The sequence below is a fragment of the Podarcis raffonei genome, chromosome 4 (genome assembly GCF_027172205.1).
Source record: "Podarcis raffonei isolate rPodRaf1 chromosome 4, rPodRaf1.pri, whole genome shotgun sequence".
Classification (NCBI taxonomy): domain Eukaryota; kingdom Metazoa; phylum Chordata; class Lepidosauria; order Squamata; family Lacertidae; genus Podarcis; species Podarcis raffonei.
The window spans coordinates 27,586,804-27,658,892 of NC_070605.1; the positions used below are offsets into that span (position 1 = coordinate 27,586,804).

General features: G+C 44.8%; 2 protein-coding genes across 3 annotated transcripts in view; one reads left to right on the plus strand and one right to left on the minus strand.

Moving 5' to 3' along the window:
• PDX1 (pancreatic and duodenal homeobox 1) overlaps window positions 1-14,657 on the plus strand; it is a 17,374-nt gene extending 2,717 nt beyond the window's left edge. Inside the window, exon 2 of the mRNA XM_053385947.1 lies at window positions 14,260-14,657. Coding sequence (XP_053241922.1) covers window positions 14,260-14,657 — 398 coding nt within the window. The remainder of the gene's footprint in view (window positions 1-14,259) is intronic.
• Window positions 14,658-35,297: 20,640 nt separating this feature from the next.
• CDX2 (caudal type homeobox 2) lies at window positions 35,298-58,655 on the minus strand. 2 transcript variants are annotated; one of them, XM_053385948.1, is made up of 3 exons: window positions 57,681-58,622; window positions 43,579-43,724; window positions 35,298-36,062 (listed from the first exon to the last, which is right to left on the minus strand). In XM_053385948.1, exons 1-3 carry the CDS (start codon window positions 58,183-58,185, stop codon window positions 35,859-35,861), a joined length of 855 nt encoding a protein of 284 aa, XP_053241923.1. In that variant the 5' UTR covers window positions 58,186-58,622; the 3' UTR covers window positions 35,298-35,858. The 2 variants fall into 2 exon arrangements, with proteins under 2 accessions (XP_053241923.1, XP_053241924.1); XM_053385949.1 differs by lacking the exon at window positions 43,579-43,724 and having other exon boundaries at window positions 57,681-58,655.
• Window positions 58,656-72,089: the final 13,434 nt, after the last annotated feature.

Sequence of the window (72,089 nt, forward strand, 5' to 3'; positions counted from 1 at the left end):
GAAATTATTTTCCATTTAAATAATTTTGATTCCAAATGCCTTGGTTTCACTGACTTCGGGCAGGTCGGAGATATTGCATTTTTATGCAGGAGGCGCGTTTCCTGGTCCGGCGTTTGCTCCAGTTATAACAGGATCTAAACCAGAGCGTGCCAGCTAATTTCCTCCACTTAGCCTAGTTACCTTCACGGGGAGCAAAGAGAATTGGGAGCGATAAATTGCCAGAAACCATTTCCATAAAGATTTGCAAGCGGAACCCTGGAAAGGCAATCCACCGAACCGTTCAGCTGTTGCCTCTTGACTTAAGCCAAGTGGAAACTGATTCTGCACTCCAGTAGTAATCGAGCCCCACTGACTTCCGTGGAACTTTTGCATTAATGCACTGAGGATTAGACTCTTGTTGGTGGAGAAATTGTTTCCTTCACAGTGTAATCCTCTGCACGTTTTGTTGTCCATGGAGTTTTCTTGGCAGGGATACTGGAGTTCCTCCTCCAGGTGGATCACGTTTGGTCAAAACTCTCCACTATGACCTGTTCATCTTGGGTGCCCTGCTCGGCGTAGTTCATAGCTTCTCTGAGTTCTTCAAGCCCCTTAGTCGGAGGTATTAGTCTGGTGCCTATTCCCAGGAAAGTGCAAATAGAAATTGCAGTTTAAACCGATTTATTCTCAGTGTCGCCGACAGGACCAAACCGGATTTAGACGGTTTGTTGTGGACGGGGCCTTATACCGAAACCGATGAGAGGGGCTGGCCGCAACTTATGCGTATCGATATGGAACTAAATCCTATTGATTTTTACAGGGATTGGTATCATTAGCACATTTACTAGGGGTTAAGCTCCGTTGAACACAATGGGCCTTGCTTCCTAGCTGTCAGGCGTAACCTTGCGCTGTTAATTTTGGCGATCAGTCTTAACTGGCTTCAGGATCGGGCTCCAGAGCCCCAGCAGGATCGCGCTGCCCAAGGATTCCTGAAGCGCAACTTGCTCTGCTTGAAGCGCGTAGTGCCCGCCTGCCCCGTTGCACCCTAACAAATGACGCTTTCTGGGCACCAGTTATACGCACGCGTTTTGGAACAGATTCAGCATAGTTTAAAGCTCCAATCCTCTATTCAGTGACTTCCACTGAACTCAGTAGGGCTTATTTCCAATGTCCATGATCGATCTTCATACGGATGTATGATGTATCTTCATATGTACTTCCAATGGCGATTAGAAGAGATTAAGGAGTCACACTCTGAATCTATCATCATCAACCTTTTTATTCGACCGTCAGTCAGAAAAAAGTACATTTGTCAATACACAGTTAAACATCCAGGAAGATTTTAGAACTTAGCCAACACTAAAATGGGCTAAACAGATAGCCCCATACACACTCTGAATCTAAACTTATTGACTTGAGAATAAGGCCCAGGTGTTTCCACGGAACTCTTAACAATAAAATATGGTACAAAAGAAATGTCCCCGCTGTAAAGCATGTCAGTATTTTAGTACAGTATGATACAAAAAAACCAGTGCGTCTGTATTTAAAGTGTACACATTGGTAGGAATCCAGAAAGAGAGATCTGACAGCGGGAAGGCGCCTTCCTCAGACAGCCTATGGCTGGTTCCTACCTGGATCGATCCCGGTGACCACCCTTCATCTTACCTCAGAGATGCCCTGGCTGCTTTTGATGTGGAGGGATCTGTACAGTCCCATCCGCAGCTTTGAATTGTGTCTAGTTGGGTTATCTTGAGCCGTACGCACACTGAATAAATACTAAATAATATAAATAATAAATAATATATATTCTGGCACCTCGCTCTTAAACGAGTTTATTTGGGAAAGAGCCCACGGCTTCTAGTGGAAATGACAGGCGTTCTTAGCCTTTTCTCATTAGAAGAGATCCCTGCGCCATTGCCATTAACTACCTACAACCATTAAGGCATAAGCCCTAAGAACCCCCTTACTTTGAAATAAATATCATTTAAATCTATGAGGTCCCCCGCTCCCATTTATATTGCGTTAGGATCTATGTAAACCCCTACAAAGCTGCAGCCCCGTACAATTAAATGGGAATGCCTGCTGACCGGCATGGAGCTTGCTTCTGAGTTAACGCATCCATAAACTCGTACATTAAATTCGATTGTAACAACTCCCTGATTTCCAAAACAAAAGTGTTGTTTTGAGCCACTATACAAGTTTCCTCTACCTCCATTGTCTGAGGCAATGTGTCTCTGATTGACAGCTGCTGGGAATCGCTCCTGGGGCCTTTGCTCGCGGGCTTCCCATAGACACCTGGTTGGCCACCGCGGGAACAGAATGAGCCTCTCGCCTGACCCATCAGAGCTCTGCGGACGTTGTTACAGAATTATTGTGTGTCCTTGCTGTTGCCAACCGCCAGGCCTTGTCTACTTCTCAATTCCAGATTTTCAGAGATGCCTTAGGCGGCAGCCCTATACACACTTTCCTAGGAGTAAGCCCCCTTCAGCTCAGCTTATTTCTGAGTAAACCTGCATAGGGTTGTACTATAAGAGTCTTATGGCACAAATAGATGTATTGTAGCGTTCTGTTCTGAGGCTCATTTTGTCAGATGCACGCGTGCGCGCGTGTATAATTTTCTCTCAGTCTCCCCACTTCTCCAAAGTTTCATACATCTAATGAAATGAACCCTCGTCAGCGAAAGCTTATGCCTCAATAATTCTGTTGTTCCTGAAGGGAACCACAAGCCTCTCTTATTACATCTCATTTTATTTCTACTATTTTTAATTCCACTCTTCGTATTGATTTCACACGGGTTGACAAATTGGAACGATGTCAATATTTACGGATCTATCCGTTTTGTTAGCTTCGAGCCTTCCTCTCTTTCGTTACCCACCCCCCACTTTCGCTGTTTTCCAGCGACATGATCTGGTCAGTGGCCACAAGAGAAAGTCTATTTGTTACCCCTCTTAAGAACTTTATAGGGATCCCCCTGCCCCCATGTCTGCTATCTGGTGGAACAAAGCCCTTAATGCAATATTTGCAGAAAGGCGTGACCTGGAGCGCGCAAGGCGCAGGGCCGATAACATTGTGCAGCCAGACACAGCTTGTTCCCCCAACTGCCCTTCCTTGATCACCACGGCAAAGAAAACTACAACTTCTTGATCCTCCTCCCTCTCTCCCCTTCCCTCTGGAGAAATGAATAGCAGGTTGGGAAAAGATGGTAATTTGGCATGAGCCTAATAAAATAATCCGGAGTCTGAGCCAAGTACGTTCTCCGGAGCTGAAGCCCAAGCCTAACCACCTAGGCTTGAGTCAACGGGTCAAGACTCTTATAATGCAATCCTATTCATGTTTACACAGAAGTAAGCGTCATTGAGTTCGATGGGACAGATCTCCAGGTAAATGCGTACAGATTTGTTGCGTAAAGCTGTAATCCAACAGATTCTTCCTCGGGACCAAGTCTCCTCGATTTCAGTAGGATTTACCACCTCTGTAAAATTGATTGAAGACTTTTCAAAGGAGGTTCTGAATTAAGGCTGCAAGCCCATGTTCACTTCGAAGCAAGCGCTCTCTCCATCTAAACAGCGCTGGGAACAAAAAGCTGTTTTATCCCCCAAACAGTAACACTAACTCGGAGACAATCGGGTGGGCCCGAAGTCCTTAACTTTTCCGTTTTAGACACTCCTCATGAAAAGAAAACACGAGATCTTCCCGAGTGCTCCGCACCCGGTATGCGCGTAATTCTGCAGTTTCTTTAGACGGTATATACTTAATTACACAACTTTATCCTCAAGAGATTCCTAATGGGAAAGAACGATTTGTGATCTACACTTCCCCACCGGCTAAAAGTCTGGGATGTGTGTGAGGGGATCTAACAGAGTTGTCGCTATATTAGGCTGAATCAGAGGGCTGTTTTCTGGCACCAATTGCCCTCGAAATCTATGGAACTCCTACCCGTTTCAAACATTTGCACGCTGAGTTTTCGCTCTAAATGCCACTGAAAGCAGCGTAGAAAACCAGGGTGCAGACTTAACCATGTCTACTTAGAAGTAAGTCCCATCGAATTCCCAGGTAAGTGGGGCTAGGATTGCAGCCTAAACAGCCTTCAGCTGGGATCAGTCCAGAGCTCGTTCCAACCCCTGCGCATTGCTAAGGCGGTGTGCACAGTCCTGTTTACTCCGCATGAAGCGCGTTCCCAACCGCTGGTTCGGGAAGCGGTGTGTACGAACAGTGTTAGCCACAAACCATATCTCTCCTGTTGTTCCTTGGGAAATACTGCGTTTTGTTGCATTTTCCTCCAAACTAGCTTCCATCCAAATTGAGAAAAGGAACGGACTAGTTGTGTTTTAAGCATGTAATGTGTAGTCAGCGTAAGATAATGCGTAAAGACACAAACACAGTATTTTTGCTCAGTGAGACGTGCTAGACGCTAGATCTGCCCTATGCATTTAACGTGGATATAATTTTGTGTGTTTGGGGGGGGGGGAAACGTGTGTGTATCTATATCTGCCTCTTTCATAATACTATTTTAAAACAATTATATCTCCCCTTTCCCCCCAAGGGCAGGACCCAAAGACGCACATCAGGTGCACATACTGACTTGTCCAAGCACAAGAAGATTCTGGATAATTCCCCTTTATACTGCATATCATATCAAAAAGTGCTTTCCCGTTTTTCCTCATTTTCAATACATTTGTCACGCAGCATGGGGGATTGCTTTTTGGAGGAGAAACGTGAGCTTCCGATCTCCCTTGCGCATGAGAATCTTGCCACATGGTTCTTTGAATCCAACTCAAGGTCTTGAGTGCGGCTAAAAACTAAGATGAAGCAATATAATCCATATGTCTCACAGTAAAGCTGACACACCAACCAGCCTACAAAGTAGATGTTATTTCAAAGTAGAAGGTGTTTCAAGGTATATTTCGTATACAATAGAAATCATTCTTTTTGTTTTCAGTAGTCCTGTTAAAGCTGAAATGAATGTGCCTATGAAAATTCTATCCTGGAATTGTTAACACTGAATACACTCTGGGTGTTGACCAAATATAAAATATTTTATATTTGCTCCTTTCTGGAATGCAGTAACCATTTCTCATTTGACAACATTTGATGATTTGGCTGCAGTTGAGGTTCACATTTGATGGCTGACAAAGGACACCTATACAAAAAAATAAGGAATTGCCAATAAGCACGAATTCAAAGGCCCAAACACCACATTTCAAACATAAATTTGAATTCTAAAGTTATCTTTTTTCCATTCAAAACCTGAGTGGCAAAACTGGACTCATTGGAAGCAGTTGTTGAATATTCATTTCAGATCCAGCCCAGCTACTTTTTACTGGATTGAAAATTTGCTTCAAATTTCACTGGATCTGGAGATACTTTATAAATGAAAGCAAAATGCAAGTTGTATAGTGCAATCCTTTTTTAAAAAAAACACAAGTCAGAGTTCTGCGCATTTATTAACGACAGAAGTCAACCCATAAAGTGGTGTGAGCAATTCATTAATGCCCTCATCCAAGAACCAAAATACTGATTTTTCAGGTATACACATTCAATTATTCAGACAACATGGTTAAGACAGGAAATATCTAGGGCTTCCTTCAGACTTAAGGGTGCAATCCTGATAAGGAAGTCCCACTGAGTTTGATAGGGCTTGCTCACAAACAAGTCTGCTTAGCAGACTACAGCCTTTTAAAATCAACTGAGAAAACATCCCAAATTAAAATAATAATGCCTTTTTGCTTTTTTAAAAAAGTAAATTATTTTATTTACAAAAACCACAGATGACAAGCATTTTCCTAGACAAAATATCCCTGATTATACCTCTTCCAAGATGGTCCCTACTGAGATGTATAAGGTGATATGCAACATTAGTCATACTCAGAACAGACTCATTGCAATCAATGAATGATATGATTGGGTATCATCCATATTGCACATCTAAAAACGCAGTATGCCTCCCCCTTCAAAATCTATAAATTCCTCATCCTATGCATCTCTACTCAAAAACAAGCCCAACTGAGTTAAATAAGACTTGTTCTCGGGAAGAGGGGGTTATTGGGTTGTTGTTGTTTTGATGATGTATTTTGTGGTTTTATATTGTGATTTTATCTTGTGAACCACCCTGAGACCTACAAGTATAGAGTGGTATACAAATAATAATAATAATAATAATAATAATAATAATAATAATAATAATATCTCAGTGATCCTTCTGAGCAGACATAAACAGAACTGAATGGGTAATTGAGGCAAACATTCTATCCATTGACTGAAATTTATTTCATGCTTCCTAATAAATATTATATAATGATATGTTGACTGCAAATAAATAGGTAAATAAGTGAATGGCATAACAGATTCATTTATGGCTGTTTAGTCACTCACTTGTTTACATATAGTATAATTTAGTGTTTGACAATATCCTTTGAAGATCCTGTGCTTCTTGCCTGCAGGACTGTTCAGGTGCTTTCCAACCATCGTACCAGAGTTCCTAAAATCATAACCCCATTTTGGTTTGCTTTCTTTTTCTTTATCTTTTTCTGGACCATGAGTCTGATCCTTGCTTAACTGAAAACATCTTCAAGAAAATAGTGGGACTGATTTCTACCTAAAGTATTTAAAATCAAGGGACTAAACTGTTCATAAATCTAAAAGTACCAGAGATTAGTGGATTTAGCGCTGTGGTGTGATTTTCTTTTTAAAGCCCTAGTATATTGCTGGTGGCTCTGTGGGTTAAAACACAGAGCCTAGGACTTGCCGATCAGAAGGTCGGCGGTTCGAATCTTCGTGACGGGGTGAGCTCCCGATGCTCAGTCCCTGCTCCTGCCAACCTAGCAGTTCGAAAGCACGAAGTGCAAGTAGATAAATAGGTACCGCTCCGGCGGGAAGGTAAACGGCGTTTCCGTGCGCTGCTCTGGTTCGCCAGAAGCGGCTTAGTCATGCTGGCTACATGACCCGGAAGCTGTGTGCCGGCTCCCCTGGCCAATAAAGCGAGATGAGCGCCGCAACCCCAGAGTCGGCCATGACTGGACCTAATGGTCAGGGGTTCCTTTACCTTTATATTGCATATAGTGTGATGGCAACTCAGGTGCCAATTCTGTATTGCAGGTCCCGCATTGAGCTGGGAGTTCGACTAGAGCTACTTAAAGGACAACTCCTAAAGAATCTTGGTTTAAGGTTGCTGGGAATTATAGCTGTGAGAGGCATACACTTGAGTTCCCAGGATTATTATTTTTTGGGTAGGGGAGCTATGCGCTTTGAATGAGCTTTAGATGTATGACGTGCAGGTGACTAGCCTTCACTAACCTGGTGCATCTCCAGACATTTTTGGAGAATATCAGAAACTGCTGGGAGTTGTAATCCAAGACATCTGCAGTCCACTAGGCTTGGTAAAGGCTGAACTAGATGACCCCTGATATCCCAACTCCATGATTCTGTGATTTCTTGAGCTGATGTGCATATACAAGAAAGGTAACAAACATGTGAATAAGCCAGTGTTTCCCAACCTTGGAGCTTCAGCTGTTTTTGGACTACAACTCCCATCATCCCTAGCTAGCAAGACCGGTGGTCAGGGATGCTGGGGATTGTAGTCTGAAAACATCTGGAGAACCAGGGTTGGGAAACACTGCAATAAGTCATAAGACAAAGCTTTCAACAACAACATGTTGAGCACTCCCAAAAGGTATCAAAGTGGGGGAGACATAGTGATTGACAGAAGGGAACTGCGGGCTAAGGAAGAAGTATTCGGGGGTGGGTGGAAGACGTGATTAATCAGCTGCAGCTTTTCCAGCATTTATCTTCACAGCATGAAAAGTTTTACCTTTATCTGTTCAAAGTGGCAGCTTTATGTGTGTGTCTATGTGAGGAATAGAACTGTTAAAAGAATACATGCGAAGCTAAGAAGTTGTGCTCAAGCGCACTGCTATCATCTGTGGTTTTGGAACATTTCAGACCAAGGACCTGCTTCCAGCTTTGCTCATTATTGATATGTAGGGGAACCCATGGAGATGCACAGTTCCCATCCAAAGCAACCTGAATGATGCAATTCATTCATCAACTAAAGCAGGGTATCCCAAACTTCTGTCTCCAGCTGTTTTGGACTACAATTCCCATCATCTCTGACCACTGGTCCTGCTAGCTAGGGATGATGGAAATTGCAGTCCAAAAACAGCTGGACAACCAAATTTGGGAAACCCTGAACTAAAGCAATGGAAGGAAAAGCCAGAGGTATGGAGCATTTTCTGGTGCAAACTGAAACAGGTTGGCCTAGAAGAATGCCAAGGTGGTTAGACTATCAGCCTCCTAATTAACGCTCGATATGTTTGAACAATAGTAAACCAGGAGCTAGCAAGGGTTCCCCATAAGAAACGCCTAAAATTAAGATTGGCTGCTGATGGATCCTCCTGATGTCAACTACATTATGCGGCAATCTTAAACACATTTACTTCGCAACAAGTCCCCACTGAACACAGTGGGACTTACTTCGGAGGAAATGTGCATTGAATTGCAGGATTAGCGGCCCCAATTGGAGCTGAAATGAAAAAGCTCACAAAAACCTGAGTCTTTTTGAAATTCTGTTTTCAGCTTTCAGGGATATTTGGAGCTTGATTTAAGTCGATTCAAAGCTAAGAGGGAGAATTTACCGTAAGTATTTTCCAACAAAATACTTTTGCAATTTGTATCATTATGGGCAGTTGGATCAGCAAAAGTTAGTATCGACGTTCCATTGAAACTGATAGACTTTTGGCTGAATTGACGCTTGCCTGAAGGCAGTGACGCTTGCCTAAAGAAAGGGGCCAAACTGCATATTAAAATAATATACGAGTTTTCGCGTCTGATGAGTGGAAGGACCTTACAAACAGGATATCAATTTCCAGTACACGTCGAAGGGAATTACCGTCCTCCTCACTTCGGTTCCACATTGGGTATGGGGTTGCCCTGAGAGGATGTGAACAAGCTCATACATGCTTGCCCGCTCTTTCAAGATCAAGTCAAACTGGATTTCTTGCAAATTAGATTGGCTATCAGTCCAATCCTGGACACCCTACTCTGGCAGAAAGTCCAATCGATCTTGGGCGGGGAGGGATAGCTTTGCCATGTTGTTTTATCTGTTCTTGGACCTTACAACAATTCAACTACAGATAAGCAAATAGGATGCTAATATATTTAATTTGGATTTAAGGAAAAACACACACCACTGGTTTTAACAGAATTTGATATGATACAAATGAGTTTAGGAAAGAGCACTGTGATCTTGAGTTCTATGGAGCTTACTTCTGAGTAGCCAGGTTTACGATTGCATGGTAAGCTTGTTTTCTCCAGAAACAACATCCGAGTCCGCCTTCGGTTCTTGCGGATCTTAGAAGGTAAGCGGAATATTCCTACCTATTGTCTCGGAGGTCAAATTTAGAAGCCTAATGTTACCATAAGCACCGTCCTAGGGCAGGATCTGGCCGAACTGAAGCACTTTAGAAATCTCGTGCATTGTGGGAGGAGATGAGAAGTCGGTTTCTACGAAAGTTAAGCAGGAAATAAATGCCTATTAAATGGATCTTACTCCCACGTAAGCGTAATATTGTGCAGCCTTACGCATGGGCTTAATTACCCTGTTGAGACGCGCAGCCCGATCCTGGTGGCTCTTATACGCAGATCCTTTGCATGTTTACTCGGAAGTAAATCCCAGCAAGTTCGGTGCGGGGCATGCTCTTTAACGCTCCTGTTGGAGTGCAGCCTTATAAGTGCACAACTTTGGCTGAACAGCCTCTATTGAAAGCGATTCCCACAATACGTATAACATTAGGAGACTTAGGTGACGTGGGGGCTTAATCCCAAGTAAGTATGTGCACAAAATCTAAGAATCGTGGGGCCCTATCCTAAGCCAATCGATTGGTATTAAATTATTTTAAAAGTTAAAAAGATTGGGTTTATTATATATCAAGATTCAATAGATCAACAGTCAATCAAATCCAATTTGGTTTGCGAGCGTGTACCTCGGCGCACTGTTCAGCTGTTTAAAAAATCCGAGAGTACGGAGATCAAAACGTTTCTTGCGAACTATCACCACCGTAAGATCGATGAGACTTTTTGCCAGGGTAAAGTGGATTAGGTTGGCAACCGATTTATATGCAAGAAATCAAGTTTAATGATAGTAGAATCCCATGGAATCCCACTCTCCATCCCAGTCAAGAAAAAAAATTCCAAACAAGTTTTGAGGTGATGGTCTATTTCCACGGCTATATAAACAATTAATCTCTTTAAATTAATAAACTGCACACCCGAACTGTGAAGCTAAAGAATAAGGACGAAATCAATGTTACTTAGGCTGTAATCCTCATCCAGTTCCAATGTTGGGAAGTGGCTTAAAGTTTATTGATTTGTTTAGGTAACGTAAAAGCTCTGCTAATATTATTAGTTGATATGGGAGAGGAAATTGCGGGTTATTCGTAGCTTTTTTTCTGTGTTGCGAAGTAATTTTCCAATATACCTGAAAGATGGCAACGGGAATGTGTGTGGAATTATCCTATGACAAACAATGAAAAACTGGGCATTCTTAAACTTCATTGATTTCAAGGAACACAAGCTTACCTTTTTATGTCCCACGAATTTCATTGATAGGAACTTGGGGGCGGGGGGCGCATAATACTCCAGATTTTCTAAACGTAGCAGTAAAAATAGTATTTACTAGCTATTAGAGTTGAAATGTCAAAATCAGAATCCGTTTGTTTTCGCTTATGGTTTTTGCTGTTCGGTATTTATATTGGCTTTATTGTATAGTTATCTGGAAAACTTGTCCTCCTCTGAGAGGTTTGATAAATATAATTAATTAACTGGATGGCTGAATAAATTGACGGTTGGTGATTTCAGTGTGGGTTGCATTAGAAACTGGAAATACCTTCCTTAGGAAGAACCCGCTCCCCAAATCTTGAAAGGACCTAGAAATCTAGCTGCAGCAAAAATTACTCCAGACGTCTGTCAAGTAGGGAAATATTGCATTCGATATTCTGGGTAATGAGAACAGCTAATTCTTGAAGGTCCTCACCTACATCTCACGGGCGCCCCACGAATTTCTTAACAAGACAAAAACACATCTTAGGGAACCGATCTGTTCACGACTTTGGTATTGATTTGGTTTTATTTACTGTGATGATTTTCGGCTGTAATTTTAAAAAGGAGGCGAAGAGCTGACGTTCAGAAAAGTTTAGCACCCACCCGCCCACACGAGACAAATTTTCAAGTATATTGAAAGTTACTTTTTAGTAGTACAGCACAGAAGGACGCAAATGCGCGGGCTGCTTAACTCTTAGTTTTAAAAATGGACCGTTCCAAGTTTGCGTCTCAGTGCGCAATCCTATGCGCATTTCACCAGGAGTAAGACCTACTACACTGTTCAGTAGGGATTATCCCAGACATCAGTATTACAGCCCTTGAGTACTTAATTCAATTTTTGCAGCCCCATCAAGTATTTTTCAACTCCTGGGCTTTCTTTGCTCGCAAACGACCCCATCTCCAATTTGCTCTACGCGTGTTAGAGACGATTCAGCCAACCTGAATCTTAGTGTAGCTGATGGGTTGTATTGTGCTGTGGGCAGAATGCAGCCAGCCCAAACTGTAGGCAGAGCCGAAGCCAGTGACAGGCAGAGGCAACACTTTCTAGGTTTATCCCCGTTTTAATTCCGGTTGAGTTTTACAAGAGGGATACTGAGACTAAGAAAAAGGAAGCGGACAGGTAGTGCCCCCCGAACCTCTCCAAAGACTGGTTGCAGGTAAGAAGGCAGACAGGTGGGGGCTGGGTTGGGGTTGATGGGGTGATGCCCCACTTGCCCTAATGGACCAGCTGCTGACATTTCCTTTCCACAAAGAATCCTGGGAATTGTAGTTCACCCCTTACGGAGCTACAATTATCAGCGCCCTTAGCAAACTATAGTTCGAAGGGGGTTTTGTGTGTGTGATTTAAATGTGCTTTGAATGTACGGTGTATACATTGTTGTGGGCCCTTGTGCAAAACGTTTTGGTTCTTTTGGGAGACGGGCTTCCAATTTAACTTGGATTTCACAGCGGTATCCAATTGCATGCCTTCTGATTGGAAATGAAACATTATGATGCGAAGATGAAACTTAATTCCGTCACTTCAGAGTGTATATAAATGACAGGTGGATCTTTATGCGTAATATGGCTTGACATGACAAAGTTGCATTAGAATATTCCAATCCAATCCAAAGAACTTTATTGTACTAGCCATTGGCCATGACAAATCTGAATCAAAAATAAATACAAGCAAAAGGAGAGTCCTGCCACAAATAATGGTCTCTGTTTGGATCTCTGCGTCTCCCTTACAGTTCACTGCTATATTTTCTGCAGTCTTCTTTCTGATCTTTTTGGAACCCAAAGCAAAATGGACAATTTTATGAGTCACTGAAGCGTTTACATCGTTAAGAAGTCATAGGACCGTCTCTGCCGTGGAGAGTATTAGAATATTGCGAGAATTTAATTTTTTCACTTTAATAACTTCCAGCTTTTTCAAAGAATGTTAAGTTTTTCTACTCAAAGGCTGGAGAGAGAAAGGAGAGGACGAATTACACACACACACACACACACACACACACACACACTGTTGCATATGACAAAATTTTCGTGTATGATAACTTAATAGCATTTGTGGTTTGGTGAGTCCGGGAGACACCACGCTTTCTGAACACCCTAGATGGCCACCTCAGGAAGAAGCTGCCTTCTACTGAGCTAATTCATTGGTCCAGCTAGCTGAGTATTGTCCACACTGACTGGCAGCAGCTCTCCAGGGTTCCGGACAGGAGTCTCTCTCTCAGCCCTAACATGCAGATACTAGGAACTGAACGTCGGACCTTACGCCTTAGCTACGGCCCTTCCCCAAAGACCAACTGGTATATTCCCACTTCTTTCCGGTATAGTTCAAGTTGCTAATCCCTTTCTGGTCTTCCATATTCAAAATTCTTGCTGGCTCCTTCCTGGTTTTATTCAGTTTCGGGTCGGCGTGCTTCAAACGCTGTCGGTCACGTTTGTGCTTGGTGCAGGCGAATTTTAAGGACCGAATGAGTGCTTTAACATAAAACAGAGAGAGAACCCTATCTACGGTTTTACTGAAACAGAAAACGAAACAAACGATATTTTAAATGGCTTTTCTATCGGTTTATTTATTCGGACATTTTAGGTAACATGCCACAGCAAAGCATGACAATTAAAACATTCCCAAAAGAGGTTAGAATATTGTTACAGAATTAAAATCCGCAATAAAACGCTTTAAAACGACCGAAGTACTGCATGCGCGAAAAACCATTTCCCTCAAAGGTTGGGTGATGTTGGCGGTGGAATCAAGGTCTTACCTGTCAACAAAACTCTTATTTAAGAGTCCGGGCAGATTGCATTTGAAGGGGAAGGCAGGTCCATAGCCTGGGGGTCTGGATCAAGGACGACCTCGGGTTCCCAGTAAGGAAGGCAGTTTCAGAAGAGCATCCGCATCAATGTGTGGGCAGGTGCATATGAGAAAAGGAGCCTTCTCTTCATTAGATTTATTTCACGCTTCCTTGTTTCTTTCATGCATCTAGACTGAAGTTTTAACGATAGGCTTTATTTAGAGCAGGGTTTCCCAAACTTTTGTCTCCAGCTATTTTGGGACTACAACTCCCATCATCCCTAGCTTACAGGACCAGTGGTCAAGGATGATGGGAAATGTAGTCCAAAAACAGCTAGAGGCGCAAGTTTGGGAAACCCTGATTTAGAGCAAAAACCGTAGCTCAGAGGTAGGAGTGTTGGCTTTGGATGAAGAAGGTCCGAGGTTAGAATCAGGCTCCTGTCTGGAACCCTGCAAATCCTGAGTTTTGAGTCATAGAGTTGTTGTGTTGGAAGGGGCCTTGCGATCATGCAGGGATCTCTTTGCCCAACGTGAGGCTCGAACACAGACCCTGAGATTAAGAAGTCTCATGCTCTACCAACTAAGCTATCTAGTCTGACCCCGTGCGGTACAGGAATCTCAACCAAATCAACACAGATCAGGTTGCTAGACATTTCCTTGCTATCCTAGGAACAGCTGATTTTGGTTTCTTTGGATTTATAAAACAAAGAAAAGCGCCTTCCCGAAGATAGAGGGCCACGAGGATTTTAGCTCTATCACCTTTTTAACTCTGTTCTGTGCTTGGTAGAAGAAAAGTTAGAACCATGTGGTGACCTCCTCAAGGTTCTAGTCCTCACGAGCCACCCACGGCAACGCCCTCCTTGCGGTGCCTCCCTCTGGGTCGATTCTCATTGATCTGTTCCTCTTCCTAGGGGGCTCTTTCGTGGTGGAGCAGGAGGAGAATAAGCGCACGAGGACCGCCTACACGCGGGCGCAGCTGCTGGAGCTGGAGAAGGAGTTCCTCTTCAACAAGTACATCTCGCGGCCTCGCCGGGTGGAGCTGGCCGTCCTGCTGAACTTGACGGAGAGGCACATCAAGATCTGGTTCCAGAACCGGCGGATGAAGTGGAAGAAGGAGGAGGACAAGAAGCGAGGCGCCGGCGGAGGAGGGAGCAGCCAGGAGCCCGAGCAAGACTGCGCCGTGTCGTCGGGGGAACTGGCCGGGAAAGAGCAGGGCGAAGAGGAGCGCTCGGCGCCCAGCTTGCTCCCGGTGGAACTGCTCCCCTCCAGCCCCGACGCCTCGCCCAGGCGGCAGCAGGACGCACGGTGAAGGAGCCTGCGGGAAAGCAGATGTGGCAACCTGTCTTGGACGTCTGTCACCGCTGTCCCACAAGATAAGCCCTCAGAGGTCTCTGGTCCTATCTCGTCCGAAGGAACAACCTGGTGCCCTCAAGGTGTCACTGTGGACTACAACTCCCATCAACTCTAGCCACCCTGATGCCTTCCAGATGTTCTGGACTGTGAGCCCTAAGTCAACTTGATGCCCTCTAGATGTGGACTGCAACTCCCATCACCACTAGCCGGTATCACCAACATTCCCAGCAAAGGGATGATGGGAGTTGTAGTCCACAACATCTCCAGGGGACCTGCTGTAGACTGCAGCATCCCTTGGCAGGGGGCAGGCACAAAAAGAAGGGAACTCTCAGGTGTGGGGACCCGGGACCCTCCAGGTGTTGCTACAACTCCCCAAATCCCTGACCATTTGGTCATACTGGCCAGAGCTCTTGGGATCCGGAGTCAAAGGTTCCCTGCCCCATGACCTAAGGAAAGATGGGAGGGAGGAAAACATGAGTATTTTCCCCTTCAAGTCTTTAGTGTCTTGTTTCTTTTTATTTTTTAAAAAAGCAATCTCAATTAAGAAACCTTTTTTTTAAACGTGCTTGTTTAAAATGTTTTTGAAAATTGGATATTTAAGTGATTATTCTATATTAATAAATATTCAGACATTGGGGGGGAATTATGTAGGTGTAAGTATAAGGGCATCCTTTAGACTCCTTGCATTAGAATGGACTTGGGAATATCATTCCCTGGTAAACAAGGAAGACACGAAACATGTTTGGTGACTGGAGTGTGGGGCTCACTGGAGGAAAGACGGTTGGAAATGTAGTGAATGGGCAGTATACACAGCGAGAGATTTTTTTTTCTCCAGTCCTGCAGCCTGCAATAACTGTTACAGGATTGCAGCGTTAACAGTGTCTGTACATAGAAAGGTGCTTTCAAGTGATTTAGAATGTTGGCCCATCTGTATTATTCAAGCAAGCCTTTCTTGGAGATGCCCAGGGACTGAACCTGAAATCTTCTGCATGCAACACAGATGCATGAATGCTTAGTTGAGGCCCTTCCTGTGGGAATGTTCAGGGATGCAGGAGAGGATATATTGCTTGATTATAGCCTTTCCAACTTGTGTAAACAAGTTCACAATTTAGCAGAGTAACATTCTCCTTTTTAAACTTGCAGCAGATGCGTTTGCTCAGGCTCGCTAAAGCCTCTGTAATAACTGTTCTGGTATTTTCCCCTTATTCCCTCATAAAAGATAAGACACAGTCTTCTATAAAAGTATAAAAAGAGTTTACTCACATTCTGTTCACAATCGGATCCCAAAAGGCAGACTTAGCTTAGAAAAGTAACATACACCTGGAAACTATCTTATAAGGAGACTGTCCCTCTGTCCTTTCTTGGCTAGAAGCCAAGAGGGCATTTTTGGCTAAGCAAATGTTGCTTCTTTGATGCATGTAGTAAAAAAAAGAGAGAGATGGAGGCCCTGCTCTGTGCTTTTGTCGTTACCTGCACAGGTGAGGCCACGCCCACCTCTAGTCACATGCAGAGGAAGTCTGTCCCAGCCCAGAAGGAAACAGGAAGTTTACCTGCTGGCTGGACAAACATCCCTCCCCATGTACAAACATGTTCACTCTAGGAATGTTGTACTTGACTGCTCTTGTGTTTGACATCCCACACTTCTTTCTTCATTCAGCAGTAAAATCAGATGCCATAAACAATACTGGATCCTAAACATGCCTACCTGAAAGGAAATCTCATTGGGTTTACTTTCCTGCGAGTATGTTCAGGCTACAATCCCACGCCCTCTAACCTGGGAGTAAGCTCCACTCAGTACAATAGGAGACACTTCTGAGTAGTGCTGAAAGGTTTCCAAACATATGCATATTTACTAAGGAAAGGAGGTCCCAGTCTGCAATGGGGCTCAGTCCAAAGTCAGTGTGCTTTGTAGCCATAAAAGCATACATAGGTCTATCTTGTCCCAAACCCTGTGTTCCACAGCAGCTAATAGAAACGTCAGGCAAGCCCACAAACAGGTCATGCATTCATGTATCTAGCTCACTATTGTATTCTAATAGCAGAGATTATGCCCACAGTCAGATAGGTTACAGAGAATAAGGTAGGTTGGATGTCTCATTTTATTAGAAAAGAAAAGATCAGAATTTTGGGTTTGTTTTCAAGATGTGAATTTATACAGGACAAGACACTTAGAGCATAGTTCAGCCAAAGTTAAAGCATTTTTTCTTGCCTCATTTAATTACAGTAATGGGAGAATTAACATATACTTATGGCTGCAATCCTTTTACTCACTTACCTAGGACTAAGTCCCATTGAAGGCAGTGTGGCTTTCTTCTTAGTAGACAGGCATGGGGCTGCACTGATCTCTCAACTCAAGAGGACTAGGGTATCAACTCCATACATATCTACTACGGGGTAAGCCCTCCTGAGGTCCCAGGGGTTTACGTTTGAGTAGGCAGGTATAAGATTATACTGCAGGTATAAGATTTTTCATTCCAGCTTATCCCCCAAATGTATAAAGTGAAAGCCAACTCAGATCCAAGCCTGGCTTTTACTTCCTTTCATGTGAAACTTGTGCAGAGCAATTTCTACTGATAAGAAGGCAATTTGTATACATTCCCAGAATGGACAGCTGAGACTCTTGAAAACAGGTTACATAGCAATGTGCCTTGTGCGATATCAGATCATTTCTCCGTCCAGCTCAATACTGCCTTACAATGAGTGACAGCACCTCTCCAGGGTTTCAGACAAGGGATTGGCTTGGCACTACCTGGTGATGCCAGGGATTGATCCTAGGACAAGGTCCTGTTTTGTGCGCAGAGAACTGACTCAGAGAGTGAAAAATTCAGAGAGATCTTTGATCCAACCGGGTGAGAAACACATCAGAAAGAGTTTCCTTGTTACATGGTTGTGAAGTGGCCTTTATCAAGGGCTGGGTGACTGGGCAGTGGTGTAGCTACAGATCAATCATAGCACTGAAATTCAGAAAGCAAAAGACGGTGGAGGGTGGAGGCAACTACAGTGGTACCTCGGGTTACAGACGCTTCAGGTTACACACTCCGCTAACCCAGAAATAGTACCTCAGGTTAAGAACTTTGCTTCAGGATGAGAACAGAAATCGTGCTCCGGCGGTGCGGCAGCAGCGGGAGGCCCCATTAGCTAAAGTGGTGCTTCAGGTTAAGAACCGTTTCAGGTTAAGAACGGACCTCCGGAACGAATTAAGTACTTAACCCGAGGTACCACTGTACAAACAGGCCTGGCATCAGCATCTGGGGTGCTCTGGCCATGCCATGACCCACCAGGGAATATGCTCATATCTACAGCAGCCATTCTTTCATTCATATATATATATATATATATATATATATATATATATATATATCAGGGGGTAGCTAATGTTAGCATATGGAGTTTATATGCAACAACAGCTTAGTTATGAATCCTTGTTTGGAGCATGCTTTAACCCTGAAAGCAATCTTTGAGTATGAAAATAAGAAAGCTAAGTTTATTATAGGAAACACATGACTGATAGAAAAGAGCTTCTAGCTAATTAAGCTGAAGATGTAAAGAACCATGCTTGCTCTTTTATCTCTGTGGTGGGTGGGGGTAGAGACAGAAAGGAGATGTCTCCTCACTTGTGGTAGGATGATGAAGAGCAGGAAATGAGGTAAAGACCACAAGTATCAGTCTAACATCTGAAGAAAGGTCAGCACAGGTTAGGTCAGAAAGATGGTCTAGGAAGTTTGGAGGTTCCCTTCTCTCTCTACTATGCAAAACCCCATCAGCCTTAATACAAGCTGAGTTACATCCCAACACTTTCACATGGTTATAGATGCTCGTTTTGTTATTTTTAATTTACATATATTTTGTCCTTTTCTAAAAGTAAATTGATTTAGCATCAGGGCAGCAGAAGCAAAGCCCATTTTATTTTTGGAGTTCTGGAGGTGCTCTGATTTAATGAGTTTAAAATGTACAACCACACATTCCCAGGGTATTTCTTTTTAAAGAGGATTGGGAAACTTTTTAGTTTCTTTTTCTTTTGTTTATCAGGAATGCAGGAGCAGTTGTAAAGTATGGAATGATTGGGTAATCCTTCCACATTCTTCTCTTATCTGGCCAACACTTAGGTGTTAGTCCCACGGGAATCCTTGTTCTCAACACAAAGAGAGTTCATTATGGGATGTGGTTTTTGCAGTGCTGACCAAAACTGGTGACAAATCGCCCTTGTTGCCATAAAGAAGCAGCAACCCAGGTTGTGCATTTTTGGGGATCTCACCTCCTTCCTGCCATTATAGTCCATAAAGTAGATAAGTCTGCTGCCATCCTATACATGCAAACAGTGCAATCCTATACAGTGGTACCGCAGGTTACAGACGCTTCAGGTTACAGACTCCACTAACCCAGAAATAGTACCTCGGGTTAAGAACTTTGCTTCAGGATGAGAACAGAAATCGTGCTCTGGCGGTGCGGTGGCAGCAGGAGGCCCCATTAGCTAAAGTGGTACCTCAGGTTAAGAACAGTTTCAGGTTAAGAACAGACCTCCAGAACGAATTAAATTCTTAACCCAAGGTACCACTGTATACACGTCTACCCAAAAGTAAGCCACAGTGTATTCCGTAGGGCTTTCTCTTAGATAAGTGTGCCTGAAGTTGCAGCCTCACAGGAGAATAAGCCCCACTGAACACAGAACAGTCTTATTTTCTTGAAAACTAACAGAGGATTGCACAGCAAGCCTATCTCCTTATTTAATTTGGTCTTATGGACTCAGTAATGTAAGAGGAATGGTGCAGGTTTCCTAGCTGATGCCTCCAAACTTCAGCCCCTATTTGTTGGCAGGGGAAGACAATAAATAATAATAATAATAATAATAATAATAATAATAATAATAATAATAATAATGCAGTGGGAGAGCACCTGCCTTGCGTGCAGAAGGTCCCGACTAATACTAATAATACTAATACTAATTTTCATGTCACATTGTCAAGTTTCAGAAGAGGAACTGAAGCTGGTAAGCAATAGATTGAATTATAGAATCACAGAATCATGGAATTGTGGAGTTAGAAGGGACCCTAAGGGTCATCTAGCCCAACCCCCTGCAATGCAGGAATCTCAGCTAAAGCATTCATGACAAACGGCCATTCACAGAAATTCACAGATTGCAATACCTCCATGCTCAGAACTCCTCAGGAGCAAAATGAAATCTGACAGGAGTTCGCTGGGGGAAAGTATATAACTTGCAGATTAAAACACTACAGATTATTAATATCTTGGATAGTTTATTTCCATTTTCTGGAGTTGGAATTGGGTTAAAATTGGAAAGAAATACAGTGGAAATGGGAAAATGCACCTCAAAATCTGAATGTTTGGTTATGCCACTGTCAGGATCGGTACAGACATGCAAGCATGTTCATTGCTGGCAGACAACAACAGCAATCAAATCCCAAGCCCTGAACAGAATTCACCCATTCCTTAGAATGTCAGCATAGCTGGCTGATATGTTCCTGATTGGGCTTCCTTTTCATAGATGCATGGAAAAGGTGACAGGTTTGTGTTTATTACATTTATATACCAACTTTTCTTCTAAGGAGCAAAAGGTGGGGTACATGGCTCTTCTCCTCATGTCATCCGCACAACAACCCTGTGAGGTAGATTAGGCCAAGAGATGGTAACTGGCCCAAGCTCATCCAGTGAGCTTCATGGCTGAGTGGGGATTTCGAACCCTGGTCTCCCAGGTCCAACGGATCCATGGGAGAGGTGGCCAACACAGCATGCCAGGTATGAAATGTTGTCAAAACTATGTTTCACGTCTGCTACCAACATCCACTCATGAAAGCTGCATTCATGTTGGCCGCCCATTCATATGTTCCGAACAGACAACTTGATCTTTCCACTGATCCTGTTTAGCTGTACAAGTGCCTAATAATAATAATAATAATAATAATAATAATAATAATAATAATTTATTATTTGTACCCCACCCATCTGGCTGGGTCTCCCCAGCCACTCTGGGCAGCTTCCAACAAAGATTAAAAATACATTAAAATGTCACACATAAAAAACTTCCCTGAACAGAGCTGCCTTCAGATGTCTTCTAAATGTCAGGTAGTTGTTTATCTCTTTGACATCTGGTGGGAGGGTGTTCCACAGGGCGGGTGCCACTACCGAGAAGGCCCTCTGCCTGGTTCTCTGTAGCTTTGATTCTCACAGTGAAGGAACCGCCAGAAGGCCCTCAGTGCTGGACCTCAGTGTCCGGGCTGAACGATGGGGATGGAGACGCTCCTTCAGGTACACTGGGCCGAGGCCGTTTAGGGCTTTAAAGGTCAACACCAACACTTTGAATTGTGCTTGGAAACGTAGTGGGATTATGTCTCAAACATGTTTGTTGCTGCACCCCACCCAACTAAACTAGTACTTGGGCTGAGGCCTTCAGGCTGTGAGTTCCGGAAACTTTGGAATTCACAGGCAAGGGAGGTGGAAGGAAAACAAGAAGCACCAATTTTCCCACTCACCTGGAAGGAGTTTTCTGGTCCGGCTCCCAAGTAAGAGCCAACACTGCCATCTAGTGACCTTTTCACACCGCAGCCAGAATTTGAATCCTCACTTGCCCTTGCCAACAACCTCTCATGAAAACAAGGGTTATGGAATTCAAACACTATTTTACTGTCGGTTGACTTCCCTTTTGCCTCGTCTTCTTTGTGTCCCCACCCGCATCCCGGAATCTCACTGATGTATCGAGTACAAAGCAAGAGTTCAGTCATAATTAAGTGATCCAAGACTTGCTTAAAAACATGAGGAGGTCATTGCTGGTTGGGTCATGTCAGTATTCACCATGGTAAAGGTAAAAGTAAAGGACCCCTGGTTAAGTCCAGTCAAAGGTGATTATAGGGTGCGGCGCTCATCTCGCTTCAGGCCAAGGGAGCCGGCGTTTGTCCACACACAGTTTTCCGGGTCATGTGGCCAGAGCACACGGAAATGCTGTTTACCTTCCTGCCACAGTGGTAACTATTTATCTACTGTCACTGGTGTGCTTTCGAGCTGCTAGGTTGGCAGGAGCTGGGACAGGGCAACAGAAGCTCACCCCATTGTGCAGATTCGAACCACCAACCTTCCGATCAGCAAGCCCAAAAGGCTCAGTGGTTTAGACCACAGCGCCACCTGCTCCCTAAAGATGTCACAGCAGTAACATCCTTTGAAGACTCCCATAAGCCAGCATTCCCCAAGGAAGGGGATCCTCAGGGCTGGGAGTCAAATGTGGGTCTCCCTATCTGATCCCTGGAGCTGTCCCAAGGTCAAGCACCCTAGCCAGGCCACATCCCTCACAGGTGTGGTTTGCCACCTCCTCAGGTGCTTTTGCTTAGCTAGAATGTGTTAGCTGTGATCATGCTGCTTCTTTGCCTAGACTGAAGATGGAAAGTTGGACGTATGTGCGTGTATTCACGTATAGAAATCTCTGATTTATGTGTGCCTTCTGCACACAACAGGCATGATGGCATTCTGAAGTGACAAGGGCAGACTGCTCTGAGTAACCCAGCTGCTCCTACTACTTATCTGCTTATTTTCATTTCTGAAGCCACTTCCCATTTTTTAAAAAAAATCACAGAGCAATTTAAAAAGAAAACCATCAACTAGAAAAACATATATAGAAATGCTTTGAATTCTAATGCAGACACAGGCAGCGGTTTAAAACAAACAAACAAAGCCTCCTCCTAAAAGGCTTGTGGAGAAAAGAAAGTCTTCAACAGACTTTGAAAAGATAGAGATGACGCCTGTCTGATATGGTCAGGAGGGAGTTCCAGAGAGTAGGTGCCACCACATTAAAGGCCTCATTCCTACAGCATAGGCAGCAGACCTCCTGATGAGATGGTATCTGCACATGGCCCTCTCCTGCAGTGTGTTTTGTGAGGCAATCCCAAGGAAGTTCTCCCTGAATTATAATTTTTAAAAACTATTGAAGGAATCCATTTAAGGTAGACTGACAGTCCGCCAACCTTTTAGGCAGATGCTTGCACCCATGTTAACCCCAGAACTATTGATGGTTGGCTCGTCTTTCGACTCCCCCTGAAAGGCGAGACAGAACATGAGTAAACTTGGGCCCCCACATCATAGAGATGACACTTTGTCCTTGTTTCCCCTGAGAGAGAAACAGAATGCCTATCAATACCTGCAAAGATGGATGGCTCTTCCAATGATGGGTCCGCAGCTGTTGTTATTTTTAAACAATGCATGCGGCTGCTGAGGACACATCACATGCCACTCTGAAAAGTGTGCCTGCAAAGTCCAGAACACTAGAAATTAAGACATGTCCCTGATTTTGATAAAGGGATTCAAATAAATGCCCCATTTTCAGACTGCTTTTCTATATAGCAGAATTATATGTGCCAAATTCCAGCTTCCTAGCTGATGGAGAAGTATTGTAACTATTTTGGGAAGTAGCCTAGAAGCATCTTTTGCAAGCATATTGTTTACTATGACACTATTGGAACAACCTATGGAAAATGACCCTAGTTCCTTGCCCTCCTCCATAGCCACAAGTATTTTCACTTCTGGAAATACATTTACGGTAATGAGAATTCTGCTGAATCCATTAAAAAAAGCCTGAGTCCATGTTTAGTTAGGTTTGCACACCAGAAGAAAGAAATAAAATTGCTCTAACAATATGTGTGTCCAGGTATTTTCTAATGCGTCATTCCAAGCTACAAAGCCCTATGTAATCAATGAGAGTCTTTAGGAGAGTTAAGGAGCAATGTCCAATTTCAAGGTAAGTAAACTGGAGAGTTTCCATTGACTTAAAAAAAAACCAAAAAAACCCCAACCATTTAGATTAGGTCTTGTGAGAGTTTTCAGTAACCACTCTCTTAAGAACTCAGAGGTTAATGGAAAGCTGACAGTGTACATTTCAGGGCTGACTGAGGGTTTCTTCAGATCCTGCTATATATATAAAAATTGCTCTTCATTTTCTATCTTTAAAATGGGGAAGGGAAATCAATTACTCATCTTGCAGGGCTGATGTAGGAATAATAAAAAGTGGAGATGATAAAGTATTTTAGGGTTTAAGAGTGCCATGTGAATGATCAACAAATAGTAATGCTGGTACTGTAATAACAAAGTGTTGCAGCTTTTCAGGTACACTGAGACAAAGAACATAAATATTTTGCTAAATTTTGTAGAGTAAATCAGTGGCAGAGATCAACGTTCCACTCATCGTCAGTTCCTGGCATTTCACACTTTCATGACACTAGACGGCGCTGGTTCTAAGTCTCAAATTACAATTCAAAGCGTAATTACTTCAGAGTAAATATTGCAATCAATGGGACTTGCTTTTGAACAAACATGGCAACAACTGGGAAGCAGGCAACACCAATTTGTGCAGGTTTGTGTCCAGCATTTTATTCACAAATAGATTCACAGGTGGGAGTTGAAATGATCTGGCAGCCTTCTCCACCATTCAGCAGGTTGCAACTCTTCTTCAGAAGCAAAAGCAGCAGCTGTTGTTGTTGTTTAGTCGTTTAGTCATGTCCGACTCTTCGTGACCCCATGGACCAGAGCACGCCAGGCACTTCTGTCTTCCACTGTCTCCCGCAGTTTGGTCAGACTCATGTTTGTAGCTTCGAGAACACTGTCCAACCGTCTCATCCTCTGTCGTCCCCTTCTCCTTGTGCCCTCCATCTTTCCCAACATCAGGGTCTTTTCCAGGGAGTCTTCTCTTCTCATGAGGTGGCCAAAGTACTGGAGACTCAGCTTCAGGATCTGTCCTTCCAGTGAGCACTCAGGGCTGATTTCCTTAAGAATGGATAGGTTTGATCTTCTTGCAGTCCATGGGGCTCTCAAGAGTCTCCTCCAGCACCATAATTCAAAAGCATCAATTCTTTGGCGATCAGCCTTCTTTATGGTCCAGCTCTCACTTCCATACATCACAACTGGGAAAACCATAGCTTTAACAAAACAGCAGTACTGGCACACAAAAACCTCCATCTTCCCTTTGCAAGAGGCATTTACTCAAACATAGATCTGCTACGTGGCAGAACACAGTGAAACTCATGGGTGGGGCCTCAGCTTTGCATGCAGAAGGTCTCAGGCTCAACTCCTGGTATCTCCAGGTATGGCTGGGAATGTCTCAAATGCTGGGCAGCCACTATCTGTCAGACTAGACAGTACTGAGCTAGATGGACTAATGCCCTGGCTTCCTATGTTCCTGCCCCATGCAGGAAACAGCAAGTTGGGGTGCCTCCCTTCAAGTAGATGTACTCTTACAAGCCACTGCCCTGATTCAAGCAACAAGACTACAGTTGCCATGTTCATCGTCCTCATACCTGTCCATACATTGCAAGGAGCACTTTCTTGGAGAACTGGCTGTCCCACAGCAAAACACTGTACCTCCGAGACAGGGCCAACTTCACACCATGATGCAGCAATGCAAGAACACAGGGCTCCAGCATTTGTTTTGCAGCAGGAGCCATTATCAGTGGTAGACGGCTGGTGGGAGGTGGTTATGTGCCTGGCACAAGGTCACCCAGTGAGCATCATGGCTGATCAGGGATGTCAACCCAAGACTTTAACCAAAGCTTAGCATGCTTTGCAAGCTCACTATGCTATGACTGTCACCTGATCCTAATAAAATAAGTGTTATGCTGTATACCTCCATGCTTTGGAATATGGGGTTTGGGTGGGTGTGTATGTGTGAGCTGCTGTTTGGAGTTAACATACAACTCGGAAGCTTAGCTGAATCATTGTTAGAGGAGCACACTTTACCCTGGATATCATAACACTGAGACTCTGAGTTTAGAAAATAAGAAAGCTAAGTTTATTAAAGGAAGCACATACTTGATAAGAAAGATCCTAGTTCTGTCTGAGTAAGTTGGCGATACAAGGAACCAGAGAAACACATCAAGATGTCTCCTTTCCCAAGATAAGGATGAAGAACAGGGTAGAAGGAAATGAAGTCAGCAACCCTCAAAGCAGTGCTTTTTTCTGAAGGGGAATCAAGGGTAAAGGTAAAGGTAAAGGTAAAGGGACCCCTGACCGTTAGATCCAGTCGTGGACGACTCTGGGGTTGTGGAGCTCAACTTGCTTTACTGGCTGAGGGAGCCGACGTTTGTCCACAGACAGTTTTTCCAGGTCATGTGGCCAGCAGGACTAAGTCGCTTCTAGCAAAACCAGAGCAGTGCACGGAAACGCCGTTTACCTTCCCGTCAGAGTGGTACCTATTTAGCTACTTGCACTTTGATGTGCTTTCGAACTGCTAGGTTGGCAGGAGCAGGGACCGAGCAACGTGAGCTCACCCCGTTGCGGGGATTCAAACCGCTGACCTTCTGATTGGCAAGCCCTAGGCTCAGTGGTTTAGACGTCAAGGTTATGCAGTACCAACACTTTTCTTTTTCAAATGTTTAAAGTGTGGCACTCACTGTAACAACTTCATGGTGAGTACTGGCACCTTTTCTCTTTTCTTTTAAAAAAAGCACTGCCTCAAAATATCAGTCTAGCCCCTGAGGGAAGGTCAGCCCAGGTTAAAGGACCACCTAGGAAACTTGGAGGTTCCTCTATGTTCGTTCCCCTTCAGACACATCAGCCTCCAGCACAAGCTGAGTTGCATGTTGGGCAGGCTGGCTTCCAGCTTATGAACCTCAGCTACCCTCCAAACCAATATTGGCTATGCAATTTTGAAATGGCTTCAGTTTGGTTCCCTTTGTAAAAAAAAGGCTGCAGGACTCCTGCTGGAAATGTAGCTGGAGGAGTTAAACGGATCACCTCAGTGTGACCAATATCACAAGTCATATGCACTGCGCAGGAAGTGACTTTTGGTGATCCAATCAATGCAACCCAAAAAAAACACTGCAATTGTATGGCCCTCGGGAGAGGAGCTCATTGTTCAAAACTAGATCGAATCAAACTAGCTGAAGAGTGAATTCCACCACCTGTCTCCGCAAAAGAAAACACTTTCACACGACTCATACTAAGCACAGGAAATGAGGAACACCACCCTGCTCCAATTAATGTTGGATTTTGCTATGAAGCGTATATACAAGAGTATAAAAAACTCCAGACTTCACGGGGGGGGGATGATTCTAGTTACCTTGTTCCACTATAAGAATAAATTTTATTTATTTATACCCTGCCCTCCCCAGCAAAGACTGGGCTCAGGGCAGCTAACACCAAATATAAAAACAATTGAAATCACTTGCTGAACCATTTAGCCAGTCAGAACTCCTCAGCTTTCCCTTCACTATCTCTGGTTCCCCACTTATTTCAGCTGCTTCAAAGCCCATTTTAATGGCTCTGTGGTTCCCATTTGGTCATTTCCTGCAAACCGCAACAACCTGTCCCCACCTGATAACACATGGGACTTCAGAGGTGGGGCAGGTAGAAGTGCAGCTCTTGTGCAGTTGATCCCAGCCACAAGTCCAACCTTGCTTGTTCACTATCTCCCCCGTGGGCCAACTTTGACAGGTAGGCACAACCACCTACTTGTTAGCCACCTGACATAATTAGGACATCAGATGATGGACAGACAGGTGGTTCCTCCACATGTCAAAGTAGGCCGGGGGGGGATAAAGATCTGGCCCACCAGGCCAAAAAGGTCCTGACCCCTCTGTATCAGTATTGTCTACAATGCCTGGCAGTGGCTCTCCAGGATCTCAGACAGAAACATTCCCAATTCCGATTTGGAGATCCCAAAAACCTTCTGTATTCAAAGCATGCACTCTGCCACTGCACTATGATCCCTCCCCATAACTCATATCTTCCAATGTTACAGCAGCTCCCAGCACTGCCATTTGTTGTGGAAAGAGGGGTTAATTTTAAATCGGAAATTAGGAAACCTGCCTTATACTGAGTCAGACCACTGGCTCATCTTACTCAGTATGGTCTGACTAGAAGCAGCTCCCCAGGGTTTCTGGAAGGGGTTTGTCCCAGCCTTACCTAGAGATACTGGGAACTGCAGCTTGCAACCTTCTGCATGCAAGGCAAATTAGCTACGGTCCTTCTCATCATCATTGTCAGCAAGCAAGCATCATGTTGGGTCAACCCAACCTCAGCCTGACACCCATGTCTTGGACTGTGCAATAAGCATAGCCCTGCAGATGGGAGAGGAACTGGTGTTTTATAGGCTGAAAACCCACAATATGGACGGAGGAGGGTGGCAGGGGAGTGTCCCATAGCTGTGTGAGAGAGCAAGGGAACAGGAAGCAGAGTGGAGCGCTGCTCTTTAAAGCAAAGCTACCCTGAGCCCATTCTTTTCCAAATTCCAGCCTTCAAACAAAACCAAATGTCCAGAGAAGCCTGGACCAGTGCTTCCCCTTTGAAGTCAGGAGAGGCAAAGAAAAAGGAAGAAGGCCCAGCCCAAAGGCAAGGACCAGAAGAGCTCACAATGGCCTCTGACATCAAAGAGCACCTGGAGGATGACAAAGGAGCCTAGGATGCTCCCAGGGAACGAGGCCCTTGGGTTTTGTATGCTAAGCATGTTTGCTGCTGCAGTGTGTTCCCGCTCCAATTGCCTGACCTTTCCCCCCTTCGATGTTGCTTCCTCCTGCCCTCTTGCAGCCAGGACTGTTAAGTGATTGGGTGCTTGCTTGTTGTTGAGCCTGCTTTTTTGCATTGGGGTAAAGGAGCTCTGAGAGTGTGCTAATTGTGCCCGATGATATATATATGCTGTGACACTAATTGTTTCCAGTACTAGGGGTCAATAGATTGTAAATGGCCAGCTGGAGGAAGAAGGGCACTTCTGAAGAAGGGGAAGTCACTTCTGTTAATTAAGAAGAATTGAATGGATGGGTCACTTCCATTGCAGATAGGATTAGGAATTATCTGTAATGGATAACCATCCAGAGCAAGATTAAAGGGCAGGGAGGTGAGGCCTTCTTCTGGACACACACAGAGGCAGGGTCTCCGCAAGAACTGTGTGGCTTTGGAAGTGTGAACACCAGTGCTCTATGCATTTGTTGCTGTCAAAGTGCTAATGTGTTACTTAGGAACGTTTTCAGCTCATAAGGAGCCCGGTTCATAAAGAGTTCTATCAACTTTTTCAATGAATCCACATAATGAGGATGCAAATGTATAATCAATCAATTAATCATTTTATTTGCATGACACCTTTTTAAAGTTAAAACCATGCTGAAGGCGGCTTACAACATATTTAAAAAATTACACAACTACAAACCCTACCAAAGTACTCATAAACAATAAACGTTACAATAAACAATAAACAATACACAACCAAACCAAACAATTTCCACATAACATACAAAAAAAAAGCAACAAGAAAAAAAACCCTAAACAATACCCGTGCCCAATATTTTGCACCTGAGAATATGCCCCACTGAACTCAATAGACCTTACTCCTGAGTAGAAACATACAGAATTTAGCTGTTAGTACCTTGTAACGGGCTCCTTTAAAACATATGTTTAGCCAAGCTTTTCTGCAATGTGATTCGTAATTTTGATTTTTTTGCTTTGTACACTGCTCAGGTTTATCTGTGTATATAATTTTGTTCTGTTTTTACTTAGTTCTTTGGAATCTCATTGAATGTTATTTTTTGTACTTTTATTATTCCCTATGTAAACTTCTGGGGACGCGGGTGGCGCTGTGGGTAAAAGCCTCAGCGCCTAGGGCTTGCCGATCGAAAGGTCGGCGGTTCGAATCCCCGCGGCGGGGTGCACTCCCGCTGCTCGGTCCCAGCGCCTGCCAACCTAGCAGTTCGAAAGCACCCCCGGGTGCAAGTAGATAAATAGGGACCGCTTACTGGCGGGAAGGTAAACGGTGTTTCCGTGTGCTGCACTGGCTCGCCAGGTGCAGCTTTGTCATGCTGGCCACGTGACCCGGAAGTGTCTCCGGACAGCGCTGGCCCTCGGCCTCTTAAGTGAGATGGGCGCACAACCCTAGAGTCTGTCAAGACTGGCCCGTACGGGCAGGGGTACCTTTACCTTTATGTAAACTTCTTGGAGATCTTTATTAGATTAAGTGATACAATATTTCAAAAGTAAATAAAATGCATGGCATTATTATTCTTACATTAAGAACATAATGGATGAAGCCCATGGCCCATCTAGTCCAGCATCCTGTTCTCACAGTGGCCAACCAGACGGGAAACCAGCAAGCAGGATTCATGAATGAGAGCACTCTCCCTTTCTGCAGTTTCCAGCAACTGGTATTCAGAAGCATTGCTGCCTCCAAATGTAGAGCATTGCCATCATGGCTAACAGTCATCAACAGCCCTCTCTGTGAATTTGTCTAATCCTCTTTTAAAGCCATCTAGGTTGGTGGACAGCACTGCCTCCTGTGGCAGAAAGTTCCATAGTTTAACTGTGAACTGCATGAAAAAGTACTTTCTTTCGTCCTGAATCATTCAGCTTCGTTGGACATCCATGAGTCGTAGCGTTATGAGAGAAAGAAAAACTTTTCTCTGCTTTCTCCACACCATCCTTGCATATTTTCATATAAACATTGGTGTTGTCACCTGTCTCTTACACCGAACATCTACAATGTGGGGACTGTTGGCATTCACAAAGGAATGTTATCAGTCCCGCATGTTGTCTTTGAACTGGAAAAACCACCCACTTGTTTTCTCAGGAGCTGCTCATTCCACTTCTTTGGTTCTGTTTGCAAGACTTTGTATTTGGGTTTCTGGGTGTTCTACAGGAAGAACTAAATGACCAGAAAGGAACCAGGCCTGCTGTGCCTTTAACAGCAATTTACTGCGCAGAAGCCAGGAGACTGAGCTTTTCACAGCTTCAAGACAAATATATTTGCTAATATTTGCACATCAGGCTGCTCTTTTCATGTGAGCCAGAAACTCTCGCTCTTCTATATTTTGGTTTCTTTTCCATTATTATACTGTTTCACTGATTGTGTCTCCTTTTTTGATACTGCTCCTTTATTTCTTTATATTGAGCTTTTGTATACTGCTTAGAGACATTTAATTATGTAAGCTGTTTTAAAACATCTTTAAATAAATTAAATATATAATTATGTATCCTGGCATGGGGAGAGCCATGGAAAAGGGTTAAGTCGGAGGGTGGAAAGGTATTTATTGATGGAGACGAAATGGGCTGGTGGGAGAGGGATTTCAATCTGCTGGTGTATTGCTTAAAATACTGGTTATTAAAACATGAACTGATAAAAACTGGTACGTACATTTAAAAAAATTAATCAGCAGCTGGATAATTTTGCAGCATGGAGACAAATATTTTCATCTAATGTCTACAGATCAGCCACTGCAAATGATACAAGAGCACGGACTGGGTAAAAAATAAAAGTTGGCGATTCCATGAAAGTTCAGGAGTGAGGCATTTCCTCCTGCTCCTCTTGTAGGAGAAACTACGTCCCCATTTGCCTAGTCTGGAATGAATGTGTACAGCTCTGGGGTTATAACTATGAAACAGTGGACCATAAAGCACATTGGTTCCCAGGTGACATAAAAAGGCCAGGAATGGAAACAGGGATCTTGGAAACAGAGAAAGCACATACGTATACCCCAAATCTGTTAGTACTCAAAATAGCACTAAAGTGACACTATATAGAGGGGATGAACCCTAGCAACAACTCAAAAGGGAGCTTGCACAAAGAAGCTCTGATCCGTCACAACACCTGCACATTCCTTGTGCAATAAGCAACTTCTGGACAGATGCACAATCTGCCCTTCTCGTATGGTTCTCAATGGATGCCTATTAGGCTGGCCATGTGTCCTCCTTTGCAGAGAGGACAGTCCTCTCGTTTGAAGGGCTTTCCTGTCCATGTCCAGTTAAAATATAAAAATCCATAAAACTGGACATCAAAAGCCTTGGAGTTAGCACCTGTTCATGTCTACTTACATTTTAGTCCTTATTCCTGAATTTGTATCTCCCTCTACAAATTAGCATGTGGAAATTATATACAGACAGGCATCTTTTTATGATGCATCGCCTCCTTTTCTGGCCATGCTTAAGTAGCCACCCTAATGGCTGCCGGTTCAAAACTGAAGTCCCACATGTTCAAAACGCCTAAGCAGGACGATAACGCCATAATCCTATGCACCTGTCCTTACTCTGGAGTAAGGCCCATGGGACTCACAGCGGGGCATATATTTCTGAGTAAACAGGCTTAGATCATGCCGCACCTGGAGCTTTAATAAAACCGCTTGCTTGCTTTCGATCGATCGTTACCAGACCAATCCTATGCATGTTTACTTAAGAAGGGAGTCCAAAGGAGTCCGGCAGATCTTGTTCCCTGGATTTAAGTGTACCTCGGGTTGGAGCTTTGCTTTGTAACCCAGTTTGCCTTAAATCACATTACTGATGAACCTCAGGGTCCCTTCCAACTCTATAGTTCTGAGATTCTTAGGCCCTCATCCTGAAAGGCAGGAGGCATCTGGGGAGCTAAAGGGCCTTGGTGTGAGCTCTCCCCCGCCTTGGAAACTCTGAAAGGGTGCTTCACTTTCCCTCTAAGAATAACAATAACCAGTGCTTTTTTCCGGGGGTGTGCACGGGTACGCATACCCTTAAACATTTTGTGAATCTCTGTACTTTTGTCTATTTACTGTATTGACAAAAATACTGTACTGTATTTATTTTTCCCGATTTGAACTATAAAACGGTGATTTTCTTGAGTCAAAATGATGAGTACCCCAAACATTTTTGGGGAGGGGGGGAAGCACTGATAATAACCATAACAATAAGGTGCTCTGCTGCGAATTGGTATGAAATTAAACAGGAAAATTCCAGGTCAAGTTATGTCCCAGAAGCCTTTTCGCGCCCTGGGTCGATTTTGCGCTCTTCGCGGCCTGCTTCCTCCAGAGCGCGCTGGCTGCGGTCTTCCAGAAGCTCTTGCGCCGGCGCTTGCTCTCCGGCTGCGGGGCGGGAAGCTCGGGTGGCCGCGGCCGGGGCGCCCTCGAGCTCCGACTGCGGAGCCTCCTGCCTCGCCCTCCCCCCGCGAGCCCCGCTGCCAGTGGGACAATGCCGACTTTTGCACCTCTAACCACTAAGCAAACAGACCTTGCGCTTCGCTCCACAATCCAAACACGCTTTATTGACCTGCGTTCCATAGCAACGGGGGCACACGAGACTTCCTCCGTCGCCTGCCTGCCTTGCCTGGCCAGGCTCCGGGTGTGGCTGCGGCGGCTTCCAGAGCTGCCGAGCAGGCCAGCTTCAGCTGCGCCTGCCCTTGGCGCCCTGCACCGCTATTAGGCGGTTATTAATCCCTTTTTAAAGAGGTGCCGAGGCTCCAGCTTGCCTGGGAGAAACAAATGGGGTTTGTTTTTCCATCCTATGTTATGGCCCTTCTTCTCCCGCTTCTCTGCCACAGGTCTCCTTCAAAAGGGACAGAAATTCAACAGGTGAAGGTTTGGCCTCTGGTAGAAATGGGGGAAGTTGCACCTGTTGGATTTCAGCATGTCAGGCGGTGGGTGTGGGGAAGATGTTAATCCTATTGCAGTCGTTTGCTGCCAGGACTCGAATGAAACTCAGTAGGGAAAACGTGGCACTCTGCACCTGCCTAGAGGCAGTATTTTCTTGCTCCTTTTTACTCCAGTGCTGAACTGGTTTAGATGACTTACTAGGCAGATGCTGCTTACTGGGCAACTACAGATAACTGGGTTTTAGTCACAAAGCACATCCTCTGCGGTACTATGAAAACATATAAAGTGGTGTGTTTTTTATCAGATCAATTTAACCAGAGGTATTTATTTTACTTATGCTATCCGTATACCACTTGGTTAACAAAGTTAATTAAGGAGCATGCCAGTTTCTTAATTTGGAAGAACTAGCCGTGTGATGAAGAGCCTGGGTTCAAAACCTTGCTGGGCTCTGACCAGTCGTGATCAGTCTAAGACGGGTTCGCAGGATCGTTCTGACAGTGGAATGGCACGTAACTGCAAGTGGTGAAATCAAGTGCTCCTTTGAGGATGTAGGGGGTACAAATGTGGAAAAATACAAACTGAACTTGAACATAAGCACCCTACTAAATCAGTAGTCCATGTAGGCCAACATTTCCCCCCTTACACTGGCCAACCAGATGACCATAGGAAGCTGGCAAACAGAACTCAGCAGTCTCCTGCTCATGTTCGCCAGCAACTGGTGTTAAGAGTCAACCTGCCTCTTAGACTGGAGGTAATATAACCATCACGACTGGTGACCAGTTTATCCTCCATTAATTTGTCTAATCCCTGTTTAAAGTCATTCAAGTTGGTGGCTGTCACAACATCCTGTTAACTATGCACAGTGTAGAGAAGTACTTTCTTTTCTCCTGAATCTTCCAATGTTCAGCTTCATTGAATTTCCCCGAATTCTAGTGTTATGGGAGATTGAGAGAAATATCTCTCTCCATGTTCTCCACAGCATGCATGATATTATAAACCTGTCATGACCACCCCCACCTCACATTTTTTTAAAACTAAAAAGCCTCGATAACTTTGCCCCTTCACGAGTTTTTCCAGCCCCCAGTAATTCTGCTTTCTCTTTTCTGCACTTTTCCTAGCTCTACAATAACCTTTTTGAGGTGTGAGTGACCAGAACTATACACAGTATTCTTTTATTTTTATTTTAAAAACAAAAACAAAAAAACCCCTTGGATATTACCTGGAATTTTGGGGACCAATTTGGTAATCTCATAATCTCCATTTTTAAAAAACAACCTTGTTCCAAATAGATCCAGTGAAATCAGTACAAACTTAGGCTTGGATTCCCCATGGATGCTTCTCACATGATAACTGTAGCATTGAGTTATGACTTGCACATGTGAATGAATCAATCATAGATACAATATCCCAGGTAATTATTTTCCTGTCACCCAGTGCTGTATAATTTAGGGTTGCCATATTTCAAAAAGTGAAAATCCGGACACAAAAATTGTTGAGCTTCTTTTGCAAAATCTCAAGATACAAAAAAGAAGAAGTTTCGGAGCTATTTTTAAGGAAATTTGTCACTTCCGACATGGATTGCCATACGTCAAGGTTTTCCTGGACATTTTTGACTGCTGAATCCTGGCTACGTTCAGGAAATTCAAGACATATTGCAGCCCCAGTACAGTGGTACCTCGGGTTACAGACGCTTCAGGTTACAGACGCTTCAGGTTACAGACTCCGCTAACCCAGAAATAGTACCTCAGGTTAAGAACTTTGCTTCAGGATGAGAACAGAAATCGTGCTCTGGCGGCTGCATGGCGGCAGCGGGAGGCCTCATTAGCTAAAGTGGAGCTTCAGGTTAAGAACAGTTTCAGGTTAAGAACGGACCTCTGGAACGAATTAAGTTCTTAACCCGAGGTACCACTGTATAATTTAAGCATGCCTCTTACTCCAGGTTGGCCCCCAAATAATTTACAATTTAAATCCATTGCAGGGTGCAATATAGTTGTTGTACAATTCAATGTAGGAGCCGGGAAGTGAACTTGGGATGTTCTCCATGCAGTGCAGATGCTGTACCGCTAACTGTGGTCCTGAGTGCCTCATATAAGTTATCTGCAGATGTAAACCCTGTCTTTTCAAAGCATTTGCTGCCTGAGGACCACCTCCTGATCAAAATGGATTTGCTTCTTTCCAGTTTGCAATGCCACAGAGATGCATAAATCTGAAGAGATGGCCTTCAGCGCCAACTTTGCGATCTCTTGTGCAAGCAATTTGTATCAAGCCGTTTCTTGGGAGAATTTCAGCTGTCATGTAAAACAGTGCTCCTTTTGATATATCTAGAGTACCAGGAAAACAAAGTGAAATATGCTTTAACCCCCTCCCCCCCCATTTTCTTTCGCCCACTAATATTTATCATTTGCTCAACAACATTGGTAATAAAAAAAACAGGAATGACAAGAACAAACAAACAAACAACAACAACAAAAGGCATTCCAGGCCCAGTTCCCTGAGATAGCAGTGTTTTTCATTTGCAAAGAGGAGTGTCAGTTGCGCGGCACCTACCACAAGCGTGGAAACAAAGTGAAGTAAATTATGGGGGTGGGGGGAATCAAATCTCCTCCCCTCCCCTGTTGCCGCACAATGTGGGTTGATCACAGTACATTTTGTACAAATGCGCAGGAAACCAAAAGCTGGGGTGTGGTGCTGTGTATAGATGTCCAGGTGGGACGCAGAGCCACAGTGTCCCCGTATTGATTTCACCAATGAACCAGTGGCCTTTCCCACCAGGGGCTGGTGTGCATGTGTGCCTCCCCTTCAACGAAGGAGAGCAGGACGTATCCAGCTGCTCAGTCTTTTCTCCCCAGCGGCTGTCACTGTGCAGTGGCTGGCACTAAACCGGGAGCACTCAACACTCCTCCTCCATTGGGGCCGGAGCCAGTTGTCCCTGGCTGCATGGAGGACACTGGGCTCATGGGTTCTGATCCACTGTGCACACCCCCTGGCTGAGACTGTTGCAACTTCTTCTTGTTGATCTTCCTCTCCTTTGCCCGCCTGTTCTGAAACCAGATTTTCACCTGGGGGAAGAGGAAGACAAAATAAGTTCCAGCAACTTAGTGCTATAGACCCATGAGAATGGCTCTCCCATTATCCCTCTTGAAGATACTGGAGAACTGAACCCCAGAGCTATGGTCCTTCTGCATTACATGTTTCCTCAATGTGTACTAAGAAGGTACTTTATGGACTACAGCTAAGACTGCATTCCTGTACATGCTTACCTGAGAAGGAGGTCCACAAATACAGTGGGACTTACTTCAAGAAAAGATTCAGAGGATTGGGCTGTTTGAGCAAAAAATCTTCCCATCCTGCAGAAAAGGACAGGGAGTGGAGAATGTGTAGAAAGAGGGTGGGCTCCTCATAAATTCCTGAGAATCTAAGCTCTCCTTTTCAAAGCAGAAAGATAACATGTTTTTCAGTGGGAAGGAGGGAGCAAACAAACTTGTATTGTCATGGAGATGGAACATAATTTCCATATTGTTAAGTTTGCATCTTCTTAGCAGAACTGATAGGATCCTGAATTATTAAATTAGAAGTATCTCATTTTCTTCACACCAAAATGTAAAGATTACAGTCTGGCCCAAGTGATACACTTCTAAGCCCCTTTAATTCAGTGGAAGGGTGTTAAAGAGTGCATTCGGACATACCTAAAACACTTTACTGTCTGCACTCTAGAATCACACTCATCCCAGTTTGAGGCCAACCACAGGCCTAATTAGGTTCCCCAGCCCAGGTCATTTTTGGGCTAGCCACACCCATATTTCTCAGGCATTAAGTCCAAGCAGGCTAAAGGAAGACTGGACTCAGGAGAAACTGGTTCTGTAGTGTGGAAGAAGGAGCCAGTTACTCACAGAACACATTGGCTGATGGGTGTGGTCCTACCCCCACCTTATCCCAGAGCAGTTTTGCAACTTAAAAAAAAAAAGATTGAGGTTTACAGTCAATAAATGTTTTCCAAAAAAGCACCCAGTGAACTTCTAGTGACATAAATGACAGGCACTTTAAAAAATATAAAATGACAGGACATGATCAATCTGAAGCACAACAGAGGGGTAGACATGATGACTAACCCACTGTTAGAGGATTTAGGCCAAGGGCTCCCAGACTGTGATCCGGGGACCATCAGTAATCTGCAAGCTTCATTCAGGTGGTCTGCAGCATGTCTGTGGATTTGTGGTTGAAGATAAGAGATAGCACACTATTTGCATTAAATGCTTACACTGCTTTTAAACTGAATTTCAACTGCTTTTATTTCTTATGTTGTATCACTTTTTCAATTCTGTGGAATAGCATTCCTGTTGAAATACGACAGATGCTCACTAGGTGCACATTCTGGAAATAATTAAAGACATTTTTGTTCTGAGGTACTTCCCAGCTGGATAAATGAGTCTTTACCATGAGTGTCCACTTATTAGGGTTTTAAGTCTTGTTTTAAATGTATTTGTTATTGTTGTGCCTTTAATTGTTATTAATTATATGTAAATCACCTTGAGATAATAGTTTAGAAGGCCAGTAGTAAATTAATCAAAATGGAGATAACAATAACGACACTAATACTAAATGCATAGATAAGAAATAAAAGAAGCAATAAAAAATACAATTAAAATCCATACAGCATCTAGCACAGGGCATTACAATTGCTACCACAGTTAGGAAAAACATTAAGTAGTCCACCAATACCCTCAATAATTTAAATTTTTTTAAAGTAGTCAGTGGGTAAACATTAATTGGGGGGGGGGGAATGATTGGGAGGCTCAATTCAATGGACTGAAAAGTACACACCCTTGTTTTTAGAGCCATATGCACATAAACTTAACCATGTTCTTAATTTTCCATGGAAATCAAACAAAGTCAAGTCTAATTCACTTGGACTGAATTGTGCTCCATGTTTATAAACTAATGTGTGAGCCTCCAGCATTGAAATTTCAAGCAAACCAGGGCAATATTATTTATTTGACTATGACATGTTCTTCAACAACAGCTGTTGAAAAGCTAATAAAATATAAATATGACATTGTTACCAGGTGTTAAAATATAATATCAGAAGCAGAATTCCAAAATCTGTTGCAAGTCAGTGCCTATATTTGGCGGGTATCAAAAGCAGAGAGTGTATGTTCAGCACAGGAAATTGCCTATGTCTCTAGATGACTTCATTCAATGTAAGAGAGGCCTGTGGCACATCTCCTTCCCACTTCAAGGATCAGCCCTGTAGAAAAGAGCCTTGTCATGTGAACACAGGGAGCTGCCTTATTCTGAGTCAGAATTTTGGTCCGTCTAGTTCAGTATTATCTATATGTTCACCTTTCCCCATAGTGAGGAAGACCTAAGGTGCCCAAAAGTATGTTAGTTGTGGGATGTGATACATAAGTAGCAGTCAAGTACAACATTCCTTGTTTCCCTAGAGTGGACATGCGAGGGAATGTTTGGTCCAGCCAGTCGAAAACTTCCTGTTTCCTCCTGGTTGGGATATACTTCCTTTTGCATGTGACTAGAGGTGGGTGTGACCTTATCTGTCCAGGTAATCTAAAGGACAAGGCATGCTGCCACTCTCTCTCTCTTTGACTTCCTCAATTTGTTGGAGCAGCAGCTTTTTAGCTAGAGACACTGGAACTATCTTCATATGGGATAGATCCACATGTATACACTTTGTAACTAAGTCTGCCTTCAGGGATCCAACTGTGAACTGAATGAGTGAGTAAACTACTTTAATACACTTTACTCAAGATTGTGGAGTGTTTATTCTTTTAAGAGGGATATAAGGGAACTTACCATGAATCTAATATTGAGAGGCTTAAACAAGCCTGCAACCAACTATCTGCTGTGCTTTTAAAAGGGGAATGTAAAACTCTGCTAAATTATAGAACTTGCTGGCGCAAGTTAGGAAGGATATTAATAAACAACATATCCTCTCCTGCCTCCCTGAACATTCCCACATTAGTGACCCCAGTTCCAAGTATAAGATCTGTATTGTGTTGTATGGTTACATTTTCCATATATATTTTTCTGCTGGCATTACACATATTATATTTTTTATTTAATTTTTACAGAGGTTTCTGTCCTGTAAGGATTTGCTGACACTTTCTTAGGGCTACCAATTACAGTATCCATCTTCTTGTCAGCCAAAGCATTTGGGATATAATAGCCTGTTGAAAGAAAAATGCTATGCATTCTTGTGTTTTGATGTTGTAAATAGCCCTGTGATCTTCAGATGAAGGGCAATATAGAAATTTAAGAAATAATAATGTTTACGGGTAATTTCATTCTTGTAGTTCTCTATTTTCAAATCAGACTAGAACCAGGCAGCCTTTCAGACAAGGGACTGTCCTCTCTAAATTAGGAGACATGTCAATGCTACCTGCATAAGAAACATCCTTTATTCAATTATGGGGGGTTATAAATTTCTCATTACTCATTACTTTAGGAAGCTTACTAAGGGGACAGGATAAGGCATATCTATATTTAGGATTGGAAATTGGGCATGCTGAACATTAGTTTCAATTTAGAATGGTTTGCTCGTGGGGACTATTTTTTCAAAGTGGTTAAGCTGGGTTTCCCTCACCCCATTTTGAGGGAATATATATTTGGAGTGGGAAACTAATGGCAAGCTCAAAACAGGAAGAGTGGGAATGGAAAATAAATCCCAGGTTTATATCCAAAATACAACCGCAGTAGCAAACGAATATGGTACATTAGAGCTTAGCTGATTTCTTACGGCTTTCATGGCCAAACAGGGACTCTAGAAATCAATGCAGCCATCATCAAAACACCAGCCCTGATATAAGTGACAGAAGAAAAGAAAAGCCATTATGCACATGGGAGCCTGACTCAGAACTAATGCATTTCCAGGAAACGCAAGGACACTCGGAACAGGGGTGGCACTCAGAAAAGCTAGAAACACAACTCTCTTGGACTTTGAGAACAAAGGTGTGTGACTTTTGTAATATCTGCAAAGACTGCAGTTAGGGAGGCTGCCTGGAAAGTCTCTTAAGGTGATCGGAATGGAATAAACAAACTCTCCCTCCTGAGCATGTTGATATATACAAAGCAGCCTCATAACCCAATATGTGAACTGGATATATGAGCACACATGGAGTTGTCATTTCCGCCTTAAACCTAAAACACTGTCCAGGTGTGCCAAGATTCCATGGACACCAAAGGGATTTAAGCAAGTTCTCAGTGCTGCAGCTAGGTCATTTCAAACTCTGGACTTAAAGGTCAGAATGCCTCATGAGCGTAGACAGAGGATACCTTCTCAGCACTGAATAACCACAATAGATTCTCCACACTTCTGTAGGATCACAGGAAAAACATTCCACATCAGAGGCACTTTCCCCATCTCCCATCTTGCATGAAATGGGAAATGAAATAGTAAAGGCAGTGAAATGGCCCTCATCGCTTTTAGATTGGCCATATTGTGTTGAAACTTTAATCCAATATTTCATATGTTTCTGGAGCTAAGCCCAGTGGCTTCCTTTGGTGAGCCAGTAGCCACTTGTTTCAAAGTAGTGCTGAAGATTTCTTAAAACTAGGGAAGGGGAACCTGTGTCGCTCCAGATATTGATGCCTGGCCAAGTTAAATGCATGTAAATTGTGCACAAGTTAAATGCATGTAAATTGTGAATATGTGTATCACTATTTGAATGAAAAGCAAGTGCAATTCTCAAGCCATGGACTCCAGAAGGGGGGGGGGGAGGCGACGACGACAAAGGGACTTGCCCTCTTTGTGCATTTACCTACTATATTTACAAAGCCTCATTGAGTGTATCAATACACTCGGGAGAAAGTCCAACCAGTGAAAATAGAATACTCGAAAGCAAAAGAAAAATGGTTAATACTGCTTAAAATTACAAATTATAATCTCTACACACACACACCCCTACCTCATTTTTATGTTTTGTCCAGAAATCATATCCTCTAAGGAGGAAGTGATGATACCTCTGGGTTTTGTGTAGTGAGTGAGAGTAACGCTGCATATCATATGCTGAAAGGCACTTTTATCTTGAACGACTTCTTAAATTCCATAGCCAACATCTGGTATTATAAATAGGTTATGGGCCAGTCAGGAACCTTGCTTGCAGTTTTGATTAAAGGCATCCAATTCTCTCTCTCTCTCTCTCTCTCTCTCTCTCTCTCTCTCTCTCTCTGTGTGTGTGTGTGTTTAATCACCTTGGCCTGATCAGGTCTATCAGACATTAGACCTTGGAACCTTTCCATACAAAAGTCTTCAGTGCAGCCCACAACACTCCCAACACACTCCGCATAAAATTGTGAAGCCACACAATGAGTGCTCACATGGAATGAGTGCTCAGCCACATACCGTACCTGTTTTGGTAGTTGGCTCTTGGGGTGACAGTGCTACGTTGCACAGCAAAGCAAGTCCATGCGTACATAACAACTTTTTTTGTTATCATGCTGAATGTTTAAAGAACAAATAACCTGCCAGAACTAAAAGGGTAGCGATGCTTTAAAAAGGGGTGTGTGTGTGCGGATTACATCTAATTGGAGTGGATTGAACGGCTTGCCATCAAATTCATGGGGGGTTGACACTGTTCACGAAACATTGTGATGTGGTCTCTGCAGGGTGGCCTGCCGACCAAAATGTGACACCAGGACGCTTGCCCTAGATTGTGGCATTCTCTTGGAAATAGATACATTCAGGGAAATCCTATGATTACAACTGACTGAAGGAGCAGAATTGTTTATTTGCTCAAAATCATTTCCTTTGACTTGAGCTGGTTGACTCTGGAGTGAATCTTTGTACAAACTACAGCGCTGGAAGTGTAGTGAGTTGTTCAAACCCCCATTCAGCCATAAAACCCACTAGTCTCCACCAGTTAGAACCTCATTGGGTCATTATGAGGATAAAAATGGGAGGTGGGAGAACTTAGTACAAATGCTGTGAGCTCCTTGGAAGTGAGATAATAGAGCCATGTAAATGAATGCCCCTCACTTCCATAGAACTTAGCCCCATACCTACCTAACACTTTCAGCACAAGGACTTGAAAGGATGTTTTCAAAGAGGACACATAAACATGCCTTTTAACCTGCATTTCTAAATGCATGCATTTCTAAGTTCATGCAGATGAGAAAGCCATTTTGAAATCAATTGCATGCTTTAAATCAGAGGTGGGGAACCTGTGGTCCTCCAGATGCTGAGGGACTGCAACCCTATCAGCCCCAGTCAGCATGGTTAGTGGTAAGGGATGACGAAAACTAGGACCACCCCTGCCATTAGACAGAGTGAGGTAGCTGCCTCAGGCAGCAGATTTTAAGTGTCCGGAAAAGGAAGCAAATTTTTAACTTTATTTACTATGATTTTGCTCTCCAAGAGGCACTTAAGGGATTTCTTTGCTTCAGATGCTAAAATAACTTAGCTGGCCTGGGGTATTGTATGGCTTCATCTTTTCTGGAGCAGGAAAAAACATTGAGCTAGCCCTGATGGGAGTTGTAGTACAAAAAATTATAGAGGACTAAAAGTTCCCTGCTCCTGAACTGAATAGGGTTAGGGTTAGCATTACAGGAGGAAAGGGTATAAACAGCTGCAGTTTGTTGGAAGTTTTGTTCCTCTTCAATCAGACCTTTAGCTGATTAATATTCTATGGGCTTTTGAATGTGTTTGTGGGAGCGGGGTTTTTTGTTTTGTTTTGTTTTTGTTCTAACTATTTAGTTGTGCTTTTATCTTGTATTTTTATCTTGTAAACTGCCCTGAGATCTTTGGAAAAGATAGTAGTAGTAGTAGTAGTAGTAGTAGTAGTAGTACTAGTATTTTAGCAAAAAAGAAGTATAGCACAAAATATTTTTTAAGATACATTTTAAAGTTAGATTTATATCTTCCAGTACGAAAGTGAAAGCTGTGGTTTACAATTCCCTTGAGCCAAGCAATTTCTCTCGTTCATTACAGAATCCAGCTTTGCCACTTAGCGTATACACAATAAGCAGCCATAGCCAGCTCCTGGCTGGCTGGCAAATATACCTATAGAATAATGCCTCTCTAGACAGAAAGGCCAGAGCTTAATGGGAGAGCACATCCTTTGCATGCAGGAGGTCACAGGTTCAATCCCTGACTGGGAAACACCCCTGTTCAAAATCCTGGAGAGCTGTTGCTAGTCCGTATCACCCTTAATGGCTTAGGTGGACCAGTGTCTGATTCAACAGACAGCAGTTTTCTAAAGACACCATGTGGAGGAAGTCCCATGCTTTTGTTCTTGGAAGGACATTAGCTGACACATGAGGCTTTTAAGAGAGCAGGTGGCACAATGAGTCAGTGCATCTGGCTGTTAAACAGAAGGTTGGTGGTTCAAGCCCACCCAGGGATGGATTCCTGCATTGCAGAGGGTTGGACTAGATGACCCTTGGGGTCCCTTCCAACTTTACAGTTCTATGATTCATGGGAGGACCTTGGCCTGACTGCTTAATGGAATGTACTGATAGGTTTTTTTACGGACTGAAGCTAAAGCACCATGGCAAAGAGGATTTTCTGGGAGGCTGCAGGGGCCTTGGACATCTTACAGAGCAAAGAAATAGCCAAAGTCGCACCTGTCTCTCTGACAATCCCAGATTGGCTGCCAGCTCAGCTTTCCTCCGAATCGTGATGTAGCGGCTGTAGTGAAACTCCTTCTCCAGCTCCAGCCGCTGGTGATCTGTGTAGACCACGCGGTACTTGTCTTTCGTCCTGGTTTTCACTGAGGAGAGAGATGCATGTCCGTTAAAGGAAGTGCGATTACAGCACCATTGCTTTGGAGCATTCTTTGGAGGGTATATTTGGAGAACGTTTGGCTTTAGCAAGAAGCTAGTCCCTGTGAAAAATCCCCATTAGTCTCTAGCAACTGAGGCTTCTGTAGACATTTGACCAAAGCAAAACAAAACAAAACATTTCAAAATATCCCTGCTTGGCATGTTTATGCAGGAGGGATTCCAATAACCCTGGGCCTTTACGGTTTCCAAAACTTAGCTGTTGCTTATTTCCACCCCATCCCCCAAACACAGCAGGTTAGAAGGGATCCCTCTTCTTCCTGCTAGTTTAAATTATAAGCCCTCAAACGTCTGGCTTCAAGAGGAAGTGATTTTCAAACAATGCACGCTTGTAAAAAGGAGGCAGCTGCTGGGTTTATGGCCCCCAAGCCAAACACACACAAAAACACAACCGTAAAGCAATGCATTGGGGGGGGGGTACACCTTGATTTGTGCATCTGTATTATTATTTGGCACTCTGTAATTTGGCCTGTTATGACTTCTACAAACTTCCGCTTACTAGGAATGGAGTCCCAAAACTTCAATAGAATTAATGGGTGGTATTGCACTAAGTGTTAGAGTAGACCCATTAAAATTAATGGAACAAACTTAGTCATGTTCATTCTACTACTTTTGAGTAAAACCTAGTGGAGTGCCACTTCTCCAAGTAAATGTGTTTGGGAGAATAGCTCTCTGATATGCACAACCCAGATGAACAGGCACTTTAAACTGTATTTAATGGAGGGAGGTATTTAATGCACATACTTCATTTTTCAGTTTACTTTCAACATGCTTGAGTTTGGCTAGGTCTTGTCTCTGTGGTTCAATCCAGTGGGAGATTCTCCTGCACTCATAAACCCCCTTGAAATGAATTGAAGCTCCAGGCAAGCATAGTTCATTTCATGTGCGTAGTCTCACTAGATCATTTACAAAGTATCAAAATAAGCCTAGGTACTGTGTTGTTGTTTTTGGTAAAGGCTTGTTAACAGCTTTACCTTTGTCCCAAAACAGATCACTTAATATTGGAGATCAAAGTATCAGTCATTCAAATTGTGCTTAACTTATATCACAATAATAAACATTTTTAGAACCTGGGAATCAAATCCCAACCGTTTCATCACTTATACAAATATGTATAAACTCAGGCCTCCCCTTTCCCAGGCCTGATGCTCAACTCTCTGTTAAGCAGTGCTGTCTTAAGTCACAACCAAACTGAAGTTTGGCCATTTTAATTCCCACTTATTTCAAAGGCGTGGGTGGGAGAGTTAAATGCATGTTTTGCCCTATTTCCAACGAATTATATTTCATAGAATTGTAGAGTTGGAAGCGACCTTGAGGATCATCTGCAATGCAGGAATATGCAGCTGCCCCGTATGGAGATTGAACCTGCGATCTTGGTGTTATCAGCACCACGCTCTCACCAACTGAGCTACTTCATTGCCTTTTTACACAAACCCCCACCAACAAATTGTGTGTCAGTGTGCAATTTATAAAATATATATAATTCATTACTTGGTCAAGAAGTAATGTGCTATACTGTTTATTTTCTCATTAAACTGCATATCACATATATCACATTTCCCCATAAACTATTCCCTCTTTAGACATGGGCTATCTACTAAGATAGGAGCGTATAGTTTTGTGGTATTGTGGGGGGAGTCACAGTTGAATTGGATGTGGGGTGGTGGAGGAGGAGTGTACACCTCTAGTAATGGAAATTTTACACACATAAAATCTGCAGATGCTCCAAGGAGGAAACTCACATATTTCTCACACATCTGATGTATGATGTGTTGTCCTTAGTTTGCAGGTGTATACATGGGTACAGAGGCGAAAGATGTAAACAAAGGGGCCAAAGGTCATGACATGCAAGAGGCATAATAGTCTGCAACATTTCAGTGCAAAGATCAAGTGCCTATAAAGATAAGTACGTTCACAAAATGGTCATTTCCACAAACACACTACAGTACAATAAATCTATTCACATTTTAAGGAGCCACAAGACTGTTGTTGTTTTTCCTGGAAAAGACTAGCATGATCCCCCTTCTGGAAACGGTGTTGCCCTGCTCTCGGAGTGGGTAAGCAAAGGCTGTTTGTTTGTTTGTATTTAAACTGTGAGGCAGCTTCTTCCTGGAAAAGAAAGTAGCTGGCTGGTCCTTGAAGGCAAGAGCTCTGAAACGGAATCCACAAATTAAAACTTCGGATACACGTACTTTGTTATCTATGAGCAGTCAAATACAAATCCCCATTAAATATGACTCTTTTTTGGCAGAGGCTGCCTTGCCATGGTTATCTGTGCCCTGGTCACCTTTAGATTAGACTGTGGCAGTTCAATGTAGGTGAGGCTGCCTTTGAAGGTTGTCCAGAAACAATGGAAATGCACGATAACTACCTGGAATCTTTATGGAATGCTTTCCCCGTGAAGGCTTGCCAGGCACCCACTTTGTAACCTTTTTGGTGTTAGGCTAACAGAGCAATCCAAACCAGGTCTACGCAGAGGTTAAGCCCCATTGAATTCAGTGAAGCTTACTCCTGGGTAAGAGAGGCTAGGATTGCAGCCTAAGACATAAATGCTTACCCAGACATTTGAATCTTATGTATGCTTTAAAGGGTTTCCTCTGTTGTATTTTATATTTCATTGTACACTACCCATCAGTTTCTTAGTAACATGAAGGGTGGTATAAGAATTGTTAAGTGTCGATTAGGAATATGCCACACCAGCTCTTGAACAGTTGCACTGGACCCTAGTTCATTTGCAGGGCAGAATTTACAATGCTGGCATTGATGCTTCAAGCTCTTCCTGACTTGGCACCTTGAAGGACCTCCTGCCACCACACCAACCTGCCAATAGACGAAGGTCATGATCACGGAAGGGTGTTCTGCAGGTGCCTTCATCAAAGGAGGAGAAGTGGATGGAACCAGGAAATACAATCTTCTTGGTGGTGGTACTCCACCTGTGAAATCTCTCTCCAATGAGAGCCTTTTTAAAACTTGGAATTAAGTCACAACAATTTCCTTCCTTCCTTCCAAGGCACCTATATTTGGCTGTGTGTGTGTGTTTTAAAAAAGCCCTAAATTTGCGTTGATTATAAATCACACTCTTTCCTGTTCGATTTCTATTATTATTTTATAGCTGTAGTTATCTGTATTATGCTATTTTAATTTCATGTTGTTTAAACTGTGCCTTTTAAAAATTTAATTGAAAGGTGAGATCAGAGCTTATTAGTAATTATGAAGTGATTTATGTGGCTCCACAACAAGCACTCTTGCTTATCAATAAAAGTCCATGTAAAACAACTGACTTCTTTCCAAAAAACATGGAGGCATCAGTGCCATTCACAGCAAAAGGACTGAATTGATTTAAATATCCAGGCAGGCACGATCTGGCTGGGAGATCAGCTCTTTTCTCCTGCGGTTTCAAGGGATTGGAAAGCTTTGATTTAAACACTGCCAGTTGTAAATGAGATAAACCACAAGAAACAATATTCTATGATTCTATAAGGTGGGTTTTACTCAGAAGGCATTCAAAAGCCCGCTTAGGAATGAAGCTTAATTTACACCAGTACAGTATTTCTTATTGCAAGTCATGTACTGAGATGGCAACAGGAACGGGGCAATCCACAAAGTCAATTTTATGACGAATGTAGGAGCTCTACAGTCATTTAGGCCTGGGCTTTTTCAAGCAGAGCTATACACAAACACATTTGGGCCAAAGTAAGAAGGAGTGACTTCTACCTAAATTTCCATTTCCCCTCGTTTGAAGGTTTATCTATAGATCTATCTCGTTATAAAACGTAAATGCAAGAACTTGCCAATTCCAGTACTTTTCTACATTTTTTCTCCTCCTAAAAAAAACCCCTGACTGCCCCATTCCCTGGGGAATTTATTCCCAGGACAGCTGGCCAAACCAGGAGCATAAATTGCGCCATGACAATTTCAAATTCACTGCGCTTCCCAAATTCACTGCGATTCCCAGGCAGCCCTCCAGCGCGTCTGTTTGCGCCTGGCCTTTGGTCTTTTCCCCCGCTTCTCGTTTAACTGGTTCTCTTCTTAAACAGACCCCCACCCGCACCACAAATAAATAGAGAGATCTGAGCTTCTTCTGCCTGCCTGTAGGTGTTTAATGGCCGGCAGGCTGGCTTTGGTGAAGCTAAACAAAAACAAAAGGGGCAGAAAGGCGCGGCCCCTGCAGCCCCCAGACAAAAGCTTCCCCGCCACGAAGACAAGGCTGATCAGAGGGAGCTCCCTGGAGCCGCTCAATGAAGAACACGAGCGCCGACAATGCGCTACAAGGCGATCTTATCAAAGCGAGGAGCCTCCGGAACGCCCCCGAATCGCAGGCGCAGGCGGGTTGCCTGGAACAAATGGGCGGCAGGCGCTTTCATTCTCCCCTCGCGCTCTGCGCGGCGCATTTGAATGGAGACAGGCAGGTCCCTTCCCCTCCCCACTGCGGGAAAGGAAGAAAGGGGTTCGGAAGAGGTTGGGCTCCTTGAATTCAAATGCATCTGGGGGTGGGAAGCAGGGAGGGGGCTCCTAATAAAACGCAGAAGACCTAGTCTTCCCAGTTTCAGCCAAATTGCCCCCTCCCTTTGAAAATAAAACAAAAAACACAGTAGATGGGGGAAGGGGCGTCCAGAACAGAACAAAGGAGGCAGTCTTCCACTGGGCCAAAAAAAACCATTGTTGCATCTAGCTCAGTGGTGAGGACACTGGCTGGCAGCAGTTTCAGGCTCTTTCCCAGATGCTGGGGAGAGAAGCTAGAGCGTTCTGCAGGTCCAAGCTCTGCCTCTGGGAGTTTATAATATGACTCTTCTCCAATACAGTGAGATGCCGAGCCGGGTGGATCAGGCCAATGGATCCATCAGCCTGTTTTCACAGCAGCCATGCAGGTTGGGCCACCTACACTTCCCCCTAATCTGAACAAAGTTGGAAAGCGAGAGAAACACATGGCAACCACTTTTCCCAAGCCAAAAAAAATGATCTTCTTTTGTCAAATTTTTAAAATTTATTTTCAATTACAAAAGTCCAATATATGCCATATTATATCAATATCAAATAGCATTCCAAATACCAATCAATTACACAGCCAATTATAAAATTTATGTGGCCTCTCACCTGCTGCACTTCAAGGTCTGATTCCCTTTAATTCTTCCTCCAGACTATTTTTCAAACCAAATACAATCCACTCTTGATAAAATGACATTCTTCTTTAAAACTTTTTAAAACCACAAGCCCATTTAAACTTGGACTTGGCGTCAGGAAATCTGTTCTCCTAAAATGGCAGAAGCATTTCAAGGCAACCCTGAAAGGCACCCTATAAATATAGTTTGGGGTTTTGTATTTATAAGCAATAATCATTTTAAAAGGGTCTGAGCACGTGCAATGCACATTTTCCACATTATTGATAACAGCAGCCTGAGCTATTGTGGTATCTCAAGTTTGATGGGGTTTTTTTTAATAAGATGGAAGACCCAGATCCAAACCACAACTTTACAGAATTGTTGTCCAGGTTAAAATAATGCAACTATGTAACTACGTTGAGTAAAATCAATCAAGGACCAATTAAGGCTTTTAAGGGACTGAACCCCGGCACCTCAGTTCAAAACTGGAGCGCAAACCCAGCCACACTATTCCATGGATGAAGTCATTCATATCATATATCATATCATATTATCATATATCAGCCTTCACCAACTTGATGCCCTCCAGATTTTCTGAATTACAACTTCCATCAACCTGGGAGTCCAGAAGATCTGTGAGACAACAGATTTATGAAGTCTGATGCACAGTATATTCACACAAACGTCACTGCTTGCAGTGACTTTCCCCAGCGAATCCCAGGATCTCGCTAACGGAGAGAGAGATTCAGAAGACAAATGATTTAAGACAGAATGAACTGGTAGAATTGCCACTTTTTGTTTATTTGTTTGGGTTGCTGTTGTTTTTAACCCCAAGTCCTTATGCTTTTTTAACACCTGGTGAGTGACACCCCAAACATTTAAGAGACCAGCCATTTCCCGCAACTGGAGAAAACTTCGTCTGCTTGGGAGCAGGGCATGAACAGGGAAGGAGGACAGCCTTTAAGAACTAGGTAGAGCTTACAGAAGAAAAAATAATGGGCCCGATCCACTGGAAAGTTTCCCTGGATTGTGTCGGAATGAAGACATGTCAGTTAACCATTTGCAAATATTTTGTCAGACTCTCAAGACAGGAAAAAAATAATAGAAGCTTATTTCTGACTGGACTGCTATCTATGTATTTAAATGATCTCTCTCTCTCTCTCTCTCTGGGATTTTTAAGGGTGATTGCCAATGTTAGTTATACTCAGAGTAGACCCATTGAAACCAAAAGACTTAAGTAACTGTAGTCCACCAATTTCACCCTAACAGTACAATCCATGTCTACTCAAATTAAGTCCTATTGCATTTGATGGGGCTTACTCCCAGGTAAACCTGATAAAGACTGCAGCCTGACGATTTTGCATTGCATTATGTAAAGGTGCATTTAAAGTGTTTAGTATTGTACTAACATTAATGTTATTAATGTGACAGCACTCTCTCCTTTGGGAACTTCCTGCCTATTGACATCAGGCAGGCGGCTTCACTGTACCATTTTGCCTGCTCAAAACGTTTTTGTTTAGGCATCCAGGTTTGTTGAATTTTGACATGTGTTTTAATCTGATTTTTAGTTCATTGCTAAAATATCGTGTATTTTTTTGAATATTTTAAATAGCTGGTTTGAACTGTTTCATCGACTTACATTTTTTATTTTTGTAAACCACTTTGTAGTGGGGTTGTTTTGTGTTACAATCAAAATGCATATACGTTTTATGGAATAAATAAACAATAGAGATTCTGTGATCACCACGTGGGAGCCACATAAATAATAATGCCTCCTAGAGAGGACTGCAGAAAATCAACCACTGGTTTGCTTGGGGTGAAGATATGGGATGGGCGGGAGAAAGATTTTCCCCGTTGATCTACTGCGGAGAATTTTGCAGTCCACCCAAGGGCCTGTTCCCACTCTCAGCTGCCGCAGCCACCAACACTCCCCCCCTCCCCCACCCAGGAAAGAGAGAGAGAATGAGAGAGGAATGGCAGATTTCAATATTGACTGCGAAAGTTTCTGTTCCACCTCCCTCTCCTTTCTCTTCTTTTCCGGTGAGGGGCGGTCAGGGAAGGGGAAAGGGGGGAACAATAGCAAGGAAGGTGTATATCAAAGCAAGATAGGTTTAAAGCCCCCTCCTCATGACAGATGAGGGTCTGCCAAAGAGAAGGGAGGAACAATATTAGCATCACAAGTAAGACGAAGGGGGCGCCTGCAGGACCCTCTGGCCCTCTGTGACCTTTTCCTAGGGCATTAGCATCCGAGGTTGCTTCTAAGGTTGCTATCCTAAGGACAGTCACTCAAGAGCAGCTTGCGCTGGTCTCAGTGGGACTTTCTTCTTAATAAGGATGGCGAAGGGTGTGCTGTAGGATCAGCCTTCCCCAAGCTGGTGCCCTCCAGCTGTTTCGGACTATCTAACTTTAGCTGAGATGGATGCTTTAGCTGAGATTGCAGGGGGTTGGACTAGATGACCCTTGGGGGTCCCTTCCAGCTTTACAATTCTATGATTCTAACTCCACTCAACCCCCAGCCCGGCATCTGCTTGTAGGGCCTCAGAATGGCAAAGGCCAGTGCTGGATTTAGGGTGGTTCCTCTAGCCGAGGGGGCACAAAATAATAAAAGAATAAAAATAAGAATAACCTATATTTAGATGGGTACCTACAGAGAAGATCCATTTAAAAAGCAGCTGTACCAAAAGGAATTATTGTGAAAATAAGAAATATTTAGGGTATGTGTGACGAGTTTTGTCCTCACTCAAGGCACCATATTACCAGCTCTTGCAAAGGCTACTGTAGATGCAGGACCTCCTGCTACAGCCATGATTTCTATTTATTATTTCCAATCTACACTTTCATTAAAAGAATATCGCGGTGGTATGGAAAGTATAGTAATGAAACCAGCAAAAAGCACCCACGAAACTTTAATAAATACCAACTGGTTAAGAAGAGAACATTCATACTGCAAAGGCCCTTCTAAAACAATGTAGTTTTCAGAGCAGCTCTGAAAGAAGGGAGGAATGGTTTCTGGCAAACCTCTACTGGTGGGGAGTTCCACAGGCCCTGGCTCAATCTGTAGTGAAGGCCAACCCAACCTCAGAGGTGCAGGGAGCCACCAGAAGTGTCCCATCTGAGCATCTCAGATGACTGAGGTGGAGCATAAGGAATCAGATGGTCCCTAAGGTCCTTTGGATCTGAGTTGTTTAGGGGCTGTGAATTAACACTAGTACCTCGAATCTGTTTCCCATTCACCCCCATCACTTCTGTCTCCCTCTCTCATGGGGATAATAATGCAGGCATATAAAGTCAGCCAGTACTTATATGTGAGTGTCATTAGTCATTCCCACATTGCAAAAAGTGAGTTCATGGCAGAGTTGAGGTGTACGTTGACCAGGTCTCACTAATGTATTGGAATTCAGATTGTTATATTCTGGTCTAGCTAGTTGCACTCAAACACACTTTGGGGTGAGATATCTGTTTACAGCAGGATCCTGTGCATATCTACTCAGAAGAAAGCCCCATTGAGTTTGATGTAGGGTTGCAGTCTCCGTGCATTTCAAGGGCATAGTCCAGTCAAAGAGGAGCAATTTCTTGGCTCTCAGTGGGAGAGTCAAGCACACATAGGATCCTGTTTGGTTTCAGTGGGACTTGCTCACATGTAAGGTGTGTAAGGCTGCAACCTGAAGTTTGCAACAAACTAATAGAAGTAACCTATGGGAATTAGAATTAATGGTACTGGCAAGCACTTCCCTAGGTCCCAGAGGAGAAGGTGGGGACCTTTCAGATGTTGTTGGACCACAACTCCCATCAGCTCCAGCCAACATAGCCAACATCTGGCGGGCCACAAGTTCCACATCTCTAAATTAGGAGGTGCAAACAGTCAGATCCTAGATACGTTTACTCTGGAGTAAATACCAAGCAATACAACTTTCCAGGGTTTCAGAGAGGATTTTTTCTCTGAACCTTGGGACACTGAACCTAGGGGGGGCGGTTTGCTTACCAAGGAGCTGCTACTTCCCATTGTGTTCAAATGTGCTTACTCTCTAGTATGTACAGTCAGAGGCAATGGGAAGCCCACCAAGACACTCCCCCCCCCCAGCGATGCAGAACAGGCTTTGGAAAGGAGGAGGAGGTCTTTCTTGAGGAAAGGAAGGAGAGGGATTGCATATCCCTGGCTGGGTGGCCAAGCCCTGGTTGCTGCCCAGCCGCGGATCAACTCCTCTCTGCACGGATTATTAGCAGCCCAGCTGCGATGGGCATATAAAGGTATGCACGTGCCCAGTGAGTCAGAAATCAATTCATAAGCAACCGCGCGCACCGGCCAACGATTTAAGGATGAAGCCCGGTATCAGCTCGACAGGAAAGAGACCTGCAGGAAGGCCAACGTGCGCGGAGGAGCGCAGGGGACCCCCGTTGCCTCTTATTCTTCTCAATCAAGAAAAAGTGCTAGATCAAGCTGATCCCACGGGATCTTCAGATCAGCCTCTTGCCTACAAGAACGATGCCTTTGCCCTTCAGTTAAGAGGTTAGGAAGCCAAGCAGCCTCTCACAAACTGGATCGCTCTTTCGTCTGGCAAGGAGCAGGGGAATCGATCTCTTCACTACAAGCTCATGTACATTTTATACCACAGGACCCTCCCGATGCTGTTGGACTCCAGCTCCTATCAGCCCCAGCCAGCATGTCCAATGGTCAGAGACAATAGTCACAAGTTCCCCATCTCCACGCTGTGTCCTAAAACAGTTCTCACGAAACTTGGGTCTGGGCTCTACCGCATCAGACTAGGCGGGTGGGTCCCCCATCCCCATCATGGCATGTTCATCTGTAAAAAACAAATCTCTGCCGGGAGAAAACTAGCAGTTCAGGAAGAAGGCTAGGCAAAAGCTTCCCAGCGTGCTACTCAAGGAATCTGTTTTTCATATGGGCGATTATTCCCTCATCCAAAATCTGAAGTGGGTACAACCCAGGCAATAGGCGTTGCATCTCAGTGACAACTATAGACTGCTTCTGAATTCTTAGTCCAATGTGGATCCGGGTCATTCAGTGTGCGCCTGGGTCTTTGAAGCTGCAAATACCCAGATTTTTATTTTTTAGAAAACAACCACCGGAAATTCTCCTGCGCAAGCGTAGTTGAAAATTCAATGGGAGCAGCAGCGCAAAGCCTTGCCAAACTCGGATTCATTTTTAACGCGTCTTGCTCAAGAGAACTTTCCAGTCGTTGAGGCGGGTTCCTTGCGCGTGTCTGCACTTCCCAGTACGTTTTGTCCTGAGACTGAACCTTCGCTAGAATTAGTGAGCTCATCAGAAGAACATTAGAAGCAAATGAACCTACATTCGGAAGCGAAGTACACTACAAGAACGTGGAGACTTCCAGGGCCTCTGGGATTATACAACCAGTTTCCATTAAAGAAAATCTTTCAGGGTCAAGGCAAAACAAGAATGCATTAGGTTAAAATAAGAGGTTCAGTATTGTTCTGACAATCCGACCCTACATACATTTTATCTTTTCGTGTGAATAATTCTACGCCTTTCTAAACTCTCAATATTTTATCTACGGGATTCTGAATGGATCAAAACACTGCTCACGGAAATTGTATAATTTACTAGCTCAGCCCTAGGATAGAAACCGGATCCTACAGGCATTACTCAAGAGTAAACCCCGGAAATTTTCATGAAGCTGCCTTCTGTTTCGGATTAGTAGAAGGATTGGTTTTAAAACCGATTCCAGTCCGGCTGAATTCCAAAACGTGTGCGTCAAGACTTAAATAATGCGCCTTACGCTTCAATTCTAAACTTTAATTTAACTGCAACTAGATTTCATTACTTGATTTTCAACCGCTGCTCTTGAGTGCTTTCACTGCGGGTTACCGCTTTCCCTTGTCGGTAACAATGTATATGCGAATTTAGTGGTTTTCTTTTAAATATTGACAATAAGGAACAAAGGTTGTTTTTTTAAAAAAGGAGATGCATATTTGCTCTTCAATACCACCACCATTACCCCCCAATTCGCAAATACACCAAAGTTTCCAAAGCAAGGCTCCCGCACTTTCTGCAGAGCCGCCAAGCGGGAAGTCCCAGAAAACTCCCTGCTTTCTATGGTCGCGCGTCCCCTGCGCAGGGCAGCAGCCGATGTGTTCCTCAGATCGCTGAACCACACACAGTCAGCAGGTCATCCGGCTTCAAATATCACTAGAGAAGCAACGTCAGCCGAGGCCCTCTCCAGCTCCTGGGCTTTGATCCTTGCTCCCGGAAGGCTGTTCTCAGTTGTCTAATTAACGTCAGCAACTCGACGCGTAAAGAACAGAGGTCCACACATCGGCCTCAGCCATCAGTGGCCGGCTCTCTGTTGTTGTTACACACACACATGAGCTAGATTCTCCAGCGACAATCCCCCACGGAAATCCCCACGCCACCATTATGCTATAATCCGAAGCATATTCACTCTGGTTTAACTCCCACTGAATTCAATGGGACTTGCTTCCTATCCAGGCTGCAATCCTTCATTGACGTTGCCTACAGCGGGGACTTACTTCCGAGTGAACATGCCTGTGATTTGCCCTATGAAGTGTGTTTATTAGGACTGCAGCTTTTCGGGGGTTCCCGAGCTTTTCATTTCTGCCTGGGTCATGCCTCCCGGGTTCATCCTTGCCCGCCTACAGATCTGGAACATATTCAAGTCTCCGGGGCGCTGCGCCTCGCCATAGTATCCCTTCCTTACAAAAACCCAGCGACGAGAGAGGGGAGATAGCTACCAATTCTGCGAAGCTGGATGGAGAAACCGGTCCGGGGACCACCGACTGCTAAAACCACAGATCTTCCCGCTTCAAGTAATCCTGGCCTCACCTACCCTACGATCAAAGTTACGGTAAGGAATGTCATTAGTACAATAGGTGGAGCGCGTGGAGCGCTCGAAATAACCCTTACAAAAGCCAAATTATTTATACTAGCGACAAAGGAGCATAGGATCTGCCTTATTCAGAGTTAGACCATTGGTCGCACCTAGCTCAGTGCTGTCTACACGGACTGGCAGAGGCTTTTCAGGGTTTCAGACACGGGACATGCCGGGGATCGAACCCGGGACATTCTGTATGCAAAGCAGGTGATCTCCCAAGGAGCTACGGCCCTTTCCCTGAAAGAAAACGTCGGTGGGAACCCCCCTGCAGATTGGAAAGGCCTTAGGGGGACACTTCCTGACAGCCACAAATTTCAGCTCGGCGGCAGCGCTTGGATTTATATATGGGGCTTGACCTCGCCAGGTTGAGGAGCTCCATGAAAGGGAAAGTCCCATTAATTTGCAACGGGACGGATTTCCCAGGAAATGTCTGCGTGTGTCTCGTGTGCTTAGAATGGCAGTTTTAGTGCCCACATGCTTCAGTTTAACTGGCTCGGGCGATAAAGATGCCTGTCTCCAATCAGATCTGTAGTTTTGTACAGTCTGAAAACTCACCAGCCCAGCAGGAATGAATCCCGGAGGAAACGGACCAGGATGGAGAGAGCCTGAGAACCTTTCTGGTGACAGCCCGGCTCATCCAGGCTCATCTGTGAAATAGTTTAAACGGCATTGGAGAAGTGTAGTTGCAGAGGGGATCATGAACGCGCAATTTCATTTGGAAGGAAGTGCCCCTGCTTCCCACAGGATTTACTTCCATGTAAATCCTGAGCTGGGATCCTGGCACAAATGTAGGGCATATCAATTCAGACGGGGTGGATCTGAGATTCATGCTCCCCTGAAGGGCAAAACACCCGTTGGTTTTAAGAACTGTAGAGAGTCACGATGTCCCAGAGAAGCGGTTCAGTTTTGTGGATTGCAGTTTGTGGATTTGCAGCCTGTTAAGTTTATTTACAGCCGCCTTTTACACTCAGATCTGAACCAGAGAATGTGCTGGCTCGCTCTTTGTTCCTTTGCCCACCATTAATGAACTACCTCCCCCAATATTTAATGCACGAATCTGGCTCAATCCTGGCCTTGTCAACTCAGGAGTGAGGTCCCGCTGCTTTCACTGGGATTTACTCAGTGTAAGCAAGGCGTACAACCTTTAGCTCCCAGCAAATGCCTTTTAAGGGGACGCAGAGGTGTAATAAATTGACAGGGCGAGGTATTCCCAGCACGTAAAGCGCCACTGACGCCAGCGGACTTACTTCCGAGAAAGTTTATGTGGAATCTGGAGTAGCGCGTGGCTTTCAAACTTAGCAGGAAATAATATTCGTTTTTAAACTGTCACGGCCTTAGGCTAGCACAGGAAGCCTATTGATTATGACATTCGTTTTAATGGTTCGGCTTTACTAGGGAACTGGATACTAAAAGCAAGCAGGCGCGCGCAGGACGGCCCAACCCTCCGGCCTCACAGCGCTGGCGATCGGCTCCACCATCCCTGCAAGGCACGCCAACCCTGGATCCAGTCCGAATATATGTATATTTCCAAAAGAAGGCTCCGTAGGATGGCTGTCTCGCTTCAATCCGAGAGAGATCCTCACACCAGGCCGTCGGTCCCCGACCAAATACCCCCGCACCGGGCTCAATTGGATCGAGGTGTGCGCGTCACCTTAACCCTTGAAACGAGCAAGACCAGCCGCGGTCCCTTCCAGAGTCTTTGCTTTCTTAACTCTTCCATCTTTCCCCTCCCACGGCAACCGTGCCCCGGCGCTGGTGCAGAGTGCCGCTGCGTCGCCTGAGCCCCACTGAACAACTTCCGCCCGCTGCGCCTGTAGGGGATGAGGTGACCCGGCTTCCTCCAGGCCTGCGCCCCACAGCCCCTTCCTTCGGACACCCAACGAGCCGCCCCTCCCTGCCCCTTCTCCTTCCTTACCGGGTCCCCCTGCCGTGGGTTTCCTGATCCAGTCGCAGGGGTTCCGCCTCTGGCCGCCGGGAGAAAGGTGCTCGGCGCCGGGCGGCGAGTTGAGCGGCTGCATCAGTCCCCCGGAAGCGGGGACTCCGCAGGGGGGCGCCGGCGGCCCCTGCGCAGGGTGGTGGTGGTGCGGGTGCGGGTGGTAGTCCCCGACGGGGCTGTAGGCCAACCCTGCCGCGCCGGAGGGTCCGTGCACGGCGTTGGCGCCCGCCCCAGGGACGCCCCCCTGCCCGTAGCCGTTCCAGTCATCGCGCAAAGGCGCCCCGTAGGCGCCGGGCCAGGGCGATCCCGGGGACTGCGCGTTGTCCAGCCCGATCCCGGCGGGCACATGGTAGGCGCCGTAGTCCGAGTACTGGGGGGCGCCCACGAAGTTCTGCGCCGCCGCCAAGTTGAGCCCCCCGGCGTGGCGCACCGAGCCCGGGTACATGGAGGCGCCGTCTTTCTCCAACAGGTAACTCACGTACATGGTGGCCGGAGGCGAGGGGCTCTCCTCCACATACTGCTGCGAGGGCGCCGGCGATGGGCTCCTGGCCTCCCTTCCCTGGGGGGGAACCCGGTGCGTTGCGAGGATCGGCGCCCACCCCGTGGTCGAGGCGCCCTCCGTGTGGGCGCAGAGGAACCGAGAGCGCAGCCGACGCGCGGTGGTCAGGGAGCCACCAGCTCCATCGGCCGGCCAGGCTCGCCGCGCTCGGGACGAGGCTCCGCGCTGTATGTTGACAAGGCGCTCTGAGCAATGGCCAGGCCAGGCCCAGCACCCAAGGCAGGTGACGTGGAGAGGGAGAGGGAGGGAGGGGAGAGAGGGAGGGAAGAAGGGAGGGAGGCACCCGGGTAATATAGCTGCTCCAAGCCCCCAAAGAAGATTTGCATTTAAAAAGATAAGGCAGAGGGCAGCGACCTGATCACAGAGACATATTCGGGCCTTTATTGTTTAAGAGCTTCCTTCTCCCATTGCAACCTGGTGCACTTTAACCTCCAATCACAGGTTCAAAGAATGGGAATCCGAAGAACTTGCAAAAGGGAGAGCGGAGCGAAGGGGCGGGTGGGCGGTGGGCGAAGGTGGAAGCGCACCGAAGGTCTGGAAAAAGAGCGCCTCCCAAGAATAAAAATAAATGATGCGCCTCTCTTTGATGTGAGGTCTTGGAAAAGGCCTAAGAAGTTGGCAACGCTGAGAAGCGCCTTCCAAAGGAAGAAAACAGAGGATCTGTGTTGGCCAAAACAGAGAGAGGTTTCCAGGCCCAGTTACGCACATTTCAGCCTCATCTAAAGGGAGAAAGTTAAAAGCCTAGGAAGTGGGGACGTTAGGCTAGAAAACGGATTGGCCAGACTCTCTCCATAGGTTCGAAACTACCTCCCCCCCCCCCCTTTAAGTGTTCCCTTAACATTTTAAAGCCCGTTTACTCATTAATAACCAATTGCCAGGCTAATCCCGGATAAGGAGGCGGCAGGCACAAAACGCCAACGCGTCGCACGACCCCAAAAGAGAATTCAGAATGTCAAGGGATTATCTTAATTTCTTTAGGGTTTTGTCGTGTGGCAAGAAAGCCCCCGATTCCCTTATCAAGGTGCGGACCTGAACTCATTTAGGAAAGTCCCGGGTTGCACTCACGGAAGAAAAAAAAACATTGAGGCTCCTTACATATACGTTTTTATTTATTTCATTTTATTTTTTGCTTAAAAGTTACCGAGGGCTGGTCCTATATATTTTTCCTAGTACAAAGCTATTGAGATTATATTTGACCAGTCCGTTCCCTAGGCTTCCCGCCTCTCTGAACCTGCCCATTACAGAGGATCATGAAAAGAGTGGCTTTTATTTATATATATTTTAAAGCATCCGAATCCAAGGCAAATTTTTAAAGAAGATCAATTGAGTCTCGAGCCAGCTAGATCAAATGGACGAAAAGAAAAGAAAGAGGCAGAGAATCGATGTTCTTGGGGCGAAAAGGTAGGAGAGTCAATTGCTAGTCAATTTCATACCATTTAAAACCCAAAGCTTTTTACTTTTAAACTAGGCTGATCTGACTGTATATATTTCAGTATTCTATGGAGTATTCAGTATTCTATTCTATGGAGAGATGGATCTGTTGCTGCTGCTGCTGCTGCTGTTGTTTTACAGAAGTTCCGAAGTATATAATTCTAACAAAGGGCAGTCTGTCAATATACAATGAAATCCGAGCAGAAACTGACCTTCTCAAGACACCGGAGAAGGAAAAGGACGAACTTTAAGTCCATCAATTTGCACACACGAAGCGGGGGGAGTGAAGAACGGAGGGTGGTACTTTCAATCTTCCCAATAAGAGAGAGAAGATTGTGGGTCGTTGCGACTCTGGCCTGATTTATTTTGTTAACCCCATGAACTGATCCGGTTTCGGGCACCTTCTAAGCCCGATCCAGATCGCAGAGCCTCTGCGGTGTAGATAGGGCCAGGCCACTTTGATATGAGCATTCTGCCGCGCGTCGCGGCGCAGACACAAGTCGCCCTTTGAAGATGCGGCAGGCGGCCCCCGCTCCCCCGGCTCCCCCTCTAAATCCCAGCAGATTCACTCATTGTTTTTATGCTTTAACTTTTCACCTTGAGCCGGGGACAATGCGGGGAGGCGCAGGGTATATTTGCATCCCTTTAATACACACAGCAGCCAAATCTTTTGCTCAAACTGCCGGCGGTGGTGGAAACTTTCCTCCGTTCCCATCGCGGGTCGGCGGACAGGAGCGCCAGCCCCTTCGTCTCCTTCTCGACCCCGACTAGAACAATCGTCTGCGGGGAACCAGCCGCAGCTGAGATCGCGGAGGTGAAGTCGCCTTAGGGGCAGGGAGGCGGCGAAAGCTGTGCAAAGGGCAGAATCCGGCCAAACCAAAGAAGAAGGAAAAAAGGAGGTGTGGTATGCATGCTTGCTTAGAAGTGAGCCTCACTGTAACTACAGGATCGCGCTGTTCCTGCGCCGCCAGCTTTCGTAGACTCTCAGCCTCCAAAGCGTATGTCACAAAATGAACCTAATGCAACTCGATCCTATATGATGCGTGTGTTTATTGGGAATTCCCACGGTGATAATTGACGCATAGGATAGCAGCCTTGCAGCGCAACCTCACGCGTGTTTGCTCGGAAATAAGTTTGCGCACTAAGCTAATTCCCAGGTAGCGAGGTAAAGGATTGCGGCAAATAATCAAGTATCCGCGGTAATAAGTAGACATAGGATCGCGTGGTCAGTCTGGTAAGGTTTTGTATAGCTACAGATGGACTCACATATTACACACACACACAAACACACACAATTACTATTACTATTTATTAAATTTGCATACCACCCTTCATCTGTAGATCTCAGTTCAGCTGGGGGATACAAGATAAAAGCACAAAATACATAATAAAAACAAGAACAAAACAAACCAGTAACACCCTCCCAATCCCCACACCATTAAGTTTAGTGGGAGAACGGGGCTAACACTGGAGGCACATCCAGACAAAGTTAATCCAAATTAAAGTCTTGAGCCTCTGTGTATGTTTCGAATCGACATTATTTATTAGCAGCAGTAACGCAGCACCATCGATCCAGCTTCATTCACGTTTAAGTCGCACCTCAATGGGCAGAAATGAGCCCAGATACGCCTCCTGGGAAATAAGTAGAATATTTCTGAGTGGAGAGCCACGTGCTTCAGAATCGCAACATTTCTTATTGATCGCTTGTAGTTCTTATAATAGCAGCTTTATTGTGTGTGTTTTTCATGGCGTAGTGAACTGCTCTGAGCTCCGTGCTCCGGCACAAAGGCAGCTGCTGAAACCTTTAAATCATAAATAAATAATATTGGATGAATAATTTGGAGATGCAGGGCCACACACACGCCTTTCGCTTCTCCCCGCATCCCAAGTAGGCGCATGATATACGCGCGCACGAAGTGTTGTAGCCCGCCTTGGGGCTTTGTGACTAAGGACAGAATTGTAAGTTTCAGAAATGAAATAAAAGAGCCCCGTTGATTTGAACGGGGCTTCCTTGAAAGCCAGCAACGTGCAGGGCCGTGTTTGTACGCTTAAGACCCCCAGCCAAACCATTAAGATTTTTAAAGGTGTATTTTAAAAAACTGCATATGCTCATACTGTATACAGCTACCGATCATTATAGCTGCCTATCTACACGCGCTGAGCTATCACGCGATCAACTTTACTAACCTCTCAACTGTCTCTTTCCTCCGTTTCATCAAATGCAGCTAACCAGCTGAAACAAATGCTCAGTTCAATTTCAAAACAAACAAACAAACGAATATTGAATGAAGATAATAGAAGGCCACAGTCTCCTCTCCTTATTCTAGACCACCTCCATTGATTTTTTGCAGAGCTGCTGCGGAATAAATGAATGGAGAGTTGCAAATAGATTTCCTGAACGAAGAGCGCAAACAAGACATTTAATTCATTGGAGGGATCAAGAGGTGCGAATAAATGGCCCGATATTCTCAAGATGGCAGCTAGAACCTCCGAGGAACTCTGGATTTGAATTTCCATTTGTAAAGCGATTTGTTACTTGACGCTCCTCACTTAGATCTCGGCTCCTGTTTATCTGCCTGAGGTACAGAGAAAAGTCCATCCTGCTTAGCAGAAGGTCCCAGGTTCATTCTCCGAGGTCTCCAGGTACGGCTGCAAAGGATTTCATGCCGAAACCTTGGAGAGCTGCTGCCAGTTGATGTGGGCAATTCTGGGCTAAATGGACGCATGGTCTGACTTTAGGGTATAAGGCAAATTCTCTTGTTCATCGAAGGGATTGCAGCAGCTGGGATGAGCTAACAAGATTTCAAGGAAGGAAAGTCCAATCCACATTTACTTACTGCATTTCATAGAATCATAGAATTGTAGAGTTGGAAGGGACCCCGAGGATTATCCAGTCTAATGCTCTGCAATGCAGAAATCTCAGCTAAAGCGTCCATGACGGATGGCCATCCAACCTCTGCTTAAAAACCTCCAATTAAGGTTTTAAGAGTCCACAACCTGGCGAGGGAGACCGCTGCACTGTCGAGCAGCTCTTACTGTCAGAAAGTTCTTCCTGATGTCTGTATCCCACCTTTCTCTCCAGGGCGCTCAAGGCGGTATACAGCGTTCTCCCCATTTTATTCTCGCAACAACCCTGTGAGGTAGGTTGGGCTGAGAGATGGTGACTGAGCCAAGGTCACTCGCTGTGCGTCCTGGCTCAGTGGGGATTTGAATTCTAACCACTGCTCTGCACTGGCTTTCTGCAATCTCTTCTTATTCCCATCAATAAGAGGAGACGAGTGTTAAGCAGAGATGAGAGATGGGAATTCTGCTTAATAATGGAATTCATGGGGCTGAGCACACCTTGACAGGAGCATCGACACGATGCACGTCTACCAAGGGAAGCGGGTTTATCTTGCATGGCTTCTCTATAAGAAAATGTTACTATTTGCAAAGACACGGAAGGCATATCAAACACTGCCTCTGAAAACGGGTTTAATAAGCATTTGCCTCTTTCTGGGGGAATTCTTGTCCTGTGTGGCCAGGGGTGTGTTGACAGAGCACGTTCAGCACAGCTCAGCAAACTACATTTCCCAGGGTTCATGGAGGAGAGGAGCGACTACAACAGCTAAAACAGGTCTAACAACAGAGATGGGGAATTTGTTTTTGTTTTTTTAAATATTTTTTATTAGGCATTTAGACAAAACATATTAGCTTACAACATATCATCCTTAATTCCCCCCCATTTCCCCCCTTCCCCCCCTAAAACAACCCGCCCCCGCCCCCGACTTCCCTCAGTTCCAATCTCTGGTTTCTTTGTAGATGCTATTCTCTGCATGTTACAAAATTGTATAAATCCTTCATTTATCTGACTAGTTATTCTCAATAAAGAGTATGTGAGTGTTTATTCAAAGCCTGCCAGGGAGTCCAGTTCACTTTGTTGCTTCTTTAAATACTTTGTAAAAGGTTCCCATTCATCTTTAAAGTCACAGTTATCCTTGACCTGTAATTTATGTGTCAATTTTGCCAGTTCTGCATAGTCCATCAGTTTCTCTTGCCATTGTTCTTTAGTCGGGGGTTTTTTTTTGGGGGGTGGGGAATTTGTGGCTCTCCCAAGGTTGTTGGAGTGCATTGCCTATGAACCCTGACTATTAGCCACACTGACGAAGGCTGATGGGAGTTGGAGTCCCACAACCTCTGGAGGGCCACGGGTTCTCTAGCCCTGTGGTACAGAATTATAGAATCACAGCTGGAAGGGGCCACAAAGACAATCTAGTCCAACCCCCTGCAATGCAGGGATCTTTTGCCCAATGTGAGGCTCGAACCCAGGACCCAGAGATTAAGAGACTTACGTTCCTCCGACTGAGCTATCCCAGCATACATATATAAAATGCATATAAGCCAGCAATGGAAAGATGAATTCTCGGAGTCCTCAGCTACATGTTCTTAACCACAGGAACTTGCATGGTGCACCGAAACCACTGCTTGGAGGAGCACGCTGTAACCTTGATGGAAACGCACTGAGACTCTGCGTGTGGAAAACAAAAAGGCAAAGTTCATTACAGGAAACACAAGTTAGGCAGAAAAGACCCTGATTCTAGCCAGGGTGGAGATGCAAAATTAATGCATGTGGAAAGTGGCGTAGGAGAGAAGAGATGGAACTGCCAGCTTCTAAATCTTTTTAATAGTATTAGTTTGATCTGTAGCAATAAGCAGGTGGTAGCTTTAGAATTAAAGAGTTGTAAGGGACCTCCAAAGGTCATCCAGCTCAACCCCTCCCACCAACGTAGGAAATTCATTACCAAAAGCATCCAGCCTCTACTTAAGAGCCTTCAGGAGGAGAGTCCACCATTATCTGAGCTAACTTTTCTACTGTGGAACAGCTTCAACAGTCTGGAAGTCCTTCCTGAAGTTTAGTCTAAATTCCTTCCTTTGTAATTTGAACCCATTTGTTTGGGTCCTACCCTCTGGCGCAACAGAAAAACAAATGTGCTCCTTCATCTCTGCGCAGCCCTTCAAATATTTGAAGTAGGCTATCGTATCGTCTTTTAATCCTCTCTTCTTCTCCAAGCCAAACATAACCCAGCTTCTTCAACCTTTCATCATAGGACTTGGTCTATGAGACCAGATTATTTGAAAGACCGCCTGCCTCAACAGGAACCTGCCTCAGCCTTGAGATACATCTCAGGGGCCTTGCATGTGGGCTGCCACCCTGATCTATCATTGAGATCCAGTGTAGTGCAGTGCTTAGAGTGCTGATCTAGGGCCTGGGGGACCAGAGTTCAAATCCCCACTTAGCCATGAAGTTCACTGGGTGATCTTGGGCCAGTTGCTCTCTCTCAGTCTAATCAACCTCACAGAGTTGTTGTAAGGACAACATGGGGTGGGGGAGAAGTATGAAGGGCACATAGAAGGAAAGACGAGCTATACATGTAATAAATAAATAAGAAAATAAATATATTAGATTGGCAGGAATCAGAGAGTCAGGGCCTTTTCTATAGTGGCCCCGCGCTGGTGGGATTCCCTCCTGGAAACATTGGCTTCATTTACAAACTGCTTTTTATTATGTGGTGTTGTTTTAACTGCTAGTGTTTCAGTGTCTTCATCTTCCGGATTGTGGGATCCGATGAATTATGGTTTCCATGCAAACCTTCCATGTGGCAAGGTTCGATCCTGAAAGGCAGCCTCCTTCACTGTTTTTGCAGGACTGGAAGGTATCCTTGAACTCTGGCTATGCTTCTTGTTTGCCTGGATGGGAGGACAGAGAGGTGTGTGTGGAAACTAGCCTGCTGTACAAAGGTGAAAAAATTTACAACCATCGCTCTGCCCACTTTCTCCTTCGGCTCCACCCACCCCTGGCACGTGGCTCCTGGAAGGTTACCCAGGAGGGGATGAAGAAAAGGTTGCCAGCTCCCAGACTGGTCACTGTGGCAAACAGAATGTTGCACTACCCAATCTTAGATCTCAAACCAGCAAAGCAGTCATACGTCTTGTGCTTAGGACTGGTGCCCTCAGGGCAGGACTTGGGGGCAGGAGTAAAGGGCCCTACTCAAGAGGATGAGCTGCCCCCCACAATAATATTAAGAGGGGTCCCCAAACACAGTAGGATTGAGAGCCAGTGTGGTGCAATGGTTAGCATGTTGGACTAGGACCTAGGAGAGCAGGGTTCGAATCCCCACACACCCATGAAGCTCACTGGGTGACCTTGAGCCAGTCACCATCTCTTAGCCTAACCTACCTCACAGGGTTGTTGTGAGGGGGAAATGGGGAAGAGGAGAACTATGTAAGCCACGTAAGAGATCTTTGGAAGATAAAGGTGGTACAGTGGTACCTTGGTTGACAACCATAATCTGTTCCGGAGGTCCAGTTGTAAGCCAAGGTGCGCTTTTGCCAATGGGGCCTCCCCCCCCCAATTGGTTGTAATCCAAAAAAAGGACACACACTTCCGGGTTTGAAATGGTTGTATTCCAAAACGGTTGTAATCCAAAGCAGTTGCAAACCAATGTACCACTGTATATAAATTAAAGAAAGAAAGAAAATAAGGATTGTCTGGCTACCAGTTGAAGACATTTGCATTATCACCTGTAAGAGGAAGCCCAGCCCCCCACAAGAATATTAATAAGGGCCCCCAAATGCAGCACGATTGAGAGCAAGTGTGGTCCAGTTGTTCGACTAGGAGCTGGGAGACCAGGGTTCAACTCTCCACTCGGCCATGAAGCTCACTGGGCAACCTTGGGCCAGTCACTTCCCCTCAGCCTAACCTAGCGCAGGGTTGTTGGGCCGATAAAATGAAGATCTAAATATAAATGCAATAAGTAATAAGTGTAATGTAAGATTAACGGCATCGCTGGTTCTTAATATTAGATCCACGGAGTTCTTATCTGCCCTAGCCCAAGTCGTGCCTGGAAAAGACATGGCGCCACCATAAATCAATCAACCCCCAACTTTACTCGCGAGGAATTCCCGTTGCTTTCAGCTCAGGGAGTTTATAGCGTAAATCCTTGGCCCTTGGGAGAAGGAAGAAGTTAGCATGCCTAGGATCTGGCTGTAGCTAAAGTCCGTGGAAGAAATCATCTCACTTTTTTCTAAACTGCGATAACAGGACTTGATCCTCTGGAATTAGCCAGCCTAGACAGAAAAAAATTACAGGAAGGCCCCCGTTTCTCAACAAAAGCGCCGAGTTGTTTTTCCTTGCTGAAAGTGGGAGGGGGGCTTTAGAGCTTTCTTTTTAAAGTCCCCCCAATCAACACTTGCCCCCCTCTCCACCTTTGCCAGGACTAAAGGCTTACAGCAGACCCACGAAAGCCGTGTCATGTAATCGGCTCTGCCGATAAGCGCGAACAAAGCAGATCTATTGGTATGTGTGCATTGGATGAAGCAGCAATAAACTGGAAAACAAGGCCATTAAACTGACAGAGATCGGGACGCAGCGTATTGAAAGGGGACAACTGCATGCACGCTTTGGAGCAGCTGCACGTGGGGGGGGTCTCCATTCACTTGTATTTAATAATGCAGCTGCTGCTGACGTCACCATCCTCCTTGTGAATCAAAGATAACTTGGGGGAGAGAAAGAGAGAGAATCCTGTGACTGAAGGAGGGGAGAGAAGATTCGCTTTGGACAATCTGGTGTTCAGTCTCTTGCGCGCGTCTAAAACGGAGGGGTTGTTTTCCGACTATGTTTGCACGGGCCTGGTCTGCACGAGTCTCAAACACTGAAACACACACAGTCAAAACCACTGCCCTAGTATAAAAGCGGAAACAAGGAAACGCACTCTGTTCATGCTCAGTGATACTTTGCTCTTTCTTTGCATACAGATTCCGCCGTTCGCTGAGTTCTGGTTTATCATCTCAGCCCGAATGTGACCCGACGGTCGTTCGCCTCCGAGCCGTTTACACGGAATTAGTAGGATGATCAGAAAGCGAAGTGAAAACCACCTTTACCTTCAGGTACAGTATGTAACTTCGGGAAATGGGTGTAAGGAGGAGGGTTTGCTTCGCTCAACCTTTGGAGTGTTTTCTCATTGGTTTCTGCAGGAGCTGGTGACTTCACCTTAGGGCTGCGGATCTGCCTACTCACACTTACCTCAACGGGGCTTTACTTCTAAGGAGGCGTGTAAAGGAACGCACTCTAAGACTACAAGGCTAAGCATATGTCCTACCAAGCAAATCTCACTCAAATCAAAGTAGTTCCCTCACCCCAATACATGTTTAGCAGCGTCTACAGTGGTACCTCGGGTTAAGTACTTAATTCGTTCTGGAGGTCCGTTCTTAACCTGAAACTGCTCTTAACCTGAGGTACCACTTTAGCTAATGGGGCCTCCCGCTGCTGCCGCGCCGCCGGAGCACGATTTCTGTTCTCATCCTGAAGCAAAGTTCTTAACCCGAGGTAATATTTCTGGGTTAGCGGAGTCTGTAACCTGAAGCGTATGTAACCTGAAGCGTCTGTAATCCGAGGTACCACTGTATTAATTCCATCATCAACAGGCGCTCATTTCCTGCGAACGACTCTGGAACTCCCTTCCACTGGATACTTGTTTGGTCGCGGAAGCGTTAAAAGCCCACATAGGCAAATGGCAAAGAAATGGATGTAGTTCATTCTTCGCCAACCTGGTGCTCTCTAGACGTTTTTTTGTTACATGCAGGGAATGTTAGCCAAACTCATCCGGAGGGGCGAAGGCTGGTGTGCTTTATAAATTTATATCTGGCTTCTTTACTGCCTTCGTCTGAATCAAGAAAGAGAGGAAGAGCTTTGGTAGAAAACAGTCTGGTTCTGTGCGTGCTTATTCCGGAGCAAAGCCCATTTGAGGGTTAAGTAATGCTAGGTGCGCGCCTGCAGACTTCGGATATACAATGTCACAAGTATACACATTTATCTGCTGAGAATAAATTCCACTGTACTTGGTGAGACTGAGAAAATGGGCATAGGATTGCTCCGTAAATCTCTCAGAGGAGCTGTCCAGCTCCCGAATAAACAAACAGAGGATCGAGCTGCGCGCTTGTTTAGGATTGGGCGCCAAACCTATGAGGATTTCGGTTCTGCGCTTCTGTTGACATTCATGGACTGCCTGGCAAACGTTATTTGTGTAGATCGCTGCTGTCCTCGCCACGACATCTTGTTAACTCTGCTTCTCCACAAAAATTGCGCCCGGTGCGTAAAAATCGAAGGACAAGAGCACCGATGAAAGGCACAACGCAGATCAAGGCGCAAATAAACGTCAGCATTTCAATAAAAATGTCAACATTTGTATACTCGGGCTGAGTGGATTATACTGGGGGAGCGAGTGGACACACACGCAAGTACCTTTAGAGTCAGGATTAGGTGTGTGTTTGTTGTTTAGTCGTTTAGTCGTGTCCGACTCTTTCTGACCCCATGGACCAGAGCACGCCAGGCACTCCTGTCTTCCACTGCCTCTCGCAGTTTGGTCAAACTCATGCTGGGAGCTTCGAGAACACTGTCCAACCATCTCGTCCTCTGTCGGCCGCTTCTCCTTGTGCCCTCCATCTTTCCCGACATCAGGGTCTTTTCCAGGGAGTCTTCTCTTCTCATAAGGTGGCCAAAGTATTGGAGCCTCAGCTTCAGGATCTGTTCTTCCAGTGAGCACTCAGGCCTGATTTCCTTAAGAATGGAGAGGTTTGATCTTCTTGCAGTCCATGGGACTCTCAAATCTCCTCCAGCACCGTAATTCAAAAGCATGTGTGTGTTTAGGTGTGTGTTTCTAAGATTGCACCATTTTGATTTTGTGTCTAGTACCCTAACAGCTATAAACAAGTCTCAGGGGGTTTGGTACATAGGTGCCAACCATAGCTGTCAACGTTTCCCTTTTTTAAGGGAAATTCCCTTATTCCGAATAGGATTCATCGCAAGGAAAGGGAAAAGTTGACAGCTATGGTGCCAACTCCTAGGGGCCGAGGGGTCTTCAGTCCCCCAATAAAATATTTGAGGGGTCCGTTCGTCCCCCCAGTTGATGGGCATTGCCATTCAAATAGTGTCCGCGCACCACGTCATGTGATCGATCATTAGATTGTAAAGTTGGAAGGGACCTCAAGGGCCATCTAGTCCAACCACCTGCACTGGACTCAAACCCACAACCCTGAGATTAAAAGTCTCATGCTCCACCAACTTGCCCCCCTTCCCAATATTTTATTCAGGTTGGCCCCGCTGCTTTGTTGTATACTTCTCGTTGTTCCCAGGGTTGTTGTTGGTTGTTGGGTTTCCTTTCGTTTTTAATCCAGGGAACGCTTTGTTCACAGCGCTGCACGTATAGCTGGGCCCTTCCTGCCTTTGCAGATGGCGAGAGGACCTTTGGAGCTGCTCAACGCCTGCCGTTGCCTGGGAGCTACTTGGAATTAAAGAGATATATTCCTCCAGGTAGAAAGACAGAGATCCAGTGCCGCAGAGAGAATATTGATCCAAAATAACGATGATCCACAAGGGGTGTGTGTGTCTATGCGCGCGCTATATATTAGGACTCCCAAGCCAGGTGCAATTGTTTCCCCCCCACACACACACACATACACAAAAAAAAAAGGAAATTAGAGTTGCTGTACCACAGGAAAAGAGGAAGGGATTGTTTGTTTACATATTTATGAAATGCTTTTATCCAGCCTTGTTTTCCAGGGACGTCAGGACAGCAGGAATGGTTTCAACACACACGGTCACATCATATATTTAAAGCACATGTCTTCCCTCAAAATATACTGGGAACTGTAGTTTACCCACAGAGCTGCCTCCTCAAATATTTTATGGGGGTGGGCTAGGCAAAGACCCCTCGTCCCCTAGGGGTTGGCTCATATGCCCATAATATATTTCTGCAAGTGAGCTGGAAGAAGATGAGTCATGATCTGGTGCCTATCCAATGGTACAAAGTGAAGCACTTTTAAATCTCTTCGATCACGCGGGAAGAGCTAGGTAGGGGCTTGCCTACTCAGAAGTAAGCCACACTGCTTTCAATGGGGCTTATTCCCAAGTAAGCAGATAGCGGGTTGCAGGCTAATAGCTCAGTCCTGACCATGTATTGTGAGAAGTAAATCCTATAGACTTCCTTGCAGACACCTCGGGCCTGTCAATGTCTACTCAGAAGTAAATCCAATAGAATTCAGTGGGGTTACTCCTGGGTAAGTGTTGTCTCTCCCGTCAAAATCAAAGGCGCGTTATTATAATTATTTATTGAATTTCTATACAGCCCTATACCCGGTCTCAGGGCGGTTCTATTGGCTAGACCGTAGCTTTTACGTCCTTTGACTTTCTTCTTCTGTTCTCGGTTCGTAGTAGCCAAATCAAATACAGCGTAGAACAACCTCCACGGAATATTCAGAATATTAGAGGAATACCTAGTCAAGTCGCATTTAACTGAACTGTTTCAGTCTCCAAACAATTGTGGCACTACGATTGAATTATCCTCGTTTTATCTGGGGCTGGCTTCGCTTTCCGGCGAAATTGTAGTACAGTACTAGGGTTTAAGACTAAAGATTACACGTTTGTCTCCAAAGGTACCAAAATCGCCTGAAGAAGTCGTCAAGCGTCGCTTTAAATCAATTGCGGAAAGTGAGATTTTTTGCGCTGGGAATAAGATTAACACGGTAGAGGTCAGATCCGTTCCGGAGAGTACCGTAAATTTTGCAAATGCCTTGACCCCGAAGGCTAGTAGCTCTCACAGTTTCTCGGATGGCTGACTTTCCTGTCTGCTGTGAAGCTGTTGAATGAGGGAAATCTATTCACTGAGAAGACCTTTCAGGCAGACGCGATCCACAAGCCTCAAGTCCAATGTTTTTGAATTTTAAGCTGCCTCTCCCTCATCCAGCGCTGGCTGCCAACCGGCCAAAATCGCCTCCTCGAATCCTGTTGATCTCCGCAGGATTCTCGATCCGACCGAAGGCTTAACTTGCCATCAGTCGTGGATCCTTTAGCTGAGATTCTTGCATTGCAGGGGGTTGCTCTAGAGGTGACCCTTCCAACTCTACTATTGGATGATTCTGTGCCTTACTTATTTAAAGCTTTTATAAACCTGCCACCTTTCGGAAATATTGTGATCCTGTGCAAAGGGAAATATAAACAAACGTCAAAATGCAAAGTTAAAACAGGCCAAAAAAACAAAATAAAAATCCTCCTTTAAACGCGCCCCCCTCTCCAACATAGTTGGGCCTGTGTAGAGGTACAACATGGATCGGAGTCGTCTGTTTCTTTGCCTGGATTTTGCGCTTTTATCTGTTCCAGCTGGTCACGGCGAAGCTAGCATGCAGGCAAGAAACTTATACCAGGAGGGTAGCTAATAGCTGGCTCCTTCCAGATGTTGTGCACTGCAATATCCCAGCCAGTGACGCCAATGGCAAAGGTGATGGCAATTGTAACCCAAAACGTCTGGAGCGCACCCCACAATGGCTACCGACGTTTCTACACATTATGTTGCGTTTATGGCACA

Excerpts from the sequence above, each read along its gene's own strand:
- CDX2 (XM_053385948.1), bottom strand. The coding sequence starts at position 58,185 with ATGTACGTGAGTTACCTGTTGGAGAAAGACGGCGCCTCCATGTACCCG. Across the intron at positions 43,725-57,680 it reads ACCCACGGCAGGGGGACCCG|TGAAAACCAGGACGAAAGAC; the intron begins GTAAGGAAGGAG and ends CTCTCTCCTCAG. Across the intron at positions 36,063-43,578 it reads TGGGATTGTCAGAGAGACAG|GTGAAAATCTGGTTTCAGAA; the intron begins GTGCGACTTTGG and ends CTCTTCCCCCAG.